Here is a 72,089-nt window from a genome sequence, read left to right as displayed (position 1 = left end):
TTCACGAAAAGGACAAGTATTTCTTTTAGATTTTGTTTTTTTGCTTGTATAAATAGAAATAATTTAGAAAATTGGTCATTATTATTCAAAGATATAGTCAAAGGCTATAAGCCTGAATATGATACTAGTTTCAACCTTGTAAATTTTGATAAAAAGCGACCTTTAGTGAGAATTTGTTTTATATCAGTCAAATGAAAGGTATCAATAACAAAACAAAGATTCTTTGTAGAAAAGCTCTTTCCAAAAACTCTACCATTATTGTCCAGAGCTATTCTTAAGGAAACAATGACTTCCTCCCCACCTAGGGAATCACAAGCTTCAAGGAATAATCCAGTGATACACTTTAAACTTAAAGAATAAGAGGTCTCATCACGAGCCGACTTATCATGATCATAGATATTATAGCTTGTTGACTTTGCCAAAACTGCATATCACAATAGGGAAATGACTCAAGATTGTTGCAATCAAAAGACAAGGGGTCTCATCACGAGCCAGCTTGTTCAGCAAAGCTATAAATCAAGTGAGTGGAACTATCATAATTTGGCTACCAAACCAAGGCATTGTTCTTTAAGGATTAAAATAAAATGAAAGCAAGAAGTGTAGATATGGATTTCTCTTTGAAAATTGTATATTTCTCCAAGTGGAATACAGGATCATTGCTGGGTAACAGGTAACCCTGTCGAGGCTATAAACGCCTTCTAGCAGCAGAGGCTCTACCTACGAAAAATGAGCATATTTAAAACTGATTTACAGAGAAGCCTTTATTTTTATTTCTATAAACTAAGTAGTGACTAATATAGATACAATGACTAGCTCTAGGAAGTAAATAAACAAAGTTGACATAGAAGAAACAAACTATCATTGACGGCTGAAAAGCGTAATGTATTTTATCTTTCTATAATAAAGTTTGATTTCTAAAAAAAATTATGTTTTGGAAGTTTAGAAAATTCAAAAGAAAAGCAGAGATAACTGGTTCTTCCAAGTGAATCGCCAATTGTTGTGGCCAGCAACAACCCCCCTTCTTATTTAGTTTTATCACTAATACTAAATAACCTTATTCAAAAATTTAAAAAATCGATTAATGCTTGTATTTCCTTTTTTCAATAAAACTTACTGTCATAAACTTAGGAGAATACCCTCAAAAAATATAAAAAGACTTAAGTTTTATTATAAGTTAATCACTCCTTAAAACGCATCGCATCGCAAAAAGGGTAATGGATGCCTTCCTACAAGTGGAATTCTAAAAGTGCAAAATCGCGATGTGAAATCACGCATCAAAAGACCCTCATCGCGTCGCATGCCTCAAACATCACTTATGCTGAAATGCCTTAAACCACCGATATGTGATGACACATCTTGCAAATCGCATTTCACAGAAAACACATTGACGGATGATTACCACACGTAACGGATTTGCGATGTTGCGATCTGTGATACTGCAATCCGCAATATTGAGAAGCAAATTGCAAAATCGCCTTATCACAGATCTGTAGGGCTCATTGTTCAAGAAAGTTTTTTTTTCATAAACCGAGGCCCAATTATGCTCGTTAATGTTAATTAATGAGTTAGTTGGCAATCATTAATAAAATATGGTTTTGATCTTATCAAGGAGCCATTTCACGTAAGGCGGTATATTTTATATGTTTTCCACATTTAAAGCTTTCCCATCACCTTTTTCTTATCATAATTCTCACCTCATTTGTAAACTGCAGAAGCGAAGAGCAGAGAAGTATACATAGTAGAGTTCAAGATATTATGGGAAAGAAGGGCAAAGCTCCCAGTTCTGAAGATAAAGAGATGACGCCCTTGTACACAGACACCACCTGTAACAAAGATGCGCGTGTTACTAGGGAAGGCATAGTTTACTTGAGGAAGAAGATCCCAAGGTAATGGAGGTTATGGCTACTGCAGGCTCACATGGGTCTTCTAAGGTGTCTATTATAGATGTAGCATGTTCGTTCTTGCACAGGATAGCGGTGAGGTCCAAAATTCTTCCATACATGGACATGGTTAAATGGGTACTAGATAATGCTAATATCACGTATAGAGAATTTAAAGCTCAGAACCAAGAACATATAATTTGTTCTTTCCACAAAATTTAAGCTTTATATCCTCTAACAAAAACTGTGCAAGAGGCGAAAATCGCACCAGGGAAGCCCAGAACGTGAAATGGAGGTAGTTTCCAATGTGTGATTAGCACCTAGTGCTAATCGCACATCGCCAGGAAAAACCCCTCGAGATGGAAAGCCTCTAATTGCTCAGTCACCTGTAAGCTCAGAAATTTGTAAGAAAGAAAGTGCTAAAGACAGAAGGTGAAACTGGAACTTAAAACCAGTGGTATTTATCTTCAAATAGTATGTAAATATCTACCAAATGTACAGCATCTACAAAAAATATGGAAATAGAAGGCTCAAGAAAGGGCAGAGTCAATCAAAAGGTTAACCAAGTTGAATTGGGATTCTTACTGGACGTACTTGGTAAGACCACACAACCAGTGCATGACTCTCAAATGTATCATCAATTCTACCGAGAAGATGGTGCCATCTCTTATCAATTCCGTTTTCGCAGGATAGCTAAAGTCGGAAGTCGGCCAGCCAACTCTCCTCAAGCAAATGTTGAACGCTTGTGACTACAAGGAACAGATACATAGATAGTTAGTTATTAGTTTTAGTTTTAGATTCAGTTTTAGTTTTAATTTTGCTTTATTTTTTCCTGAAATGAGGACGGTCATTTAAATCGTATCCTACATTTTTGTAATAAATTATTTTTAGCATTAGTTAGTAGTATTTAAACCCTTCTGATGCATTTAGAGAAGGGTCCAAAAATTTATCAAAAACTTTTCCTTAGAACATGCACTTTTGCACCCTCCGAGGAGGTTTTGATGAATGAATGGAACATGATTTATTGATATCTGTGTTTAATATCTACTACTGATGTTGCACTTTTGTACTCTTAGTGGATGTTGGATTAAGAAGAGATAGATCATTATTGCTTGAAGCTCATGAGTAGAACCAGTTATAAATGGTACTTTTATCTCTTAACTATTTCTGCTTATGTGTTATGGTGATATTCATGTTCATTTATTTATATATGAATTCTTAAATGCTTGAGTTATCATTTGGCACTTTTGTACGGTGATAGCTATTTATTTATGCTTAATATATGAGTAGCTTATTATGCGATATGTTTTTTCACAACTGATTCGTCTAACTTTTTATATGAAATGGTTTATCTTTATTGAATTCTTTTCTCATAGCAGTTGAATGATCTTTATTACCAAATGTTATTTGAAATCATTTTAGATCGTATAATGGAAAGATTACATCCCGGGTTAGTTTAGAATTAGATATTTCTGTTTATTAGAATACAATTGCATGTTGTTAGATTAGATTTAGAATAAAAAGCATTTTACTTAGGAATCATTAGGAAAGAAATATCAATTCTCAACGCACACACACATATATTGGGAAACTGGTCCCATATCCCCAGTTGGATCCACTATACCAAACAGAAAAGGAGCTTCTAACCAAGGTCTAGACTGGGTGGGTATCCCCCTTTTTGTAGACCCAATTTTCGGGGCTTCAACGCGGCATAAAATTCTCAGCAACCGTTGGTATCTCCCACTAAAATCCTTTTGAGGTTGTGACAGGGAGTTGTGGAAAATTCAAACATGGCACCCATAAGGAATAAGCCGTCATCCTAAAAGCAGATAGAACAGACTGCACAATACCAGAATAGTCTTGCACAATTGCAAGAATCTAGATTCCTTCCATTTTTGTAGAAGTTCAATGGCTTCGGCATGGCCATGATGCTGGAGTTTGCGAAGACGTTTGAAGGAGGCCGAGCTAGGTTCAGCTCATTAGAATTCGAAGTCACGGAGGAGTCCATTGCATGAGCCATAGACTTGCCAACTATAGGGGAGCAATGGTTCAAAATAGAAAGGCTTGAAAAGAAACAATGGCATTGGTTTGTGAGTGACAAAACGTTTAAAGTTAACTGGAATAATGAGCTTTCGCAGAGCACCATGCTTGGAAAATGGCAAGACCTCTTTTACATACTACAGAAATTTGTGACCTGCGAGGGACGTTACACATTAGCGCTTGTGTACCACATGAGATTGTTGTTGCACTTTGAGTCGGGGAAACTTATTAATTGTTGGGAGTGAGATCCCCCAAGGGAAGTTTTGGGGCTAAAAGCCATGTTTAAGTAAAGTTTTTGTAATATTATTGTAAATACTCTGCATTTTGTGGTCGCAGAGCATGAAGGTATTATGTGTCACAAAGGGTAGTCTGCCCTTAGTTTTGTAAAGTAAATTCGGCTGTAAGAGATCTACCCATGGTCCGCAGACCATGGGATTGTATAAAAAGAGCTAAGATCTAAGTAGTTAGAGGGATGGAAGAAGTAAGAGAGTCATAGCTTTAGAGCAAGAAGTCTAAGTCTTGGGTCGTAGCGTAGGTAGAGGCTCTACAGTTGAGTGCGCAGAGGCCTAGGGTAGAAGTCTGCAGCTGAGTGTGCAGACCCCTACAGCTATGTGCGCAGGGTGAATAGAGTCTGTAACACTTGGAATATATTAATAAAAGGATTTATTCTACAATTTCTGTGTATTTTTTATGTTAATGGGTTTGGATATTTTGTGTATGAATTTCCTTTATTATTCTTCTATGTTGCATGAATGAATACATTTAAATTGAATAATTAAACACAATTACGAATATCGGATTACGCGATGATAAAATTAAGTATTCGGAAAAATAAGAAAATCACTTAGGGTAAGTGAGGAATCTGCCCAATGCGTTGCCATAGTAGCGTGAAAGTACCTGAGCCCTAGGTTAGGGCTGCATGAAGGTTGATCGTATACTTTCACAAAGGTATTGAAAGTCAGGATAGAGGGTTTGTCTTACAAGCCCTAGAGTGAGATCACCTGCGTGAAGGGAGGGAAAGAAGAGATCAATGACATCAGAACCATCTCAGGGTGCAGAAACTTGGTTCCAACATCCCCCCATACTGCTTCGGGTGAGACTTTGGTCTGCCCTCTATGGGCTGATGCCAAAGTGCCAGTAGTGTAGGGATTTGTTTGGATAAATAACATTGAACCTGGGTCAGGTCCCCTCAATCCAACAAATGGTTCCGTTGTCGGGACCAGAATCCGCATAAGAGATGTGTGATGTTGTATCACTGGAATCCAATTAAGAAGGAGATTGGAGACTAGTTGGATGGAAAAATCCACGAATTTGCTGCACAGGAGAACAGAAACCCGCGACTAACAAAGGAACAATGGTTGGACCAGTACTTGTATACAGAGATCCATGAGATATTTTTCTTCTCTTTCCCTATTGAGCTATATGAGTGGATCGCAAAGCTAGCAGATAGCCAAGGAAGGTGGAAACTTGAAGGTCCTATTGTGTGGACCCCAGAGCTAGTGCAAAGTTTGGAAGCATCAAAGGATAAGATCACTCGTGATGTCGATCATTGGCTCAATCACATCATAGGAGTATTTGTGACTAAATTCATGGTCAACACCTCAGTCAGCTATAGCGAGGTAGAGCGATGCTTTTTCAAAGGATCGCGAGGTAAGTACATAAAATCTTCGAATACTTGGATTAAAATGTTGTTATACAAAAAATGGGTTATGCAGCTACCTTGATGTTTGGGACTACACGAAGCGGAAAAACTTACAGGAATGAAGGAAAAAAAGGTTCGGAGTATAGCCCTTTGATTTCACCTCCGCAAAGAGATGAAGAAGGGATAGCGAGGGTTTCTCCATGAAGTTCTATTTAATTAATAAGATAAGAATTCCCACAAATACCACCTCCACCCACACCACCTCCAACTTCACCATTGTCGCCTCCAACTTCACCCGTACCACCTCCACCTCCACCGCGGTTCAGTATGGCAAATACAGTGAAGTTGCCTTTATTGTAAGGGTTGTATGGGAAGCTCAAGGTGTTACAGATGATCATATAAAGAAGGTGACACTGGTTAGTGCTCTGCAAGATTGTGTGATAACCTGGTATATTAAGTACTATAATGATAACCTGAATGCTAGAGTAGCAGACATCTAGGTAGTGTTAAATACAAAATTTAGCAGGGCTAACTTTGAGGCACAGTCGATTGTGGGATTCAAAGAGATCATGATGCAACTAGACAAGATGCCTTGGGAACTAGATCAGAGGCTCAAGTGTACAATTCGTGAAGCCAACATGGATTTAAGAGATGGACAACATTGCGAGTGGTTTGTGGCTTCGCTACTACCAAACTTAGGGAGCGCACTGTCGCAGTAGAAGATAAAAAATCAGGTAGAGGCCTTGGAGATTGCCATGAGACTACATGAGACTCTGATGCAAGATCCTAATCTAGGAGTTCAGCAGATCCATGCGCAGTGGAAGAATCTATGCCTTGACATGTAAAGTCTAAAGAAGGATAGGATGGTTCAGTCAAAGGTACGCGAGGAGGTATGGTGCTTGAAATGCAAGAGTCAGGGTCATGACAAAGACCATTGCCCAGTCTTTGCAAATTACATTGCAGGAGAAGGACCGATGTCTTTAAGGTTGGAAGCTCAAGCAAGACCTAGCACGAGGCCTGCATTATGGTGTGATATCTGTCAGGTAGCAGAAAAACATGCCACAGATAATTGTCACTTGCTACAGAAGTATGTACAACCACCGTAACAACTTTTCTGTAACTTCTGTAGGTCAATAAGACATGATGAGCGTACTTGCAGAAGTTATGAATTGATGATGGATAAAACTCATGCCTACAAGGTTTAGGCTAAAATGCGGCCAACTTGACCAGAATGCAGGGATGGTGCAGACAATATTTTAGGGGCGTGGATAAGTCCGAGGTGGAGGAGGACCTAGTAGAGGTCGAGGATGGTTGATTTGCTACAATTGTGGAGGACCAGGATACAATGCCCATGATTTCACTAATCCAACGCATCTATCATGCAAGGATTGCACGTTGTTTGATCATGAAATAGAATATTGTCCTACGCTGATAGCTAGGATACGTGACAAAGGGGCGCTACCACCTCCGTTGACTCAGAGCTTGCAGATGATGAAATCTGAGCCATGTGAAGAAGATCCAAATGTAAATATAGTAATCATAAGTGGAATCGTGACAGGAGATGACAAGAGGAAATAGCCAAAAGATACTACATGGGTTTGCAAAGCCCCAATGAAAGAGGCTGAGTTTGATTTGGAGCGTGCTTGTGAAACCTTCATGGAAGCTAAGAAGAGCTTCGCTAAGGCCTCCACCTCAGGAAGCAAGGATAAGCCTGAGCCAGAGATGGACCCCTCTATGCTCACAACTTTCCTAGAAACATGTATGAAGTTAGTGCATGATAGTAAGGCTGTGAAACGGTTATAATAACTCATCAATAGATGCACTAGAACTGCACTAGGTGAGCCACGTGTAGTACAAAAGATTGGCAAGCATAAAACAAGGACAGGATGGGAGATGAGACTGACTGCACAAATAGGAGAGTATGAAATGGATCAGGTCATTTTGGACCTAGGGTCAGAAGCGAATTTCCTACCAAAGTAGACTTGGGAGAGAATGGGGAGACCTACGCTACAATGGTCTTTGATTCAGCTAAGGATGGCACATCAACAGAAAATCATCTGCAGGGGGTGGCCATGGATATTGAGGAAGCGAGCACGTTGGTGGATTTTGAAGTAATAGAGATAGTGGATGACAACAATCCCTACCTTGCGCTCCTGGGAATTAACTCGGTTACTGATATGAATAGGGTAATCAATCTCAAAAAGCAAAAGATGATCTTTGAAAAGAAATCATTGCGCGTAATAATACCCCTTGATCTTATTGAAATAGTGTCTGTCCGTGATTATGAGAGTGATGATGACTTGGACTGTATCTATAAGATAATGGTGTGAGACCAAGCTTAGGTGAGTCCCACCGCGGATGGATGGATTACATGGGATCGTGAGATTTCCTACACTTTGGACTCCAATGAAGAAATAAAATGTTGACAGAATCAGTTACATGAAGTAACTACGCTGAATTGAAACATGATGACCCAATCACTACGCTATGTGTCATCAGAGGTAATAAATATGCCAATTTATGATGGTCTAAATGAGGTAGATATCATTTTGGATGCATTTGAAAGGGACGTACCAGAAAAGTAGTGCTTCCAAGCCTTGGACTGGGCACTGCGTGCTATGCCCACAAGATGGTGGGGTACACACAAGGGAAGCTTTGATGATTGGTGCGAATGTAGGAGGATGATGAGAACATGATTTGGGAAGCCTAAGATGCGACTGACAGACAAGTACGATGGGCAAAATGATCTGCGCGTGCATCTAGCCAAATGGATGCATGCTTATGGAGAAAAGCCCCAACCTGAGTGGGTGCACCTGTTCTGTCATACCCTGGATGTTATCCCAATGAATTGGTATATAGAAACAGAGCTCCACCATGGGACAGGTGAATGGGATATCCTGCGCGAAGGATTCATGATGACATTCAGTTTTGAGGATGGGTTTGACAGTATTGATGAAGCGCTACAAGAGGTGAAAGCAGCTATCTTTAGGATACTGCAGGATCCTTTAGACCTAATTCAGCCTGAATGGGCTACTCATCTGAGTCACGTGATCGAATGTTATAATATGACTATTGAAACAGAGGACAAGGATCTACAGAAGATTAACATTCTAGAAACAAAAGGCCACCGTGAGGTTCAAGGACCACAAATTGAGAACCTTGATATAACTGTGCTAGTGAAAATAAAACAAGTGAACACTGATATGGAGGAAGAAGTGAAATTCACGAATATTGGAGACTACTGGGACAATGTGATAGTGGATAAGGTTACTGAATTGCTTCACGAATACCAAGACTTGTTCCCTACCAAGTTTACAGATATGAAAGTAATAATCGGAGACCTAGGAGTTATGAAGATCACGCTAAATCCTAACACGAAGCCAATTAAGAAGAGGCCTTACCGCCTCAATCTAAAATACAAGGAAAAGGTCTGCTTACAGATAGACAAGATGCTAGCAGTAGGCATCATTGAGCCTATGGAAGAATCCGATTAGGTAAGCCCAATGGTGGTGCAAGAGAAGAAGCAGAAGGATGAGATAAGGATATGCATGGATCTCAGAAAACTGAATGACACTTGTGTGCATGATCCTTTCTCGACTCCATTCACGGATGAAGTGTTGGACAATGTAGATGACCAGGAAGCATATTCCTTCACTGATGGCTTCTCTGGGTACCACCAAATCAAAATTGCGCTGGAGGATAAGAGAAAGACAACCTTCACTACTAAGTAGGGTTGTTTTCAATACACTATAATGCCTTTTGGATTGATGAATGTGCCTGCAATATTTTCGCGCGTGATTGTTGCAACATTCAAGGAATTTATTCATAAGTTCCTGGAGGTATATTTTGATAATTGGAGTGTATTTGAGCTGGTTAAGCACCACGTATCAAGCTTGCGCTTGATGCTGGATACCTAACGAAGATACCACATTGCACTCAATCTCAAGGTGTGTGATGTATGTCAAAGAATAGGCAGGCCATCACAGAGGGATGAAATGCCTTTGAATCCAAAAATGACATTGCAACCCTTCAAGAAGTGGGCAATAGATTTTGTAGGACCCATTCAGCCACAAGGGAAGACAGGAGCAAGGTACATTATCACTGTGACGAAGTATTTGACTCATTGGGAAGAAACGCAGCTGGTGAATGATTGCATGGGTGCGAAGTTCCTATTTCAGCATGTACTGATGTGATTTGGATGTCCAAGGATCTTAATGAGTGATAATGGTACACACTTCCTGAATGAGATGATTAGTGCACTAACGGAGGAATTTCAGGTATATCGCTAGAAGAGCACACCTTATCACCCATAGGCTAAAAGGACAGTGGAGGGGCTCAACAAAGTGCTTGAAAATGCACTGACCAAGGTTTTCAATGCTCAGCGAAGTGATTGGGATCTACGCATACGTGTAGTATTGTAGGCTTATCAAATGACATGCATGAAGTTGACAGGACAAACCCCTTTTAGGCTTGTCTATGGTGTGGAAGCTGTAATGCCTATGGAATACATCATGCCTAGTCTATGCATAGCAACGCTTATAGGTTTGACATTTCGCAGAGCCCTAGAATAGAGGCTCGTGTAGCTGGATGAGCTCAAAGAAGAAATATTTTTGGGTGGATTTCACCAGCAGGTCCAAAAACAGCATGAAAAGGCATGGCATGATTGACACATCAAGCTGCGCACATTTAAGGTAAATGATTTGGTTATGTTGTATGATAGTAAGTTTTATAAATTCCCCAGAAAATTCAGGATGCACTGGTTAGGGCCTTATGTTATTAAGGAGATTATCGACAGAGGAGTGGTACAGTTGGTCAAGTTAAATGGAGAACCCCTCTTAGGAAAGGTGAATGGCAGTGGCTTGAAGCCATACACCAGCGATCTGACCATGTGACTAGATGAAAGTAGCATAGTCTTAGCACTCCAAGCAGCTGAAAAGAGGCATGGGACTATAAACTACACTGCCAAGTTGGGGAGTTGTGCGGTTGGAAGATGGTGCGAAGCAAGGACGTGTCACTGGGTTTGCGACAACACAGAGGGTGTTGTGTTACCCAGGGAGAAATCACACAGGTCGGCTGGAAAGTGACCATTAAAGTCATTGTTCATGAAAATATGGTAGAAGTGAGGCCAAATGGAGTGGGTGACCGACATTTAAGATGAAATTTATGGCTTAGATCCTTGAAAATTTGCCGCCAATCGGGCATTAATGAACTGATTTCTGGGGGAATGATCAGATCTGAATTCAAATTGGCCTATAAATTAAAAGTGGTTGTCCAACAAGAAACACTTGGAATTTTAGGTATTCAGCTGTTGAGCTCTCAGACGCCTATGGACTCAGAGTTTTTTGAAGCTCTCAAATAGACTCTTGCATTTGTGAACTTGCCTGAGATGTCGCGAGTACTGATAGAGAGTGTTATGTCGTCATCCCTAGAAGTTATCAATAAAAAATGAGTGGTAGAAGAGTTGGCATAAGAAATGGAGAAACAGGCCAAAGAAGCTACCTCAGAAGTATTTGAAGTACTGGCAGAGGTCCCTAAATCTCCGAGAATGCTGAGACTAAAGCGAAACCTAACTAGGGAGACCATGAAAGATAAGAAGGGCAAGCAACCTACCATTTCAGTGTGCATGTCGCCAAGATGAAACCTAACAAAGTCCACTTCCCAAGAGAAGGGAAAGGTTATAAACCTAGAGGTAGAAGAAGAGGATATTGAAGACATCCCAATAGACGATGAAGATGTGGGAGTGGAAGTAGAGGAGGTTGAAGCCCAGGGTGCGGACCCTCTTACACAATTGCTAGAGTATGTCCCTCCACACAAACCTAAGTCCAAGGTCCCTAAGGACATTGATGAAAGTAAGACTCCCCTGCAAACCCCATTGCTACCAGATGAGATCACTTTTGACGGCCCGCGTTTGGCACGGGTGCTGATTTTGAAGCTCAAAGACTAAGACTTTGTAGACCATGAGAAGTTCCCGCACCTGGAGACTAAACAATTGATGCGATGCATCATAGACACAAAGATGAGAATGACTACACTAGAGCTAGGGAAGTGGCTCAGAGGAGTAGATAAGGCAGGATTACTAAACCTGCTCTGGGTGCCGCACTATAATAGCACCCCCGTGATAGTTTTAGTCATCAAGCAACTATTGTGCTTGGTGCATGATGGGTGTTTGTGGCTGGAGGAGCTGATACCCATCACCGATGTGTTGATCCACTACATAACACGCCTTTCCTATACAGGCGAAAATCCAGCGATGATCTTTGGTGGCAAGGGTGGCCAGCTGGTGCTCACATAATCAATGAAAGATAAGTTCAAATTGGTGAAGAAGTCACAAGAGTACACAATCTCTAGCATCTGTGACCCCGTCGTGAAGGTGGCAATGCAAATCCTTGCAGGAAAGGTGATGTAGAAGTACCGCGTCGATGAGGTGCCGACACCTATCGTCACACTCGCACAGCAGTGCACAGAAGGAGTCCAGTTTAATTGGTTAGACTACCTTCACGGCGAGTTCCTAGCAAACTTCCGTGATGCGCAAGAGAAAAGCATGATGTTACACTACGCATGGCTCTTGCTATCGATTGTGCTCATACCGTGGTAGCTACCAGAAGAAAGCCAATTCCCCTCGGTCGCATTGAACCTTCTTGAAGCAATGAAGTATGCTTCTTTGTGGGCAACCAAGGATGTAGAGTGCATGTAGGACAGCAAGATCTTCTGGATCTTGATGGAAATGAACATTAGGATGGCTATCAATCACAAGCCGTGATTATCGCCCACAGTATATGTTAACCTGCAGAGCTATACCAAATTCAAAGTTGATTTCCATCGGATATCAATCAGGGCATGGAAGGACACTGTGTAGAAGTGGTACAACTTGTCGTACCTAGCTACAGACGATGCCATTGATGCGGTATTGGATACATGGCTGGCGGAGTGGCGCACCACGACAGACTTAATAGTGGGTGGAAGCAATTCTGCTACACAAAAGAAGATGGATGAGCCCAAGCTGAAGATGGTACAACTGGTTGAAAAAAGGAAGAAGGAGGCCGTAGAGAAGGCCAAGGCAGAATAGATGGGGAAGGAGGCAGGAAAACAAATAGGTGTCACAGAGTGGGGCTTTGACAATGGTGTGTAGTCACCTTCACCAGAAACTAAAGAAGAGGACACAAATTAACACGATGCATACCCTCAGGAGACATCAGGCCACATTAAGCGCTTGAGAGATCTAGAAAAGGGAGGGTCCAAAAAGAAATCAAAAGTGACCAAGACCTCACTCGGCCCTATCACACTGACAGAGGGAGATTTATACGACATCGGTGACACAGTTAGAGATGTCACTATAGAGGCCCTACAACAATTTGAAAAGTAGCAGCAAATCATCCTAGGGCCATCCAGACAGGACTGCAGGAGTTGGAGACCTGCACATCACAAGTTGGTATGGTGTCTACGAGCTTGGCTATCACCACATCAGAGGCTACCCATATGCTACGCATAAAGGCTTCAAGTGTGCTAGTGTTGCCAAATGGAGTACTGAAAACCAAAAATGAGGCTGACAGGCCCATTGTCAATGCCTTAAAGGCAGTGGGATTGAACTTGGCAACACTCCCACGCGAAGCTCTCCACTCCTTGCAGGATGGAGTAATTGCAGAGATGAGGGCCCATGAGCACCGTGCCATCCAAGTGATCAGTGAACAGAAAATCAAAAATGAGTAGATGGCCTTACAGAGGGATGTTGCCATTGCCGCTGAGGCCAAGGCGACCAGCCAATGAAAGAAGATCATACAAGTTGTGGAGGAGGCCTGCAAAATGGTCCCAAAATTGGCTATTCCAGAGGAGGAGCCGGTTGAGGTCTGCATCCATAAATTGGCAAAAGGGGTGTGCAACAGAACTATGAGGAAGTTAAGGGCACAACATGAATCGGCGCGCTGACATAGAGGTTAACCAAGTTGCAGGAAACCAAGCAGCTAAAGGAATAGGTGGATGTAGCACTGCATAAGGAAGTAATGATGAAGGTGTGACTAAAGCCCTGGCTGGAGAAAGTTTATGCAGTCACTGGAAACAAAGCTTGCGACTTTGCAAGTGACGCAACAACAACTTTAGGCTAACAGCGCAGGGGCAGTAACTAAGAAGACAGTCGAATATGCGAAGCAGGCAACAACTCACTGCACAACCAAAGTTGCCATCATCAGGGTAGAGCTGGACTAGCTTCACACAAAGATCTTCACGCCTACTAAGTGACTCGAGGGTGAGTCACGATGTTTGTGTTGGGGGAATGTTGGGAGCGAGATTCCCTAAGGGCAATTTTGGGGCTAAAATCCCATGTTTAAGTCAAGTTTTTGTAATATTATTGTAAAGACTCCACATTTTTTGGTCGTGGAGCATGAAGGTACTATGTGTCACAAAGGGTAGTCCACCCTTAGTTTTGTAAAGTAAAGTTGGCTGTAAGAGATCTACCCATGGTCTGCAGACCATGGGATTATATAAAAAGAGCTAGTTTCTAAGTAGTTAGAGGGATGGAAGAAGTAAGAGAGTCATAGCTTTAGATCAAGAAGTCTAAGTCTTGGGTTGTAGCATAGGTAGAGGCTCTACAGCTGAGTGTGCAGAGGCTTAGGGTAGAAGTCTGCCGCTGAGTGCGTGAACCCCTGCAGCTGTCTGCGCAGGGTGAAAAAAGTTTGTAACACTTGGAAGATATTAATAAAATGAGTTATTCTACAATTTATGTGTATTTGTTCTATTGATGGGTTTGGATATTTTGTGTATGAATTTCCTTTGTTATGCTTCTATGTTGTGTGAATGAATATAGTTACATTGAAGAATTAAATGCAATTATGAATATCTGATTACGTGGTGATAAGCTTAAGTATTCGACAAAATAAGAAAATCACTTAGGGTAAGTAAGGAATCTTCACGAAAGTACCTGAGCCCCAGGTTAGGGCTACGTGAAGGTTGATCGTATACTTTTGCGAAGGTATTGAAAGTCGGGATAGAGGGTTTGTCTTACAAGCCCTAGAGCGAGAACACCTATGCGAAGGCAAGGATAGAAGATATCAATGACATCACAACCATCTAAGGGTGCAGAAACTTGGTTCCAGCATCCTCCCATACTGCTTCGGGTGAGACTTCAATCCACACTCCACGGGCTGATGTAGAAAGGGCCAGCAGTGTAGGGATTTGTTTGGCTAAATAACATTCCACCTAGATCAAGCCCCCTCAAGCCAACATTAATTTTCCTTACTACACACTCTGAAGTCTCAAGAAAATGGAGAAAGGTGTGCAAAGTAAGAACGCAAACCAAGTTGCATATAAGCTATATCATCATGGGCTTATCACAATCCTCGTCAAGAAGGTGTTGGAAGAGAAGGGAGTGACCTGGAAGGCATTCCTGAAGGAGTGCAGGGAAGTCTGTTGGCACGAATACAAGAAAGAAAAGGAAGGTAGAGACATCGTCCCCTACCAAGAAAAAGGGTAAAAGCATGCCGGTGCAAGCAGAAAAGAAGTCTGTCAGAGACACTCTACCCTCGGCAATGAAAAGAAAAACTAGAACCTCGACAAGGAAGAATATCATCTCTCCAGGGACGAATCAATATCGGTGAAGCCCTCCAATTGTGATTGATGAATCACCTCAAGTTTCACCTAAATACCATAACCTTTCAGTGCTTGCAGATGTAGCAACCCACACTGTGATAAATGAAGAAAACATGGAAAATGAAGATGCCATATTGTTGTCTACCCTTGTTCATAGATTAAGAAAGAAGAAGATGACACTATTTGCAAAAGAAGTTTAGGTAGAGGGTCATGAGGATGATGAGGCACAAGACATGGAGACCCTCGACAATTTCAATGAACACAACATTGAAACCCTTAATGTTTTTTATGAATAGGGTACTGAAGCCCCTGATGATTTAAATGAAAAGGGTATTGAATCCATTGAAGAATTGGAAGAACAGGGCATTAAAAACCCTGTGGAATTAAGTGTGCAAGTTACTGAAACCCTTGGCACAAAGGCTGTGGAGGGCATCAAAACCATCGAAGATAAGGAAAGCCCGGGCGCATAAAATTTTGGCGATGTCATAATGAAAATGTTGGATGACCTCAATCTCGACGATGAGGGGACTTGCTTGGATTCCATTGTAGAGAAGGTATTTACACTAGAGGATCTGAGCACGGAGCCCTCTACCCTCTACCTCAACAACCAAATAGTGGAATTAGAACATCAATTTCATGACCTGGAGGCTTTGAACTAGGTCATGAAGGAGCAAAATTGGCAAAAGCAAGGTGAGGTAAAGATGCTCGCAGAAGTCAAGAAGCAGAAACAACAATCGAAAGTATGGAAGTATTGGGCTTCTAAGTGCTACAAATGCCTCAAGAAGGTGACTAATCAGCTAAAATGAGCCCAAGGTAAAAGGAAAAAGGTAGTGAAAGTAGGGATAAGTATTGAAGTATAGGATTGAGAGATGGCCACCCATTTTTGAATATTTTTTGCAGAAGGTAAAATGTTGTGTGAGGACACACAACAGCTTAGGGATGGGAGGATGTTGGTGTCCCAAATTTCTCTGTTTTTACCCTATTCCCATAAGCCTTAACCTCTATTTTATCTCTATTTATTAACCCTATCATTCTTGCACTTGTCCAAGATAATCATCTATTCCTACATATACTTTGTATTTCATAATTAAGATTTATTAAGTGCTTTATTAATTACTTTCATAGATTTCATACCTTTTAGTATCTCTTGTAACTTATGTTTAACTTTCCTAAAAGTAATTGAAGAACTAAGTGTTAATCATTATTTAGCGTGATCAGTGCAGGCAGATTCCTGCACCACTAATGATGTTGTTTCGTGATCTCTGTGATAGTTGAATCCTTCCACACGGGCATTTTGATCCATGACTCCTAGTTCAGTTGTGAGCTATCCGAGGATGGACATTGGTGGTGCATAGTCAGGGATAATTCCAAGAATATGGTATAAAACCAACAAGTTCGTGCTTTATTATAACCATCAACCGGTTTTGCAATGTTTTTTGTTAGTCTATTCGGCCAAAAAGCTTGAATAGGAAATGACTGTAATTAGCATAATATGGCTAAGGCCGAGAGACTATATATAATGAAGACTATAGGTACAACCAAGGGTGATCTGATATTCACCTTAAGAGTTAACTTAGTTAAAGATTTATTGAATAAAGGTATTATAGACTCATGCGCTGGTGTGTGTTCTATGTTATTTAAGCAACGGATCTATCATATTACCAATACATAGACATTTCAATGGAAAGATAGTAGAGAAATACAGTAAGCAAACACAAAGACACAAGAAATTAATAGGGAGTTCACCCTATTATCCAGGGCTACATCTCCGGTCCAACTTTCTATGGTGGCCTTGTTTTATTGTGCCTTTAAGTAGAGAATTACAATATAAGGACTCAATATGAGTTCTCTTGAAGAAGATTTTCTTGGCAGGGTGGTTCTTGGATTCCCCAAGCAACTTGAGTACACAAACTTCTTCTTCCTACCACCTCTGTGACCTTCTGCTCTACAGTGGAAAGAGCCAAATGTGGTGCTCAGTCTAGATAGATTCCTCTATGGGATGGCTTGAATCTTCAAGATCTCTGGTGCTTGATGCTGCCTTTGGTTAGCTCGGTCCTCTATTTTCTTCTTTTTAGCTTTACTACCTTCTTCTATGTCTTTTGTCTCTCTATGTTCAGTCCTCCTCTCTGGGTTCACTATTCCACTTATCCATCTCTTGACTTTGACTAACTATCTAACTATGTATTTTGTCCTTGTTCATGGCTTTTAGCCATTCGTTCCAATGCCTGTTTGGTTCCTCTTCTGCCTATGTCGATTCACCTTCTACAGCTCCACTTGGAGTCCCCTATTCGATGTCATCATCAGCGCTTAGGGAGTGGCCACATGTCCTCCTCTAAATGACACTAGCCTGCTTCGTCAGTTTGTTTCTTCAATTACATCGTGGATGAAGTCTTTCCTCCACTGTGGTGGTCAAACGGATTCCAAATCCCTCTAAAATGTGGCGTATCCCTTCATCGATTCTGCTTCCTCCATCAGGCGCGATCTCAGTCGTTTGATCTGGGGCCTCCCGATCCAACGCCATACGCACGTTTCACGGAGTTGACTTGCTCGACCGTTAGTGCGCGATCAACGGCAGTTTTCTGTCACGTCCACTTGCCACGTGTCGAATGATTAATGGAATCACTCCACTCTCGTCCAAAACCTCTTACTGTTTGAGGGTGCCCCGATCAATGCCTTTGGTTTCTAGAGCGTGGGTCCTGCCTTTGTGCGTTTAGCGCTTTTTTCCTTTTCTACCTGTGGTTCTCTAGCTCACCATACGTGTGCTCAGTCTTCCTCCTTTGCGGCCCTGTTTGCCTAGCGATGCACGATTAGTGCTAAGTGCTAATCGCGCATCAAAACCCACCTTGTTTTCCCAATCTGGGGCTCCTAGAGGCTACTTTGACCTCCTGCGCAGTCTCCATGGGCCTTGGTCAGTGTGCTTTGACCGAGGTCCTCATCGTTCCACGCTGGCTGCCATTGCCACTGGTTCAGGGTGTTTTTGATCACTGTTTTAGAATTGTTTAGAGATTTGTCTGACCTAATATAGTCATGGTTCTTCGACAGTCTTTATGGATCTAATTTGGATCATGCCCTTTCCACTGAAAAAGTTTTTGGACCACCAAAAGTTGGTTTTTAAGCATCAACTAAGTGAGGGTATTTCTTTCTCACTTGTCCAATCTCAATCCACTTTGCACTGCTCGGCTTTGAACCTTTGAGCCCAATCCTGAGGTATTCAACATCTCCCCTGCACATTGTCCTCACCTTCCTGTCCAGCACTGTGTCTTCTTGCAACTCATTAAGATATTCAGGTAGTAGGTCATAAATAGAAGGAAATTGACTCTGCTCTTCAGGGTCCTCAATCATTGAAGGTTCAAACAATCTCAAGCAATCTGCATTTACGACTGAGTAGATGTGCATGTAAGCTGGAAAATCAAGGCGAAAAGCATTTTCACCAATCTTCTCAAGTATCCTAAAGGGTCCATACCTTATAGGCTTTAGCTTTTTACATTCACCTTGCATCTGGTCCTTGATGATATACAGCCAGACTTGGTCTCCAACTTGAAAACTATGGTCCATCCGATGCTTATCATGCCTAGCCTTGTACTTGGCTTGGCTCTATTCTAGCTGTTCCTGTACTACCTAGTGGATCTCCTAGATCTGTTCAATGAACCTAGTTGCCTTGTCCACATCACTGTGTCCATCAACCATGGTATCTTTACAAAGACAAAATCCAAAGGAGACCTGGGTGTAAACCCAAAACATGTCTCAAAAGGAGATCTCTGTAGAAGAGTGTTTGGCTCTATTGTAAGCCTGATGCACATAACACAAGTGTTCATCCCAAAGCTTAGGATGTTTGTTGTAATATCCTCTCAATAACTGGATCATCATCATGTTTACTACTTCTATCTGGCCATCTATTTGTGGATGAAAAGTTGTGCTTTTCTTCAACTTGGTGTCCATCAGTTCCCACAGACTCGACCAAAACTTCCCCACAAATCGGGTGTCGTGATCAGATACAATGGAAGTGGGTAACCCAAAATGAACCCATACATGTTCAAAGAACAATTTTGCAGTTTGTTCAACTGTAATCTGTTTACTACAAGGTATTAAAACACACATTTTGTTGAACCTATCCACAACAACATATAAATAATCATGACCTTTCCTAGATTTAGGCAGTCCTCCAACAAAATCCATGGAAACACTTTCCCAAGGGTGAGAAGGAACTGGCAGTGGAGTGTACAAGCCTAGTTTTCTATTGCTAGGCTTGCTTTTAGCACACATGGCACACCCTCTTACATATCTAGAAACTGTCTCATTCATTTTCGGCCAATAACAGAATCTTTGAAGTTGTGCAACTATTTTACTTACCCCAAAGTGACATGATATCATAGAAGTGTGTGCTTCCATAATGATCTTTATCCTCTCAGTTTGTGGAATGAAGAGTTTCCCACAATGGTATAAGAGTCGGTCCTTTACATGATAATCCAATTCTTCTACTCTTTTGCCTTGACTCAAAGTTGCATATACATCCTTAAAGTCCATATCCTGAGCATATTGTTCTACGTAGCTTTCATGTAGCATAGAATTATGCTTAAGTATGGTAGATGCATTTATAATGGGTCTAGATAACATGTTTGCAACCTTGTTATGTATGCCCTTTTTATATCTGATGACTAAATGAAACTGTTGTAGAAACCCCATCCATCTATAATGTCTTGATTGCTACAACTTAGTTTGGTAGTGTAGATATTGAAATGGCTGATGATTAGTATGTATTACTGTCTCTTTGCCCATTAAGTAACGTTTCCACTTTTTCACACTCTGAACTAATGCATACAATTCTTTATCATATGTATGACAGTTAAATACTGAAAGATTAAAAGTCTCAGAATGATAACATATGGGTTTACCGTGTTGTGTCAACACTGATCCCATGGCATAGTCACTGGCATCAGTTTGGATATCAAATGGTCTTTGTAGATCTGGCAGTGCTACTACAGGTGATGTACTAATTTTCTCTTTCAAGGTGTCAAAGGCTTTCTAATGTTTTCCTCCCCGCTAAAACACCTTATTCAATCCTGTTAAAGCATGTAAGGGAGCTGCAATCAAGGAGAAGTTAGGAATGAACTTCCTCCAATATTGTGTTGCTCCTAAGAAGATTCTCACTTCTGTAGTAGACCTGGGTTTAGGCTAGTTCACAATGACTGCCATTTTAGAGGGATCTATTTTTCACCTCCCCATACTATATGACCCAAGTAGTATAGAGATGTTTTTCCGAATTTACATTTTGAGAGTTTAACATAAAGTTTTTTTCTTTTCAAAACATCTAATGTTTGCTTAACATGCTTTAAATCTTCTTCCCACGTTTTACTAAAAATCAGAATGTCATCCAGATACACAATAACAAAATCATCAAGAAAAGGTCTGAGTACATCATTCATTAATCTCATGAAAGTAGCAGGAGCATTAGTTAAGCCAAAAGGCATAACCAACCATTCATACAATCCCTGCTTTTTTTGAAAGTAGTCTTCCATGCATCTTGCTCTACAACTCTGACCTGATGGTATCCATTGTGCAAATCCAGCTTGGTAAAATAAATAGCTTCCTTCAACTGATCTAAACTATCATCTATGCGAGGAAGGGGATAACGATTTTTTATTGTTATCTTATTCAATGCTCGATAATCAATGCACATTCTCCACGAGCCATATTTATTTCTCAACAAAACGATTGGTGACCCACATGGTGATGTGCTAGGCCTGATGAACCCTTTCTCGAGCAACTCCTGCACCTGCTTCTTGATTTCAACATTCTCTAAAGAAGACAACGTGTACATCCCAATGTTAGGAAAAGGAACATCTTGCTGCAAAATAATATCATGTACTATTCCGTTTTTGGGTGGCAGACCTTTAGGTTCTTGAAATAAGACATCATACTCTAAAACAACCTTTTCTATATCAGCTTGTTGTTCAGCATTACAACCCTCAAATACATTGGTTTTATCAGGTTTATTTTCCTTTACAACCATTAGTAAGAATTGTTTGCATGAATTTATCATTCTTTTCATCTACCCTGAGTTTATGAGAGTATAATTATTCTTGAGCTTATGAGCTCTTACAAAGTATTCGATTCCATCTTTAACAAGTAGATACTTGTTCTCAGCTCTATAGAAAATAGCCTTTCTATCATACAAGTAAGGACTTCCTAAAACAATTCCACATATATCCAAAGGAATTATGTCTAACTCAACCTCATCTACAAATGCTGACTTGAAATAAAACTTGAGTTTGCACTATCTAGTCACTTGTATTTGTGCTTTATCATTCAACCATCCTAATGGGTATGGTTTCTTGTGAGGTGTAGTTGCTAATCCCAATTTCTTTACAATTGCTTCAGAAATTAGATTTACTTGTGAGCCACTATCAAAGAAAGTATCAATCTTTTGATTTTTGGAAATAACTCGAATATGGAAAAGCTCATGTCTTTTTCTCTCATTTTCTTCATCAATAACAGATTGAGCAGAATTACTAGTAGATGCTTCAGAATTCTTACCTTTTATACCTATGGCTACTATAGTTGTTTCATCTCTTGATTCTGGCCCAAAATCTTTCTGAATAGCTGCAACAGTCTTCTTCTTCTTTCCCTCAGACTTCTTAGGTCTCAGCTCTGGATGTAGAATCCAACAATGTTCATCATCATGCCCATCCTTTTTATAGTGAGTGCATGAGGCTTTGGCTTTTTGTGCAGTGTTAGCCTTCATTGCTTTCCACTTCTGCTTTCTTTTCTCCTTGCTCTTGCTTACAGTGGGTTGGGATGGTCCCCCAACTTCTGGATTTCCATTCTTTCCTCTAGCTTCTAGATGAGTAGCTTGTATAGATACCTCATCTATACTACTGGGATTAAACATGAGGATGGTATGCCTCATGTAGCTATGTAGACCACTAATGTACTTCAAAAGAGTCTCTGGTGAGTCCAATGAGATACCCAACATCAATGCTCTCTTTCTAAATTCTTGAGTATACCCTTGCACACTTTGCCCTTTTGACTGTCAAAGAGTTTGCCAACTCATCATGGCTTGTTGCATGTAGGCTAATGGATAGAACTGCTTTTTGATTGTAGCAACAAATTCACTCCAGACAGAGATGGTCTTGCCATGTATTTTCATATCAGCTTGGTTTCTGCCTTCCCACCAAACCAAGGCAGTGCCTCCTAGGCATAGGCTTGCTAGTTGAATCTTACTCTTGTCTGAGTCTATGTTTTGTACCCTACAATACACATCAATTTGTCTAATCCAAATGTCCAAATTTTCAGCATTTAGCTCTCCATCATATATAGGAAAATCAAATTTAACAACTGGATTAATCAAAGATGCTTTCTTATTATGCACAGGGCTATTAGGAGGTGTGAGAAAGCTTTCCTCTTTACCCTTTCCTTTGGAGTGGTCATGGAAGTGAGACTCATCTTCCTTATCTTATTTAGAGCCTGATGAATCTTCATTCCTATGCTTTCTAAAGTCTCTATACATTTCTTCTACCATAGACTTTATAGCTAGGAAAATCTCTATGAATTGAGGGTCTGGCCCCACAGAACCTTCCTCTGACATTGTCTTCCGAGGATAGACTCTCCCAATTTCAAGACTAGTTTCCACCAACTCTCCTTCTCCTAATTTGAGCTTTGATCTAGTGATCATTGACAGCTAAACCAACACAAGCTTTTCTAACCTTACAGCCTAAAGCGCTGATACCACTTGATCTAATATTCACCCTATGAGTGAACTCAGTTAAAGATTTATTGAACAAAGGTATTACAGACTCATGTGCTGGTGTGTGTTCTGTGTTATTTAAGCAACAGATCAATCAAATTGCCAATACATAGACATTTCAATGGAAATATAGCAGAGAAATACAGTAAGCAAACACAAAGACACAAGAAATTAATAAGGAGTTCACCCTATTCTCCAGGGCTACATCTCTAGTCCAGATTTCAGTGGTGGCTTTGTTTTATTGTGCCTTTAAGCAGAGAATTACAATATAGGGACTCAATATGAGTTCTCCTAAAGTAGATTTGCTTGGCAGGGTGGTTCTTGGATTCCCCAAACCATTTGAGTGCACAGACTTCTTCTTCCTACTAGCTCTGTGACCTTCTGCTCTACAGTGGAAAGAGCCAAATGTGGTGCTCAGTTCGGACATATTCCTCTATGGGATGGCTTGAATCTTCAAGCTCTCTGGTGCTCAATGCTACCTTTGGTCAGCTCGGTCCTCTGTCTTCTTCTGCTTTGCTTTACTGCCTTCTTCTCTGTCTTCTGTCTCTCTGTGTTCAGTCCTCCTCTCTGGGTTCATTGTTCCACTTCTCCGTCTCTCGACTTCGACTAACTGTCTAAGTGTGTATTCTGTCCCTGTTCATGGATTTTAGCCATTCATTCCAATGCTTGTTCAGTTCCTCTTCTGCCTCTATCAATTCACCTTCTGCAACTGTGCTTGGAGTCCCCTGTTTGGCATCATCATCAGCACTCAGGGAGTGGCCACATGTCCTCCTCTAAATGGCACCAGCCTACTTTGTTGGTTCATTTCTTTAGTTACGTCATGGATGAAGTCTTTCCTCCACCATGGTGGTCTAACGGATTCCAAATCCCTCTAAAATGCGGGATATTCCTTCGTCAATTCCACTTTCTCCATCAAGCACGATCTCAACTGTCTGATCTAGGGCCTCCAGATCCAATGCCATATGCACGTTTCGTGTGGTTGACTTGCTCAATCATCAGCGCATGATCAACGATGGTTTTCTCTCACCTCCGCTTGCCACGCGTCGATCGATGAATGGAATCACTCCACTCTCATCCAAAACCTCTTAACATTTGAGGGCACCCCAATTAATACCGCTGGTTTCCAGAGCGCGGGTCCCTTCTTTGTACATTTAGCGCTTTTTGCCTTTTCTGCCCACGGTTCTCCATCTCACCATGCGTTCATGTGCTTGGGCTTCCTCCTTCATGGCCCTATTTTCCTCATGCTATTCGTGCATCAGAAACCACCTTCTTTTCCTGATCCGAGGCTCACAAGGGCTACTTTGACCTCCTGTGCAATCTCCATGCGCCTCGATCAACGCGCTTTCACCAAGGTCCCTGTCATTCCATGCTGGTTGCCATTGCCACTAGTTCAGGGTGTTTTTGATCTCTGTTTTGGTATTCTTTAGGGATTTGTCTGACCTGATACATTCATGGTTCTTTGACAGTCTTTATGGATCCAATTTGGATCAAAGGGAGAAGAGCGATCTCTGAGTTGTAATTTCGTTTACTTTGTAATTTTGTATCTTCCTCAGTTCTAGGTTGGACTTGCACTATCATGTATATTTTCTAATCAAGTTAGTAAAAGGAACGCACCATGTTTTCTTCACACTATGTTTAATTTCTATTTCATGTGTGATTAAGTGTTGAATCATTTCGTTTCCTAAACGGGAAACAAGCTGGTTGGCTAGGGCCCAGCCAACCTAGCTCATTTACCCTTGTGCTTTCGCCATTTAAAAAGTCGGTGTGAACATTTATTCATTGCAGTTGTGTGGTTTTGTTTTCTCTTATGTTTATTTCAGAGTTCTGAGTTAAATTCATTTCATAGTCAAGCGTGAATGGATCCGTAGTTTGGAATTTTAATTAAGTTTATTTATTTCTTGCAATTTATTTCTTTGAAATTACTTTCTTGCAATTTCCTTCCTAAAATTATTTACCTGTAATTTTTTCCTTAGTTTGCTTCTGCTTAGGTAGTGTAGGAAGATTCTTCCTGTACCAGTGCATGTAGTTTCATGCACTTTGGTTTTACTTTACAACAAGTGTTACGTTCCTTTTTTTGCTTATAATTTCATTTATTCCCATAAGCAAACGTATTGCCAATTCAAGTAATCATTCTCAATGTTAAGAATTATACTTCTAAAGGATCTTTACATGAATTAAGAAAGAATTTTATTACAAACACCATACTTTATACTTGCAGTTTATGACTTAAGAACAAGGAACAAAAATGTTATAATTGAATTTCCGAAAGTTATTTGATGCATGCAAATTACTTTGATTGCTACTTGATTATTACAAATTTCTTTTGCTTTATGAATTTTACTTTCATTGTAAAGTTCATTTAATTAAAGCATTATTTTTCACATGTAATTTATCTCATAATCTAGCTTGCAATTGCAATTCTTTTCAACACGTCTTTTAATTATTTCGAAATTAAATTGGAAACTTTGGTGAAGGATCTCAGTGCAAGAGCTGGTCTTTTCCATAAAGACATAAGACTTCAGTAAAGAAGGCAAAATATACTTTTTCACATAAGTACTGTACCTGCACTAGTGCAAGCAGATTGCAATAATATAAGAACAGGTTGCTTGGTGTAGAAGGAAGATCAATTGGGAAACAGATCTTGCAAGGGCCCACTTGTTAAACTGTTAGCCATCTATACTAAAGATAAACATAGTATTTCATTTCAGCGTTTAATATTTCTTCCAATTGTGTCAAAGTTCCTTTACTTGATTTCTTCGCAAATTATTCTTTTACATTCCAGCACTAGAATTGCTTTGGTGTCAATTGTCTTTAAGATTGTTTTCTATCTGATTCTGCAACGTTTCATTTAAGAAGTAGGATTAGGAATAGGAATAGTTCATACCACTTTTTGGCTTGAGGGGGCCTAACCCAGGTTCAACATTAGTTATCCAAACAAATCCCTACATTACTAGCCCTTTTGGCATCAGCTCGCGGAGCGTGAACTGAAGCCTCACCCGAAGCAGTATGGGGGGATGCTGGAACCAAGTTTTTGTACCCTTGGGATGGTTGTGATTTCGAGTTATCCTGGCTATACTTGCATATGCACAGGTTTCTTAGCCCTATGTTCCACCCTCCAATACCTTCACGAAAGGATACAACAGGTTTTCACGCAACCCTAACCTGGGGCTGATATATTTTCGTGCTACTGGGGTAGCACGCTATGATATCTCCCATACTACACTAAGTATCTTACTTATCTTATTAACTGATCTTAGTTATCTTTGTGTAAACATATGTTCTTACTTGCGTTTTCTTAACCAACACATTTACATACATTCGCGTATCATATAATCATTATAAGTGAAATTTCTACCTAATATAACAGATGCATAAATAGGAAATAAAGACACAGAAATTATAGAATCCTTCTCTTTATTGATAATTTCGAACAATTACAGACTTGGCCCGCTCTACGCACTCAGCTACAGGGGTCCATGCACTCAACTGTAAACTTCTAGGCCTCTATGCACTCAGCTGCAGAGCCTCTATCTATGCTACAACCCAAGCTTAGACTTCTACTTCCGAGCTATCTCTCATACATGTCAATGCCCTCCTCATGCCTCTAACTACTTAGAGCTTAGCTCCATTTATAAAATCCCATGGTTCACAGACCATGGGTAGATCTTTTACAGCTGACATTACATTTCCAAAATAAGGGTGGACAACCCTATGACTCTTTAACATCTACACGCTCCGCGACCACAAAATGCAGAGTCCTTACACTTGGATTTACAAAATTTGACCAAAATATAGGCTTTATGCCCCAAAACTACCCTTAGGGGATCCCGCACCCAATAGGCCCCCAACACAAACATCGTGACTCACCCTCGAGTTAGTTTGTAGGTGCAGAGATCTTAGCATGAGGACGTCCCAGCTTTGTTTGGATCACTGTAATTTCGACAGCGCACTGAGCAGCCCCCTGTTAAACTTCTTCCACTCACTGCTTGGTGACTACTGTTGAACTGCTACTGTGAATCTTCTGCTGAGATACCTACAGTTGCACGATCTTTCCTTTAATAGAGGATTTTATCACATAAGCCGTGTCTATCGATGGCTGTAGGCATGCTTTTAAGACCGCTTATTTATGTCGAGCAGCATCCACCTATTCCTTGAGCACCTTTGCCTCCTGTATCCGTGTGAGCCTCTGTGTAAGGGAAATCGTCTGCGCGGTCCCTTAGACCTCTTCATACTTTTGTTGTAGCTTGCATGCCTCTGTCTCCAGGCACTCTACATATGGTTCCTCCTGCAGGGTAGTTAGGACCTCAAATGATTGTTCAAAAAGCTTCATGTCTGCTACTGCACTCTCGAACACCGTTATTGTTGTTGTAACAATGGTGGTACATTGTTCCCTGACTTCCGATGGAGTTGAAGACTAAGTTCTCAACTACAATTCTACGATTTGAAGCTTCAACTTTGCTGAACTCGGGCCATCTCTACTCGAGCATCATGCACCCCTGTGGCTAACTTGCAGACGGGGGCCTCTACCGGTTCTTCTGCTTGAATGTCCAACTCCAGGACCATTCGACAGGCTTCCTCCACTACTTACATTATTTTCTTATTATTCTCCACTACCTCATTATGCTTCAAGCCTAATTGCTTGATGTTGATGTGCTGCTCGCTCATCACCTGCAGAGCGTGACTCTCCCGGGCCCTAAGTTCTGCGGTGACTCCATCCTGCAAAAGGCAGAGAATCTCTCGAGGGAACGCGACCATATTCAATCCTATCTGTTTCAAGCTACTAACCGTGGGCCTATCAGCGTCATTATCTGTAGTAAGTGCCCCATTAGGTAGCACTATCGTGTTGGTCACCCTTGTGCACAACATCTCCTCAGTAGCTGAAGTGCCAATCGTGATGCTGGTGGACACCACGCCAGCCTGTGGAGTGTGAACCTACAACTCCTATAGCTCTATCTGGAGAGCCCCCAATACCAACTACTACTACTCTTCGAATTGTTGGAGGGCCTCCACAGTGACATCCCTCAACGTTTATCTAATATCATGCAAATCCCCCTCAGTGAGGGTGATTGGGTTGAAGGATGTCTTTGATGCCTTGGTTTTCTTTCGTGGCACTTCTTGCTCTCACGGTAGCAGAAAATTGAGTTGGGTGGACGTCATCTGTGGGTCTATGCCACCTTGTTCTATCTCTGTTTCTACCTCAATTTTGGGTTAAGGTGACTTCTGTTCGTTGTGCTCTTCTCCTCCTGTTTTCTGTTGTTTTTCCAATTTCACAGCGTCGCGCGCTGCCTTGGCCTTAGCCTCTGCTTCCTCTTTTCTGCACTTCTCCACCAACTGCACCATTCGGAGCTTTGTTTCCTCCTTATTATGCTACACGACCAACTTATCCATTTCTGTCGCGGAGCCTGTTGGAGTGCACCATTCCAGTGGCCAAGACTCGAGGACTGCAAAGATCACATCATTAGTCACCAAATATGGTAAGCTATGCCATGTCTTCGTGGGGTCCTTCCACACCCTGATAATATCATGGTGGAAATTTTCTTTGAACTCTGCAAAGCTCTGTAAACTAGCATATACTATGGGCAACAACCACGGCTTGCGATTGATCCCCACTTGGATGCTCATCTCCATCAAGATCCAAAAGATCTTGCTTTCTTTAATTGGTTTCACGTCCTTGGTCACCCATAGTGAAGTGTACTTCGCTGCCTCTGGAAGGTACAACGTGTCCTTGGTCACCCAGAGCGAAGCGTACTTTCTATAGGATAAAATGCACAATGTATGGAGAATGAAGATACCCTCAAAGGTCTTCCCGGGACCTTTGGAAAACTATAAGATTACTTGCAACTGTCACAAAGTTACATGCATGTTCATAAACAATAACTAACTATCAAAGTAGGACAAATAGATTACCTCAAGCCTCTGTATAGATTTGCTGGAGAGCACAATGCAGCTAGGTGGAAGTCCCTTGAGTCAACTCCAGATCAAGTCCTACACATAGAAGAGACAAGCATAATCACATCATACAACCTTGATAACTAATACATGAATACATAAAAGAACATCTATTTACACATAACTAAGCTATTCATGCTAATAGGTATTGGACAAACAAGCTAATGAATGATAGTACCAACACCATGGAGTAGATAGTACAACTGCAGTTCTATATTAATGTCAGAAGAATGATTATAACCATCTGTTGCATCAGCCTTCCCTTACCCCTCAAGATTATCTCTCTCTCTCCCTTCTTACCAAATTCTTCTAATTTGAGACAATTCTCAACAATCAAGTATGCTATCCTTTCAAATGATCTGGCCTCCATCACCATAGCCCTAGCTTTGCTTATGTAGCAATTGAGTTAGGGTTTCCAAGTTCCTCCATGAGTTCCTCAGGGTAAAAGCAATGAAGTTGCCATGCTTTTCAGCTCTTTCCCATTTTCCTCCTTCATTAGGATTAGAAATCCCCCAAATAGGTCGAACTTGAGATGTTTCCTTGCTTTTCTTGAGTATATTTAGGAGCAAATATTTAGATATTTATGAGTCAATTTGCTCCTTTGACCTTTAGAACTTCATTAGGATCCACTAATGTTGCTCTCGAGCTAATAACTAGAGTTAGTAGGGTCACTAACGCTCCCTTAGGCTTACAGAGAAGCTTTATAAAGTAGGTTGTCAATGTATAGCCAGTTTTAGTGTGGAAACAAGACATGTGATCTTGGTCTTTGCTTCAGCTATCATGTCTTTCCCCTTTGAGCTGATGAGGGGGTCAATTTGTTGTATAACAGATTCCCCCTAAAGTGTGAGATCAGAGGTTGTGACGATGGCCGAAATACTTTACTTAACTGTAATTTTCCTTCTTCAACAAAAAGAGAGAGAGGATCGGAGCTTCGGGTGGTACGGGAAACCTAATACAACACATATATATAAAACTACTAAAATCATGTCTTGAGTCAGGCATTCCCATGCTCAATAGATATGTCAGAGTGATTTTATCATAAAAGAGATATGACGATGTTGGCTGCCGATAAGCACAATGTGGATCCAGTGTCATAATAGGATCATTTTGATGAGCTATCTCCAAAAAACAATATACGCAACTTGGGAGAGGAAGCAAGGCTGATTGATGCAAGACTCTACCCAAGGTCTTGATTTATGCTTCATCGAATATCATAGATTGATACATGTGAATATATGCATTGATGTCGGACATGCATGAAATCATCTGATTACGAGTCAATAATGGAGACCATTAACAGACGCAAGGAAGGCCACCAATAATGGTGATGGTCTCCAAGATGCACAGTACAATCTAATGAGTGTGAAAGATGTTTTTGTCATCGAACACCTATAGAATCACTTAACCAGGAGCTAATAATGAGAACCCCTGATTAAACACAAGGTGACCTGCCACTAATGTCTGCAAGTACCAAGGCACTAAATGTGTTTTTGGGTTGTCTTCTTAGATAGAGTGTTGAAGTCGATAGGAAGATACCTGTCGAAAGGTAGGCAATAATGTGTCCTACATCAATCGACATGAAACAGGACAAGAATGATTTTTTTTTGAGGAATCTTTGAGCATTGGGTCTAAACAACATAGGGCATGATGAAAGGATATGCTTGATGGGTTGATGGAGGAAACAAAATGTTAACCCTTGAACAATAGAAGGCATGACAACAGTTTTAACCATGCAGTGCTAGACTCATGAACACCAAAGAGTGTTAGGATACAGAGATGCAAGAACATCAGGGTATTTAGGTTAAACTCATAGCATGGTAGGATTCATATTGAGAGGTTGTCACAAGGAAGGTTTCTTTGACAGAGTGCTATGTTCAAGGGAATGACTGCTGCCAAACCAAGATTTCTAATACTTAATGCAATTGTATTTTCTATTTTCCCCATCTGATTAGTTTAGTGAGTCCAAACGGGTAAACTCGTCGATCTTTTCATATTTTAAGAGTCTGAAAAGGATTGTAAAGAATGACTCCATGGTGGTCCCTTTGTCATAGTTGTTAACTGGGTGCGACAAAAGGTTAATAGTATACCCAGATCGGTTAAATTTCCGTGAGTTAATCTATTGAATCCGGATAAGAGAAACCTATGTTCAATATATGTTGACCTCATTTTGTTACGAGTACGAGGAGACGGACTAAACTCATTTTTTGTCGTGAATTTTTAATGAGTCACGCAACGACAAACTCAATACCTCCATCAAATTTTAACGAGTCAAGTGAAGAAAACTCAAGGTTTCTTTTTTAGTTTATTGAGAAAGGAAAAATAGGTAAAAGAACTACTCATTCCTTCTTCGCATATTTAACGAGCCCGAAGAAGGGGAAAAACTTGGGGATTTTTCGATTTAAAAGCAAGAAATTGTCACAAAAAAGCAAGTGTTCTGGTTGCTGCCGTAGATTTTTAACAAGCCCGGTGACAAAAACTCGGGATTTTTCAGTTTAGCAAGCCATAAAAGTACCTAAAAGAATGCTCGGTCATATTTATAAATGTTTAACGACCCTAAAGAAAAAACTCGGGATTTTTTTAGTTTTATGAGCAAGAAAAAAGCACCTAAAAAGAATGTTCTAATGGTCTTTTTCAGTTTAATGAGCTAGACAAAGAGCGAAAAAGAGTTGCTCAGATCGTCATTGTATGTGTTTAACGAGCTCAACAATGAAAAACTCGAGGATTTTTCATTTTTTAAGAGCGAGAAAATATCCTATAAAAGAAAAGCACTCTTTGAGAATTGCATGCAGTTTTTACTACTTTTCATTCCTGAAGGTACTTTCATCAAAAGCAGAAAAAGTATAAAAAGAAACAATTCCTATCCATATGGGTTCATGCATCATAAAAAATCATGGGGAATGGACTACTTTCTCTTTAATGATTTCACAAAATCATGTCTCCAAAAATAAATATAAGTGTTTTGAGCTTTCACATTCACCAATTTCACTATTTGAGAATTGTGAGAGCATTTTGGAGCTAAAGAGGAGCAGATTTTCCACGGACCATTGCAGGAGATCCAGGTGACCATTTGACGTGTCGTCAGTCCCAAGTAGAGGCTAAAACCTTGCTCTATGCATTTCTTAACATTTCTTGACAGTTTCAGGGGTGGATTTTTGCAGATCTAAGGTACCCTAAAGCAGTGTTTGCTCACTAACAGTCCTGTAGGGAGCATTAAACGCCCTATACAACCTAATAGAGGGCGTTAATCCTCCCTGTGTACTACTGGGGGGAAGAGTTAGAGCTTAAGGGCACAGTCTAAAACCTCATGCAAGGATTCCTAAAGCTATTTTGCCCCATTTTGACTATTTTTAGGGTTATTTTGCGCAAGTTTCAGGCCATAACGACTAGTCTATGGAGAGAACGGGCCCATGATAGCCAGGAATTGCTGATACGAAACAATCCAACATGCATACTTGCATTGTGCCGCTGAGGTTTACTGAAGTATGCAAAGTTGGAGCTGATGAAAGGGCAGGAGGATTTATTGAGATGGATTATTCAGCGCTGGGATGACCATGAGCAAGTGTTCAGGATTGCAGATCAGGAGCTAGCTATTGACCATGACGACATATACTTTTTAACTGGTCTGTTGTGTCGTGGGGCATAGGAAAACCTCACCAGGGGTAGGCCAGATCCATGATCTACCCTAGAGTTGGTGCAATCCTTTTGCATCCTTGAGAGCAGACTAGTCAGCAACATAGTCCCCATAGAGAGGATAAGGTCCAGGTCTATGAGCACAATTTTATGGTTGATTGTGTGGTTGGTAGGGTCAAAGAGTCCCCACGTTGCAACAAAGGCCCAACTGTTGCTTGCAATTCACTGTGTGTAGCCACATATGTTCAACTAGTGTGAAGCAGTGCTTCGCCAGTTGAAGGTAGAGTTGACGACATGCAAAACTCGTACCCAACACAGTTTTGGGTATGGTACTCTCATAGTTTCATTCATTCTTGAGAGGATACCTGTTATGCACCGAAGGATGATCTTAGGTCCCTTTGATCCAAGGGATTCGAGGAAGGGGCGATGGTCATCACTCGATCCTCGCACAGGAGGAGGACCAATCTGGCATTTCTTCAAGGAAGATTTCTTCTAATGGCTTCATGGCCAAATTGTGATGATTGATGACTATTCTTATCAGGGAATGGACTTTACCGGTGATCCTGACTTGATGCTACTGTCCAGGACCAACTCGGGTCCTCAAGGTGAGAATGATTTTTTGAAAGTACTTTAAGTATTTTTTAGCTTTTGAATGTTTATGTAATGTTTTTATAGGTGAAATAAGTACTGACATGAAGCTTTATGCTTAACACAGATGTGGCGCCATTACGACCTGCAGGCAAACCCTGCCATATGCGACGAGGAGGCCAACTACCTACTGGGGGGGTGATGCTGGCAATCTTTGCGAGGTTTTGAGGAACCTGGAGGGCTTGAGCATGGGTGTCCCCCCCTTCCTATGAGGGAGATTCCCGCTCATATGTAGCTGCACACAGTCGGTGTACCTGAGCGATTTCTAGTTCCTCTTTGGAGGATAGCTAGAGCGGTTTTAGCATTTCAGGAGCAATATGCTCTTTTTAGCAGGTGTTTTGGCATAGCCAATAGGTGTTTATAGCTGGGCTTAGTAGCCATTTTGTACTTAAAACATCCAAGTTAATATTTCAATGTAAAATACTGGATTTTGATCTATATATATATATACAGACATTTTGGTATTTTGATGGCATAATTTTTTTTAAATGTTTTTGTAAAAGTTTTAACTCAGTAAATTTTTACTTTTCATGCATGCTTCTATACTGAATGAGACAGATGCCAATTTAATACATAGTTAGCTAACGAATCATCAACCGCATTAAATTCTCTAGGAATGTGTTCATATGTGATTATTTCAAATTGACATTCAAGGATTCGTACCCTTAAATAATGATATAACAAGGTTGGATTACAAACGTGATAACGATTTGCCAATTGCATCACAACTAGTTGGGAGTCTAAGTTGACCACCAGATTAGAGATGTGCCTTGATGACAACAGACATGTACTCAGCAATATTGTTGGTGGTGGTACCAAGAAAGACTCCTCCAGAACAAAATAGTTTCGACTCAGGTGTGTAGATGACCCAAGCAGCTGATGCAATGCGCCATGTGTCACGACTGGCACCATCCGCGTATCCTATGTATGCTAAGGGAAACAAAGAAATTTGCATTGTGAGAAGGATGTATGAGACAAATACTCCAATAAATATCAAAACAACCCAATCACACCAAAAAGGGAATAAAAATTTATAAATACATAAAATTACAAAGCACATGCCTAGTGCAATACTAGGCATAATACTTTTTTAGATAGAGCCGATTTCTAGGCTCAACCAGTGGGACTCCTTCCCAGTCCTACAGTTCATAAGCCCCTTTTGAGAGGACTTTCTTGACGACATAGGGACCTAGCCATAAGGGTTGAAGTGTTCCTACCCCCAAGAGGTCATGTTTTTTTATCATAGAGCAAAACAAGATCTCCCTCTTGGTAATAATGAGGCTTGACCTTTTTGTCATATTGAGTTTTTACCCGGCGCTTGTGAGCCTCGAGTGCCAATTCGGCATCTCGATGGGTTTTGTCCAATTGATTAAGGTATAGTAAGCATTCTTCTTCAGCAATAGTGCTAGGTAGGAGTTCAATATGCAGGCAAGGGATCTGACACTTGATGGGTAAAGCTACTTCCAGGACGTAAGCAAGTTGAAAAGGTGTAAACCCCGTGGCAGTTTTTATTGAAGTTTGGTATGCCCATAGCGCCGAATATAACATTCAGTGCCAATTGGTTTTATGAATTCCTACCAACCTATGGATCATGGTTTTTAAGATGCCATTGACGGTTTCTACTTGACCATTAGCTTGGGGATAGTAGGAGGATGATTAATCCCGATGAAACCAAGCAGCGATGTTAAATCAGACATCATATGGTCCTAGAAATGAGATCCATGGTCTGTAATAATCGTGCGAGGTACACCAAAATGACAAATAACCTGATTTAATAGGAATAGCACCGTAGTTTCTCCATCAGCTCTATAGGTGGGAAGGGCTTCGGCCCATTTCGTGAAATAGTCCACAGCTACTATGATATAGTTGTGTCCAATAGAGGAAACAGGATTGCAGGTTACAAAGTGTAACCCCCATTTGGAAAAGGGGCCAATGGAGATCACCGGGTTCAGTAGGGCCAGAGGTGCACGCATTTTCTTTGTGTACACTTGACAAGGATGGCATTGCCAGATGGCCTTGACAAAATATTTGAACAAGGTTGGCCAGTAATAGCCTGCACGCAAGATTTTCTATGTAGTAGATATGCCAGAAAGATGACCGCCACATGCCCCAGCATGGCAGTCATTTAAAACATGTTCCGCCTCTTGATGAGTGAGGCAACATCGAAGAACTATATCTACATCGCGACAATATAACATATCAGTAATCACTAGATAGTGTCGTGCTTGGTGGCAGATGCGACGATGGTCGCCTGTCGATAGTTCGGGGATGAACCACTGTGCTTGGAGGTAGACAAGAATTTCATTGTACCAAGGGTCAGTGGTGTTGCTAAGATAGACATCCTCATCCGGAAGAGGATCATGGGCTATCTCGTTAGGATCGACGATGGGAAGGTCTGAAAAAACTTCAGCGAGGACTAAGGAGTCATTCGCCTTAGCGGCTGTGAAAACCAAATCAAATTGTTGGAGGATGACGATCCATTTTTAATATTTTCCTCCAATTACTTGACAAAACAAAATATGTCTCATGGGATTCTCCAAGGTGATGACAGTAGTTTTTCGTAGTAGGATGTAGCATTGGAATCGGTTGACAGCAAAGACGACTGCCAATGACAACTTTTCCACATGTGAATATTTGAGTTCAAGACTAGCCAGGATTTTGTACAGATAATAGATCACATGTTCACTCCTGTCATCATGAGTTTGAACCAAGACCATTCCGAGAGAGGATGGTGACGCTTCCAGGTATAGAAGAAAGTCGCAACCATAGTCAGGAGTGCTAAGGAGTGGGGTTGACATAAGCTCCTTTTTCAAGGCATCAAATGATCGTTGAGCTTGATCATCCCACAGATACGGCACTCCCTTCTTAAGTAGGCTCATAAAGCCTTTCGTCAACTAGGAATAATTTACGATGAATCATCATAAAAAGTTTTCTTTCCCTTGCAAACGTTGGAGCTATAGAAAGGATTGTGGTTCAGGCAATTGAGTAATTTCCTTTACCTTATCGGGATCAACTCTAATCCCGTACTTGGAGACAATGAATCCAGGTAAGCATCCAGACTTGAAAAAGAAAATGCATTTATGAGGATTCAGGCAGATGTTGTAAAAACAACACCTTAGAAAGATTGCTCTTAAATGGTTTAGGTGTTGCGTTTATTGCTTGGAATGGGCTGGAAGGTCATCCAAGTAAGCTTGAACGATATGGCTGATATCATGAAATCCATAGTCCATGGCTCTTTGAAAAGTTTCTCTAGAATTCTTTAAATTGAATAGGAGTTTGTTATAGGCAAAGATGCCCCATGGGCAGACGAAGGTGGTTTTGTGCTAGTCTTTGGGTTTTATAGCAATCTGGTTGTAACCTAAGAATCCATCCATGAATGAAAATGATTCACAACCGGCGTAGTTGTCGATGATTTAATTGATGAACGGTGTCGAATAATTATTCTTGGGACACATGGCATTCAAGTCTCGATAGTCGAAACATACGCGGATGGTTCCTTGTTTTTTATCGACAGGAACCAAATTGGAAACCCATTCCGTTAAAGGAAAAGGATAGACAAAACCAACATGTAACAATTTTTCTACTTCGTTTTTTATGGCTGCCATTTTGCGGGGATGGACCAGTCGAAGCCTTTGACGGATAGGTTTAGCATTGTCATAAATCTTGACCTCATGCTCGACGATAGAAGGATCTATGCTGGGCATTTCCTCATAAGACCAGGCGAATACATCACGGAATTCCTTAAAAATACAGGTGAAGCTTGCAATTTCCTTAGGATTGCAATCTTCTCCAATCTGGATGTTTTCCACGATGCCTATCTTGACAGAAATATTGATGAGCAAAGTCTTTAAAATATTGCCCATGTTTCCTTTCACCTCCAAAGTTTGGATGGTCGTATAGGGTAGGAAACATTTCTGGTATGTCAGGGGACAAGATTTGAAGAGGCATCATGTCCGAATCAGATATCAAAACATGATGGTGTGAATCCTCCCAAGGTCACTCTTCTAAACTCATGATTTCTTGAATAGCTTCGTCTGTAGGTAGGACTTGATTGAGTTGATTGAAAGAAGGAGAATTGATGAGAGGGGTAGTGGTACCATTGGCTGTAACCAAAGTGACTGGAGATGCGGATGTGGATGCCGATTGAATGGCTTGGTAGGCCAATTCAGCTGGTGACAGTGACATTTGTTCTCGATATGTGTCAATGTCTGAAGGAGCCAATAGGATCCATGGATCGGTCTATTCATGAGGAATAGATCAAAGCATATTGACTATCTGTGAAACCTTGGGTGGCTAAAGAAGGAAACAACCCATGAGGGAAGAAGCCTTCAGTAGACCAGTATTGATACTATCGTAAGAGTCAGGTACACCACCTACTAGGGATATAGAGCCGCTTGGTAACGGGGAATAATTAGGGGTGCAGAAAGAAAGTTGATCTACTGTAACTACCTTTCCATCCAATGGAAAAAGGATGATGCGAAAGATAGTAGATATGATGGTCATCATGGCATATGTTCAACTGTGACCCAGCAAGAGATTATCTACGACTTCTATGTCCACCATTACCATTTTCCCATACAAAGTGATGGGGTAGCTAGCTAGGTAACCTTTTGGGATGAAAGTGTGGCCGTTGAAAGCTTTAAGGGAATTCGACAGTGGGGATAGGGTTGGAGAACCCAGAGCAAGCCAACATGAAGCCGACATGACACAGGTAGAAGCACCTTCATCGATGACAGTTCTGTGTATACCTTTACCTTTTGAAAAAATTTGCACTTGAAATGCAAGCTAGTGGGAAAGGGGAGGTTTACACTTTTCCATGTCAAAAATTGCAAGCATGGAATCCTATGGGTTGATACCACCAATAGCCAAAAGCAAAGCTTTCCTTTGTGCTGGGCATGTTTGTAATACTTCGAGCGCCGACATAGCCGACAGTGCTTGTGCCAAGTCTTCTACAATGCTGTAGTTTTGGGCGGCATGTGCAGATGTATTATGCGTTGCGCGTCAAAGTGCCCCTTTGGGGGGAAAATTATAAGGTCAGCAACTAGACGTTCGATATGCAAATCATTGGGTGGTGGTGGGTTTTGACTTAAGGAAGGTTCCTCTGCATGAGCAATAGGAGCTCCATAGGATCTGGCTCTTGTTTGTAGATCTACCATTTCAAAGGTGTAAATGATAGAAGATCCTTCACCAGCTGAAGGATGTTGCGAACCACCATTTCCCCCTTGTGGGGGTTGGGGTTGGTTTGCAATAAGGTTTTGTTGCTGCTGAGCGGGGAAAGGATTATTAAGGACAGCGGGGGTCCTACCAGTATCCTTTTTAGCAATGTATTCTGTGCATTCCTGATGGTGCACGCAACGATAGGTCATGTGGTCTTCAACACAAATATTGCAAGGGAATCTAGCAGGTTTATCCTTTCCATCGTCAGGAGGCACAATGACCTTTTGTTTTGAGTTTTGTGGCTTTGTTGACTGCTCCATAGAAGGAGAAGTCTTTTTCTTATTCTTCTTGTTCTTACCGCTAGGTTTTTGCGTAGACTGCATAGAGTTTATCGTTGTGTTAGGAAGAGCAGTGGATTTGGTAGAGGGGTCCACTGAAATCTAGGCAATGTGACCGTTGAATTATTTTACAACAGCCCCAAAGGTTGTGCCGATAATCACATCAGCGTGTGCTTCGGGGTGTTGAGTAGCAAAAATGTTGGAGTTACAAGGGGCATTGGGGATTTCGTGATAAAGAGTGACAAACTATGAATATATCAGATCTAAGTGCTGGGAACAATGTATGGATTGGTCTTCTATGACTGCACCACTTAAAGCGACATCTTTAGTGATTTGTAGGAGTAGGGACTTGCAAAACTAGTCCGCTAAGAGATAGTCTGGGAGGGGAGCTTTGACCAACCTCTACCTATGTCTCCATTCATGTATATGATCAGAGATTTGGGTGGTGGTATCCTGACGCAATGAAGTGAGGAGCTCTGTCCTAGTCTCATAGTGGATGGGTAGCAAGAAGTGCTTTAAGAATTCAATCGCTAGAGCATTGGAGGTATTTACTGACACACGTAGTAACTCTATGTACCACTGAGCTACGTTGCCAATGAGGGTGCAAGGAAAAAGATGTAACCGAACACTATCATCCACCATGGAGTTGGAAACACACCAAAGATGATAGGTGGTGATATGGGTGCCCAAATCCTCCCCTTGTTTACCTTCGAACTTGGGGATGTATGTTGGTATTTTATGCGGGATTGGTGGCAAAAGTAAGTTATGATAGATGGGGTCATTTGTAAGTTTGTACAAGTCAGGGATATCCAATGTTGCCAAGAAGGGAAAAGTGTGTGGTGCCCCTGACTCAGACCAAGGCAATGACGTATGACTTGAGGAACCTTGAGTTCCTCCCATTGTTTGAGTCCCAATATTATACATAGGTTGTGTGGTATAGTAGTTGCCTTGGGGTATGGCATTGTAGTGTGGATTTCCATGGGGAATCTGATGTTGGGGTATAGAAGTACCCCAAGGATAAGCAGTGACCCCTTGACTCATTTGAATCTGTGAGTAGGGTGCCCCAATGGATTGGTTGAGACTTCCTTGAGGATTCCCGCCCGCCACAGAACTAACCATATGCCCTTGATTGACATAAGGAATTCTCATGTCAATAAATGACTGACCATGCATGCCTGAGAATGGAGGGGGAACTATTACGTTCCCCACTAGTATGTGCATATTGGGAATGCCCCTAGATACTTGAATCTGGGGGTTTGAACTGTACAATGGTTGCTGACCATATTGTTGGTAGACGGGAACCGCGCTAATAGTGCTATATTGAGTGTTATAAGGAGTGTTGTATGTAGCACTTGTCAAAGGTATACAATTTGACACTAAGTGGGTGGAACTTGGCATCGATTGGGTTCCACTCGTGGAGGGTGTCATGTGAGTGGTTGTACCTGGGACAAATGGGGTAGAGAGGTTCACCATCAACGGTGTGGTGGTGACTGTTAGCTGGGGAAGTGGTGGAGCACCAAAAGTGTCCACAAAGTTCCACGACCCGTTAGTCATCAACAAGATGGATGGAAATGTTTCAACTAAAGAGATAGGGAGTATAGGTGCCACGGGAAGGAAGAGTGGGTCCAACGGATTCATGAGCGGAGGGTTAAAGAGAGGAAGAAATCCTTCGGTAAAGAAATCCTCTGGCAAACTTGAATCATCGGTTGTCCAAATAGATTCAATGTGAGATCTAGGAGACTAATTCCCCAAAGATGGGGAATCTGGTTCACTGGAGCTTGATAGATCTTCCATAATGAGTGGAGGAAGTCCTAACAATCGTCTAGATTGATGATGAGGGCCAGATGTAGCCACAATGACCATTAATTTTTATCAATAAATTTTATCGTGATATTTGTTAAAGTCTCAATGATAGCACACGGGTACCTAAAAAAAATAAAAAATACACTACGTTGATCAATAAGCAAACAAAGGGAAATGACCCTGTCTGATAAGCACCGATCACTGAAGATGAAACCTAGTATCACAATAAATAACAGAGAGGGCTGGCCAAATGTACAATTATGGTTACTCTAGAGCTTCACCTAAACCTCAGATTGAGGGGCAAAGTACTCTCATGAAGACGAGCACCCTCCCAAAAACTGAAGACATAGTAGGTTCGTCTATGTCAGGTACCAGGGAAGCCCGACCTAGTCACCTTGTATAAGTCCCTAAAAGCTTGGCCACTAAGGATACCTCATATCACAGACACTACCGGGGGGCACATAATTGCAGATAGTACGCTGTGTGGGCAGGATACCTGAGTCCCCGACTCAGTTCCGAAATCCCTGAAGGGATCCCTAATACACAGAATACCCAAAGGAGTTACAAACGAAGGCGAGCTGCCTTCACTAACAATCTGATGTTGTCTTGTATTTAGCTCCACTTTGATTGGAGTGTTCCCGGTAGTATGAGTGCAGAAGGAATTTTCTCTATTTTAATGACACTAGTTTTGGTTTCCAATCTTGGGCAATTTACTCACACTGCCTATCCCAAGATCCTAACCTGAACTAATGTTTGTTTGCTCAATAAAGAGTTACTGATTAATTTTAGGTAAATTTTATGTGTACTTTTTTATTGTCTTCGGTAAGGGAGTTGACGTATGAAATATGATGGGACTCTGACTCAAAAATAATGCATAAGACAATGCTTTAAAAAATATTAAATTCGATGAAAACAAGTTGTATTATACATGTGAGAGTCTTTCACATACTCACATTTGTTCCATGCATCCTAGTCATTATAACACATGCATAACCAACAGAAAAATTTCCAATGCTTTCCTAACAACTACTTGAAACCAAAATAAAGTAGCTTTTAGCTAGCTAAACAGAAGAATGAATAAAAAGTGTGGATCTTTCTTTCATAAAAAATGTTTTAAGAAAGAAAAAAATTATTTCCTAAAAAAAGAAAAAACTTTCAGGACACCAATCTTGCTAACAAAATGCAGTTGCAAACCCTATTTTAGTCCATGAGCAGGGTTCCTATCCCTTGAGTTTGTAGACATAGCTATATATCAATATTTTAAGGGACTAACGCTCTGTAGCAATGGCCATAGAGAGTTACTAGGTCCACTAATGCTATGTGTATGTAGACACAAAGCTTTATAAAGCATTATGTAGTCTGCTAACCTGCGTTAGTGCGGGAAAACAGATCAAATTCAAGCCTGAATATGTGAAGGCAGAATGCAGCAAGGTTTTGATGGGTCCAAAAGGGAATGCATAAGTATAGGGAGGTCTAAGGAGGAAGAAAAAGAGAACTGTTCGAGTAAACCGGGAACTATATGTGTAGTCCCAAGCGGAGTCGCCAATTCTACTATAGGATAAAATGCACGGTGTATGGAGAATGAAGATAACCTCAAAGGTCTTCCTGGGACCTTTAGCAAACTATAAGATTATCTACAACCATCACAAAGTTACATGCATGTTCATAACCAATAACTAACTATCAAAGTAGGAAAAATAGATTACCTCAAGCCTCCGTGGATTTGCTAGAGAGCATGATGCAGCTAGGTGGAAGTCCCCTGAGCCAGCTCCAGATCAAGTCCTGCACATATAAGAGACAAGCATAATCACAACATACAACCTCAATAACTAATACATGGATACATAAAAGAACATCTATTTACACATAACTAAGCTACTCATGCTAAAAGGTATTGGACAAACAAGCTAATGAATGATAGTACCAACACCATGGAGTAGACAGTACAACTACAGTTCTATATTAATGTGAGAAGAGTGATTACAACCATCTGTTGCATCACCCTTCCCTTACCCCTCCAACTTCTCTCTCTCTCTCCCTTCTTACCAAATTCTTCTGATTTGAGACAATGCTCAACAATCAAGTATGTTATCCTTTCAAATGATCTGACCTCCATCACCATAGCCCTAGCTTTGCTTATGTAGAAATTGAGTTAGGGTTGCCAAGTTCTTCGATGATTTCTTTAGGGTAAAAGCAATAAAATTTTCATGATTTTCAGCTCTTTCCCATTTTCCTTCTTCATTAGGATTAGAAATCCCCCAAATAGGTCAAACTTGAGATGTTTCCTTACTTTTCTTGAGTAGATTTTGGAGAAAATATCTAGATATTTATGAGTCAATTCGCTCCTTTGACCTTTAGAACTTCATTAGGATCCACTAACGCTGCTCCTAAGTTAACAACTAGAGTTAGTAGGCTCACTAATGCTCCCTTAGGCTTACAGAGAAGCCTTATAAGTAGGTTGTCAGTGTATAACCAGCTTAGTGTGGAAATAAGGCATGTGATCTTGATCTTGGTCTTTGCTTTAGCTAACATGTCTTTCCCCTCTAACATGATGAGGTGGTCAATTTGTTGTATAACAGTACTTCGCTGCCTCTGGAATGTCCGGTGCGACTGAAGGGAATTAGCTATCTTCGAGCAGCTCCCATGCCACTAGTACGATCGACAGTAGAAGCCATGTGTAGTGAAATGTCTTGCCTTGCTCCTGTGCCTCGCCACAGTTTGCAAGTAACTTGCCGCAAAGATAATTCACCCAGTTGAATTGGAATCCTTCAGGGCATTGGGCCGCTAGTGCAATCATGGGCATGGGCACCTCATTCGTGCGACACTTTTGCATCACTTTCCCTGCTAGTATTTGTGTTGTGACCTTGATTGCAGGGTTGTTAATGCTGGAGATGGAATATCCTCGCTTCTTCTTCTCCAACTTGAACTTCTTCTTCATCGCTTCCACGAGGGCCAACTCACCACCTTTTCCTTCTGATATATTGGTTGGATCCACCCCTGAGTAAGGGAGCCGTCTGATTCGATGAATCAAGTGGTCTGTGATGGGAATGGGCTCCTCCATCCATAAACATCCATTATGCACCAAGCAGAGCAGCTTCCTGATGATGAAGATGGTCACTGGGGCGCGATGGTAATGAGGCACCCAGAGCAGCTTAAGAAACCTGACTTTCTCTTCACCCTTGATCCATGTGCGTGGCTCCAATTCAGTTGTTCCAGTCATCGTGTCAATCCGTCGATGCATTAGCTTCTTAGTCACTAAATGCAGGAATTTCTCATGATCCGCAAGGTCCCATGTAGGAATTTACAGGGTAAGTTCCTCAAACAGAACACCAAAGGACACCGCTAACAAATAGATCACAGATCAATACACTAATATTCTTGACGTGGTTAAAACCCTCAAAGAGGTAAACAGTCCATGGCCTGAGCCAACGCAGCCACTTTAGGCAATTTATTAATAAAAACATGAAAATTTACGTAAGCTTCTCTCATGAATGGTTACCCTACAAATGACCCTCCATTCTCTTTAAATAGAGATCATGCACCAATCAGGTGTTAAGCCATGGATCAAGTGTTGGTAATATTGAGGAGAGAATGAACCGTTAGATCACTACATATCATGACTGTCAGATTGTAAGTTACAAAAGTACATAGTAAATAAACACACTTTACCTAACTCTACACTAGACCAAGTTATACTTAACTATTTCCTATGCGTTTGAATATCCTAACATCCCCCCTTAAGAAGAACTTGGGACAGGATTGAAGGATGTAAAAATATGAAACAATAGGAGAAGTAAGGAGGAATTAGAGCCTATCCCCTCTTAATGACAACTTCCTGACCTCCAACCATAAATTGAAGTTTAGTAAACTTCGCCTTTGTGAGAGCCTTTGTAAATATGTCTGCAACTTGATCATCTATTGAACAATATTGATCTTCAAGAACATGGTCTGGAATGAACTTTCTGATGAAGTGCATGTGCAGTTCAATGTTTTTGTTGCGCTGATGTTGGACTGGATCTTTGCATAGTTGAATGGAACTTTGATTATCACACCAAAGTGTAGTCGGATGCTTCTGCTAAAAGCCAAGCTCTAACAGAATCTAACGAAGCCATAGGGCTTCCTTACTAGCTTCTATGACACCACGATACTCTATTTCTGCTAAAGAAAGAGAAAGGGGACTTTGTTTCTTGAAAGCCCATGTAATAGGTCCTTAACCTAGAGTGAACACATAACCTATAGTAGATTTCCAATCATCAGGGTCACTAGCCCAATCAGAATCAGTGAAACCAACCAATAGAGGAGATGCTTCTACACTGTAATGAATCCCAAACTGAACTATACCTCAAACATAACAAAGTATTATTTTAGCTACTTTCCAATGACTTTCATGTGGGTTTTGCATAAACTAAGCAATAAGGCCAACAACAAAGGAAAGGTTAGGACGAGTATGGGTCAGATACAAAATTTTTCCTACAAGTTGATGGCATAAGGTATCATCAACTTCAGGGGAAGTACAAGTGACTGAAAATTTGGCTCTAGACTGAAAGGGAGAAGGGGTTGGCTTACAGTCTTCCATGTGAAAATGGCATAGAAGATCACAGGCATACTTGGACTCGGAAAGGGAAATTTAGCGTCCATCTGATGGACTTCCCATTTGAAAGAGGCATCAAGGGAAAGAACAAGGCAAATAGAGTTCATTTTGGCAACAGGGGAGAAGGTTTCACTATAGTCAATGCCTTCAACTTGTGAAAAACCCTTAGCAACAAGACGAGCTTTATGTTTATCAACTTTTCCATTTGGTCATACTTGGTTCTGTAAACCCATTTGCATCTAACAAATTTTCGTCCCTTTGGAAGAGGAACAAGATCCCATGTATCATTTGCCAATAATGAATGATATTCTTCATTCATAGCTGCATCCCAATCTGGGTTGCCTGAAGCTTATGCAAAGGTGTCAGGATCATAATTTGCTAAAGCTTGAGCCAGTAAAGAAGAGGCTCTATCAAATTGAGAATGTGTACATCACTGATTTGTAGGATCACCAGCAAGAGCACCTGCTGCATCCCAAGTAGCACGGACCCATTTTGGAAGCTAAGGAGCTGAAGGAGGATCCTAAGAAGGTGGGGGAGGATTTTCATCCTCACTATCATCATCTGAAGAAGAAATATTTTTAGAAGTAGAAGGGATAGAGGTGGCACATCCACCGAACTAGGCTCGTAGGCAGATAAATTTTCAGCAAACTTTACATCTCTTCTAATAATAACATTTTTGACTTAAGTGGAATAAGTCTATATCCTTTGACATATTCAAAATATCCAACAAAAATACATTTTCACTCTTAGGTTCTAAAGATTTATGTTTCTCATCTAGAATATGGGCCCATGCTTCACTTCCAAAAACACAAAAGTGACTTACATCTGGTTTAATTGAGCTCCATGCTTCTTCTGGAGTGATATTCTTTAAAACCTTAGTAGGAGTGCAATTTACTATGTAATTTGCACAATTAATTGCTTCTACCAAAAAATTGAGACTAAGTCCTTTAGATTGAAGCATACAATTAGCCATTTCCTTTAAGGCATGATTCTTCCTTTCAGCTACACCATTTTGTTGTGGAGTATATGGAACAATATGTTGTATTTGAATTCCATTCTCAGTGCAAAATTTGATGAATTTGTCGTTAACATATTCTCTGCCATTATCAAATCTTAGCTTAATAATTTGATGTCTAGATCGTTTTTCAACAAAGGCATTAAAGGCGAAGAACATGTTAAATACTTCACTCTTGAGTTTTAAGAAGTATACCCAAGTGCATCTGGAGAAATCACCAATGAAAGTTAAGAAATAATTGTAGCCAGAGAATGAAACAATTGGAAGTGGACCACATAAATCGCTATGCACAGAATGTAAAGGGGCTGAGACATGCCAAGAGGCACATTTTTCAAAACTATCTCGATGATGTTTTCCGAGTACACATTCGGAAAAAAAGCCATCTCTACAAGATACCATTGGACGACCTGTCACCATATTTTCTTTACATAGATTTTGAAGGGAGTGATAGTTTAAGTGACCAAATCACTCATGCCAAAGTTCGCTCACTTCATCATTATGAGCAATAAGGCCAACAACAAAGGAAAGGTTAGGACGAGTATGGGTCAGATACAAAATTTTTCCTACAAGTTGATGGCATAAGGTATCATCAACTTCAGGGGAAGTATAAGTGACTGAAAATTTGGCTCTAGAATGAAAGGGAGAAGGGTCACTAACGCTCCCTTAGGCTTACAGAGAAGCTTTATAAAGTAGGTTGTCAGTGTATAGCCAGTTTTAGTGTGGAAACAAGACATGTGGTCTTGGTCTTTGCTTCAGCTATCATGTCTTTCCCCTCTAAGCTGATGAGGGTGTCAATTTGTTGTATAACAGATTCCCCCTAAAGTGTGAAATCAGAGGCTGTGACGATGGCTGAAATACTTTACCTAACTGTAATTTTCCTTCTTCAACAAAAAGAGAGAGAGGATCGGAGCTTCGGGTGGTACGGGAAACCTAATACAACACATATATATAAAACTACTAAAATCATGTCTTGAGTCAGGCATTCCCATGCTCAATAGATATGTCAGAGTGATTTTATCATAAAAGAGATATGACAATGTTGGCTGCCAATAAGCACAATGCGGATCCAGTGTCATAATAGGATCATTATGATGAGCTATCTCCAAAAAACAATATACGCAACTTGGGAGAGGAAGCAAGGCTGATTGATGCAAGACTCTACCCAAGGTCTTGATTTATGCTTCATCGAATATCATAGATTGATACATGTGAATATATGCATTGATGTCGGACATGCACGAAATCATCTGATTACGAGTCAATAATGGAGACCGTTAACAGACGCAAGGAAGGCCACCAATAATGGTGATGGTCTCCAAGATGCACAGTACAATCTAATGAGTGTGAGAGATGTTTTTGTCATCGAACACCTATAGAATCACTTAACCAGGAGCTAATAATGAGAACCCCTGATTAAACACAAGGTGACCTGCCACTAATGTCTGCAAGTACCAAGGCACTAAATGTGTTTTTGGGTTGTCTTCTTAGATAGAGTGTTGAAGTCGATAGGAAGATACCTGTCGAAAGGTAGGCAATAATGTGTCCTACATCAATCGACATGAAACAGGACAAGAATGATTTTTTTTTTGAGGAATCTTTCAGCATTGGGTCTAAACAACATAGGGCATGATGAAAGGATATGCTTGATGGGTTGATGGAGGAAACAAAATGTTAACCCTTGAACAATAGAAGGCATGACAAAAGTTTTAACCATGCAGTGCTAGACTCATGAACACCAAAGAGTGTTAGGATACAGAGATGCAAGAACATCAGGGTATTTAGGTTAAACTCATAGCATGGTAGGATTCATATTGAGAGGTTGTCACAAGGAAGGTTTCTTTGACAGAGTGCTATGTTCAAGGGAATGACTACTGCCAAACCAAGATTTCTAATACTTAATGCAATTGTATTTTCTATTTTCCCCATCTGATTAGTTTAGTGAGTCCAAACGGGTAAACTCGTCGATCTTTTCATATTTTAAGAGTCTGAAAAGGATTGTAAAGAATGACTCCATGGTGGTCCCTTTGTCATAGTTGTTAACTGGGTGCGACAAAAGGTTAATAGTATACCCAGATCAGTTAAATTTCCGTGAGTTAATCTATTGAATCCGGATAAGAGAAACCTATGTTCAATATATGTTGACCTCATTTTGTTACGAGTACGAGGAGACGGACTAAACTCGTTTTTTGTCGTGAATTTTTAATGAGTCACGCAACGACAAACTCAATACCTCCATCAAATTTTAACGAGTCAAGTGAAGAAAACTCAAGGTTTCTTTTTTAGTTTATTGAGAAAGGAAAAATAGGTAAAAGAACTACTCATTCCTTCTTCGCATATTTAACGAGCCCGAAGAAGGGGAAAAACTTGGGGATTTTTCAATTTAAAAGCAAGAAATTGTCACAAAAAAGCAAGTGTTCTGGTTGCTGCCGTAGATTTTTAACAAGCCCGGTGACAAAAACTCGGGATTTTTCAGTTTAGAAAGCCATAAAAGTACCTAAAAGAATGCTCGGTCATATTTATAAATGTTTAACGACCCTAAAGAAAAAACTCGGGATTTTTTTAGTTTTATGAGCAAGAAAAAAGCACCTAAAAAGAATGCTCTAATGGTCTTTTTCAGTTTAATGAGCTAGACAAAGAGCGAAAAAGAGTTGCTCAGATCGTCATTGTATGTGTTTAACGAGCTCAACAATGAAAAACTCGAGGATTTTTCATTTTTTAAGAGCGAGAAAATAACCTATAAAAGAAAAGCGCTCTTTGAGAATTGCATGCAGTTTTTACTACTTTTCATTCCTGAAGGTACTTTCATCAAAAGCAGAAAAAGTATAAAAAGCAACAATTCCTATCCATATGGGTTCATGCATCATAAAAAATCATGGGGAATGGACTACTTTCTCTTTAATGATTTCACAAAATCATGTCTCCAAAAATAAATATAAGTGTTTTGAGCTTTCACATTCACCAATTTCACTATTTGAGAATTGTGAGAGCATTTTGGAGCTAAAGAGGAGTAGATTTTCCGCGGACCATTGCAGGAGATCCAGGTGACCATTTGACGTGTCGTCAGTCCCAAGTAGAGGCTAAAACCTTGCTCTATGCATTTCTTAACATTTCTTGACAGTTTCAGGGGTGGATTTTTGCAGATCTAAGGTACCCTAAAGTAGTGTTTGCTCACTAACAGTCCTGTAGGGAGCGTTAAACGCCCTATACAACCTAATAGAGGGCGTTAATCCTCCCTGTGTACTACTGGGGGGAAGAGTTAGAGCTTAAGGGCACAGTCTAAAACCTCATGCAAGGATTCCTAAAGCTATTTTGCCCCATTTTGACTATTTTTAGGGTTATTTTGCGCAAGTTTCAGGCCATAATGACTAGTCTATGGAGAGAACGGGCCCATGATAGCCAGGAATTGCTGATACGAAACAATCCAACATGCATACTTGCATTGTGCCGCTGAGGTTTACTGAAGTATGCAAAGTTGGAGCTGATGAAAGGGCAGGAGGATTTATTGAGATGGATTATTCAGCGCTGGGATGACCATGAGCAAGTGTTCAAGATTGCAGATAAGGAGCTAGCTATTGACCATGACGACATATACTTTTTAACTGGTCTGTTGTGTCGTGGGGCATAGGAAAACCTCACCAGGGGTAGGCCAGATCCATGATCTACCCTAGAGTTGGTGCAATCCTTTTGCATCCTTGAGAGCAGACTAGTCAGCAACATAGTCCCCATAGAGAGGATAAGGTCCAGGTCTATGAGCACAATTTTATGGTTGATTGTGTGGTTGGCAGGGTCAAAGAGTCCCCACGTTGCAACAAAGGCCCAACTGTTGCTTGCAATTCACTGTGTGTAGCCACATATGTTCAACTAGTGTGAAGCAGTGCTTCGCCAGTTGAAGGTAGAGTTGACGACATGCAAAACTCGTACCCAACACAGTTTTGGGTATGGTACTCTCATAGTTTCATTCATTCTTGAGAGGATACCTGTTATGCACCGAAGGATGATCTTAGGTCCCTTTGATCCAAGGGATTCGAGGAAGGGGCGATGGTCATCACTCGATCCTTGCACAGGAGGAGGACCGATCTGGCATTTCTTCAAGGAAGATTTCTTCTAATGGCTTCATGGCCAAATTGTGATGATTGATGACTATTCTTATGAGGGAATGGACTTTACCGGTGATCCTGACTTGATGCTACTGTCCAGGACCAACTGGGGTCCTCAAGGTGAGAATGATTTTTTGAAAGTACTTTAAGTATTTTTTAGCTTTTGAATGTTTATGTAATGTTTTTATAGGTGAAATAAGTACTGACATGAAGCTTTATGCTTAACACAGATGTGGCGCCATTACGACCTGCAGGCAAACCCTGCCATATGCGACGAGGAGGCCAACTACCTACTGGGGGGGTGATGCTGGCAATCTTTGCGAGGTTTTGAGGAACCTGGAGGGCTTGAGCATGGGTGTCCCCCCCTTCCTATGAGGGAGATTCCCGCTCATATGTAGCCGCACACAGTCGGTGTACCTGAGCGATTTCTAGTTCCTCTTTGGAGGATAGCTAGAGTGGTTTTAGCATTTCAGGAGCAATATGCTCTTTTTAGCAGGTGTTTTGGCGTAGCCAATAGGTGTTTATAGCTGGGCTTAGTAGCCATTTTGTACTTAAAACATCCAAGTTAATATTTCAATGTAAAATACTGGATTTTGATCTATATATATATACAGACATTTTGGTATTTTGATGGCATAATTTTTTTTAAATGTTTTTGTAAAAGTTTTAACTCAGTAAATTTTTACTTTTCATGCATGCTTCTATACTGAATGAGACAGATGCCAATCTAATACATAGTTAGCTAACGAATCATCAACCGCATTAAATTCTCTAGGAATGTGTTCATATGTGATTATTTCAAATTGACATTCAAGGATTCGTACCCTTAAATAATGATATAACAAGGTTGGATTACAAACGTGATAACGATTTGCCAATTGCATCACAACTAGTTGGGAGTCTAAGTTGACCACCAGATTAGAGATGTGCCTTGATGACAACAGACATGTACTCAGCAATATTGTTGGTGGTGGTACCAAGAAAGACTCCTCCAGAACAAAATAGTTTCGACTCAGGTGTGTAGATGACCCAAGCAGCTGATGCAATGCGCCATGTGTCACGACTGGCACCATCTGCGTATCCTATGTATGCTAAGGGAAACAAAGAAATTTGCATTGTGAGAAGGATGTATGAGACAAATACTCCAATAAATATCAAAACAACCCAATCACACCAAAAAGGGAATAAAAATTTATAAATACATAAAATTACAAAGCACATGCCTAGTGCAATACTAGGCATAATACTTTTTTAGATAGAGCCCATTTCTAGGCTCAACGAGTGGGACTCCTTCCCAGTCCTACAGTTCATAAGCCCCTTTTGAGAGGACTTTCTTAACGACATAGGGACCTAGCCATAAGGGTTGAAGTGTTCCTACCCCCAAGAGGTCATGTTTTTTTATCATAGAGCAAAACAAGATCTCCCTCTTGGTAATAATGAGGCTTGACCTTTTTGTCATATTGAGTTTTTACCCGGCGCTTGTGAGCCTCGAGTGCCAATTCGGCATCTCGATGGGTTTTGTCCAATTGATTAAGGTATAGTAAGCATTCTTCTTCAGCAATAGTGCTAGGTAGGAGTTCAATAACTATTTGCAGGGAAGGGATCTGACACTTGATGGGTAAAGCTACTTCCAGGACGTAAGCAAGTTGAAAAGGTGTAAACCCCGTGGCAGTTTTTATTGAAGTTTGGTATGCCCATAGCGCCGAATATAACATTCAGTGCCAATTGGTTTTATGAATTCCTACCAACCTATGGATCATGGTTTTTAAGATGCCATTGACGGTTTCTACTTGACCATTAGCTTGGGGATAGTAGGAGGATGATTAATCCCGATGAAACCAAGCAGCGATGTTAAATCAGACATCATATGGTCCTGGAAATGAGATCCATGGTCTGTAATAATCGTGCGAGGTACACCAAAATGACAAATAACCTGATTTAATAGGAATAGCACCGTAGTTTCTCCATCAGCTCTATAGGTGGGAAGGGCTTCGGCCCATTTCGTGAAATAGTCCACAGCTACTATGATATAGTTGTGTCCAATAGAGGAAACAGGATTGCAGGTTACAAAGTGTAACCCCCATTTGGAAAAGGGGCCAATGGAGATCACCGGGTTCAGTAGGGCCAGAGGTGCACGCATTTTCTTTGTGTACACTTGACAAGGATGGCATTGCCAGATGGCCTTGACAAAATATTTGAACAAGGTTGGCCAGTAATAGCCTGCACGCAAGATTTTCTATGTAGTAGATATGCCAGAAAGATGACCGCCACATGCCCCAGCATGGCAGTCATTTAAAACATGTTCCGCCTCTTGATGAGTGAGGCAACATCGAAGAACTATATCTACATCGCGACAATATAACATATCAGTAATCACTAGATAGTGTCGTGCTTGGTGGCAGATGCGACGATGGTCGCCTGTCGATAGTTCGGGGATGAACCACTGTGCTTGGAGGTAGACAAGAATTTCATTGTACCAAGGGTCAGTGGTGTTGCTAAGATAGACATCCTCATCCGGAAGAGGATCATGGGCTATCTCGTTAGGATCGACGATGGGAAGGTCTGAAAAAACTTCAGCGAGGACTAAGGAGTCATTCGCCTTAGCGGCTGTGAAAACCAAATCAAATTGTTGGAGGATGACGATCCATTTTTAATATTTTCCTCCAATTACTTGACAAAACAAAATATGTCTCATGGGATTCTCCAAGGTGATGACAGTAGTTTTTCGTAGTAGGATGTAGCATTGGAATCGGTTGACAGCAAAGACGACTGCCAATGACAACTTTTCCACATGTGAATATTTGAGTTCAAGACTAGCCAGGATTTTGTACAGATAATAGATCACATGTTCACTCCTGTCATCATGAGTTTGAACCAAGACCATTCCGAGAGAGGATGGTGACGCTTCCAGGTATAGAAGAAAGTCGCAACCATAGTCAGGAGTGCTAAGGAGTGGGGTTGACATAAGCTCCTTTTTCAAGGCATCAAATGATCGTTGAGCTTGATCATCCCACAGATACGGCACTCCCTTCTTAAGTAGGCTCATAAAGCCTTTCGTCAACTAGGAATAATTTACGATGAATCATCATAAAAAGTTTTCTTTCCCTTGCAAACGTTGGAGCTATAGAAAGGATTGTGGTTCAGGCAATTGAGTAATTTCCTTTACCTTATCGGGATCAACTCTAATCCCGTACTTGGAGACAATGAATCCAGGTAAGCATCCAGACTTGAAAAAGAAAATGCATTTATGAGGATTCAGGCAGATGTTGTAAAAACAACACCTTAGAAAGATTGCTCTTAAATGGTTTAGGTGTTGCGTTTATTGCTTGGAATGGGCTGGAAGGTCATCCAAGTAAGCTTGAACGATATGGCTGATATCATGAAATCCATAGTCCATGGCTCTTTGAAAAGTTTCTCTAGAATTCTTTAAATTGAATAGGAGTTTGTGATAGGCAAAGATGCCCCATGGGCAGACGAAGGTGGTTTTGTGCTAGTCTTTGGGTTTTATAGCAATCTGGTTGTAACCTAAGAATCCATCCATGAATGAAAATGATTCACAACCGGCGTAGTTGTCGATGATTTAATCGATGAACGGTGTCGAATAATTATCCTTGGGACACATGGCATTCAAGTCTCGATAGTCGACACATACGCGGATGGTTCCTTGTTTTTTATCGACAGGAACCAAATTGGAAACCCATTCCGTTAAAGGAACAGGATAGACAAAACCAACATGTAACAATTTTTCTACTTCGTTTTTTATGGCTGCCATTTTGCGGGGATGGACCAGTCGAAGCCTTTGACGGATAGGTTTAGCATTGTCATAAATCTTGATCTCATGCTCGACGATAGAAGGATCTATGCTGGGCATTTCCTCATAAGACCAGGCAAATACATCACGGAATTCCTTAAAAATACAGGTGAAGCTTGCAATTTCCTTAGGATTGCAATCTTCTCCAATCTGGATGTTTTCCACGATGCCTATCTTGACAGAAATATTGATGAGCAATGTCTTTAAAATATTGCCCATGTTTCCTTTCACCTCCAAAGTTTGGATGGTCGTATAGGGTAGGAAACATTTCTGGTATGTCAGGGGACAAGATTTGAAGAGGCATCATGTCCGAATCAGATATCAAAACATGATGGTGTGAATCCTCCCAAGGTCACTCTTCTAAACTCATGATTTCTTGAATAGCTTCGTCTGTAGGTAGGACTTGATTGAGTTGATTGAAAGAAGGAGAATTGATGAGAGGGGTAGTGGTACCATTGGCTGTAACCAAAGTGACTGGAGATGCGGATGTGGATGCCGATTGAATGGCTTGGTAGGCCAATTCAGCTGGTGACAGTGACATTTGTTCTCGATATGTGTCAATGTCTGAAGGAGCCGATAGGATCCATGGATCGGTCTATTCATGAGGAATAGATCAAAGCATATTGACTATCTGTGAAACCTTGGGTGGCTAAAGAAGGAAACAACCCATGAGGGAAGAAGCCTTCAGTAGACCAGTATTGATACTATCGTAAGAGTCAGGTACACCACCTACTAGGGATATAGAGCCGCTTGGTAACGGGGAATAATTAGGGGTGCAGAAAGAAAGCTGATCTACTGTAACTACCTTTCCATCCAATGGAAAAAGGATGATGCGAAAGATAGTAGATATGATGGTCATCATGGCATATGTTCAACTGTGACCCAGCAAGAGATTATCTACGACTTCTATGTCCACCATTACCATTTTCCCATACAAAGTGATGGGGTAGCTAGCTAGGTAACCTTTTGGGATGAAAGTGTGGCCATTGAAAGCTTTAAGGGAATTCGACAGTGGGGATAGGGTTGGAGAACCCAGAGCAAGCCAACATGAAGCCGACATGACACAGGTAGAAGCACCTTCACCGATGACAGTTCTGTATATACCTTTACCTTTTGAAAAAATTTGCACTTGAAATGCAAGCTAGTGGGAAAGGGGAGGTTTACACTTTTCCATGTCAAAAATTGCAAGCATGGAATCCTATGGGTTGATACCACCAATAGCCAAAAGCAAAGCTTTCCTTTGTGCTGGGCATGTTTGTAATACTTCGAGCGCCAACATAGCCGACAGTGCTTGTGCCAAGTCTTCTACAATGCTGTAGTTTTGGGCGGCATGTGCAGATGTATTATGCGTTGCGCGTCAAAGTGCCCCTTTGGGGGGAAAATTATAAGGTCAGCAACTAGACGTTCGATATGCAAATCATTGGGTGGCGGTGGGTTTTGACTTGAGGAAGGTTCCTCTGCATGAGCAATAGGAGCTCCATAGGATTTGGCTCTTGTTTGTAGATCTACCATTTCAAAGGTGTAAATGATAGAAGATCCTTCACCAGCTGAAGGATGTTGTGAACCACCGTTTCCCCCTTGTGGGGGTTGGGGTTGGTTTGCAATAAGGTTTTGTTGCTGCTGAGCGAGGAAAGGATTATTAAGGACAGCGGGGGTCCTACCAGTATCCTTTTTAGCAATGTATTTTGTGCATTCCTGATGGTGCACGCAACGATAGGTCATGTGGTCTTCAACACAAATATTGCAAGGTAATCTAGCAGGTTTATCCTTTCCATCGTCAGGAGGCACAATGACCTTTTGTTTTGGTTTTGTGGCTTTGTTGACTGCTCCATAAAAGGAGCAGTCTTTTTCTTATTCTTCTTGTTCTTACCGCTAGGTTTTTGCGTAGACTGCATAGAGTTTATTGTTGTGTTAGGAAGAGCAGTGGATTTGGTAGAGGGGTCCACTGAAATCTAGGCAATGTGACCGTTGAATTATTTTACAGCAGCCCCAAAGTTTGTGCCGATAATCACATCAGCGTGCGCTTCGGGGTGTTGAGTAGCAAAAATGTTGGAGTTACAAGGGGCATTGGGGATTTCGTGATAAAGAGTGCCAGACTGTGAATATATCAGATCTAAGTGCTGGGAACAACGTATGGATTGGTCTTCTATGACTGCACCACTTAAAGCGACATCTTTAGTGATTTGCAGGAGTAGGGACTTGCAAAACTAGTCTGCTAAGAGATAGTCTGGGAGGGGAGCTTTGACCAACCTCTACCTATGTCTCCATTCATGTATATGATCAGAGATTTGGGTGGTGGTATCCTGACGCAATGAAGTGAGGAGCTCTGTCCTAGTCTCATAGTGGATGGGTAGCAAGAAGTGCTTTAAGAATTCAATCGCTAGAGCATTGGAGGTATTTACTGACACACGTGGTAACTCTATGTACCACTGAGCTACGTTGCCAATGAGGGTGCAAGGAAAAAGATGTAACCGAACACTATCATCCACCATGGAGTTGGAAACACACCAAAGATGATAGGTGGTGATATGGGTGCCCAAATCCTCCCCTTGTTTACCTTCGAACTTGGGGATGTCTGTTGGTATTTTATGCGGGATTGGTGGCAAAAGTAAGTTATGATAGATGGGGTCATTTGTAAGTTTGTACAAGTCAGGGATATCCAATGTTGCCAAGAAGGGAAAAGTGTGTGGTGCCCCTGACTTAGACTAAGGCAATGACATATGACTTGAGGAACCTTGAGTTCCTCCCATTGTTTGAGTCCCAATATTATACATAGGCTGTGTGGTATAGTAGTTGCCTTGGGGTATGGCATTGTAGTGTGGATTTCCATGGGGAATCTGATGTTGGGGTATAGAAGTACCCCAAGGATAAGCAGTGACCCCTTGACTCATTTGAATCTGTGAGTAGGGTGCCCCAATGGATTGGTTGGGACTTCCTTGAGGATTCCCACCCGCCACAGAACTAACCATATGCCCTTGATTGACATAAGGAATTCTCATGTCAATAAATGACTGACCATGCATGCCTGAGAATGGAGGGGGAACTATTACGTTCCCCACTAGTATGTGCATATTGGGAATGCCCCTAGATACTTGAATCTGGGGGTTTGAACTGTACAATGGTTGCTGACCATATTGTTGGTAGACGGGAACCGCGCTAATAGTGCTATATTGAGTGTTATAAGGAGTGTTGTATGTATCACTTGTCAAAGGTATACAATTTGACACTAAGTGGGTGGAACTTGGCATCGATTGGGTTCCACTCGTGGAGGGTGTCATGTGAGTGGTTGTACCTAGGACAAAAGGGGTAGAGAGGTTCACCATCAACGGTGTGGTGGTGACTGTTAGCTGGGGAAGTGGTGGAGCACAAAAAGTGTCCACAAAGTTCCACAACCCGTTAGTCATCAACAAGATGGATGGAAATGTTTCAACTAAAGAGATAGGGAGTATAGGTGCCACGGGAAGGAAGAGTGGGTCCAACGGATTCATGAGCGGAGGGTTAAAGAGAGGAAGAAATCCTTCGGTAAAGAAATCCTCTGGCAAACTTGAATCATCGGTTGTCCAAATAGATTCAATGTGAGATCTAGCAGACTAATTCCCCAAAGATGGGGAATCTGGTTCACTGGAGCTTGATAGATCTTCCACAATGAGTGGAGGAAGTCCTAACAATCGTCTAGATTGATGATGAGGGCCAGATGTAGCCACAATGACCATTAATTTTTATCAATAAATTTTATCGTGATATTTGTTAAAGTCTCAATGATAGCACACGGGTACCTAAAAAAAATAAAAAATACACTACGTTGATCAATAAGCAAACAGAGGGAAATGACCCTGTCTGATAAGCACCGATCACTGAAGATGAAACCTAGTATCACAATAAATAACAGAGAGGGCTGGCCAAATGTACAATTATGGTTACTCTAGAGCTTCACCTAAACCTCAGATTGAGGGGCCAAGTACTCTCATGAAGACGAGCACCCTCCCAAAAACTGAAGACATAGTAGGTTCGTCTATGTCAGGTACCAGGGAAGCCCGACCTAGTCACCTTGTATAAGTCCCTAAAAGCTTGGCCACTAAGGATACCTCAGATCACAGACACTACCGGGGGGCACATAATTGCAGATAGTACGCTGTGTGGGCAGGATACCTGAGTCCCCGACTCAGTTCCGAAATCCCTGAAGGGATCCCTAATACACAGAATACCCAAAGGAGTTACAAACGAAGGCGAGCTGCCTTCACTAACAATCTGATGTTGTCTCGTATTTAGCTCCACTTTGATTGGAGTGTTCCCGGTAGTATGAGTGCAGAAGGAATTTTCTCTATTTTAATGACACTAGTTTTGGTTTCCAATCTTGGGCAATTTACTCACACTGCCTATCCCAAGATCCTAACCTGAACTAATGTTTGTTTGCTCAATAAAGAGTTACTGATTAATTTTAGGTAAATTTTATGTGTACTTTTTTATTGTCTTCGGTAAGGGAGTTGACGTATGAAATATGATGGGACTCTGACTCAAAAATAATGCATAAGACAATGCTTTAAAAAATATTAAATTCGATGAAAACAAGTTGTATTATACATGTGAGAGTCTTTCACATACTCACATTTGTTCCATGCATCCTAGTCATTATAACACATGCATAACCAACAGAAAACTTTCCAATGCTTTCCTAACAACTACTTGAAACCAAAATAAAGTAGCTTTTAGCTAGCTAAACAGAAGAATGAATAAAAAGTGTGGATCTTTCTTTCATAAAAAATGTTTTAAGAAAGAAAAAAAATTATTTCCTAAAAAAAGAAAAAACTTTCAGGACACCAATCTTGCTAACAAAATGCAGTTGCAAACCCTATTTTAGTCCATGAGCAGGGTTCCTATCCCTTGAGTTTGTAGACATAGCTATATATCAATATTTTAAGGGACTAACGCTCTGTAGCAATGGCCATAGAGAGTTACTAGGTCCACTAATGCTATGTGTATGTAGACATAGAGCTTTATAAAGCATTATGTAGTCTGCTAACCTGCGTTAGTGTGGGAAAACAGATCAAATTCAAGCCTGAATATGTGAAGGCAGAATGCAGCAAGGTTTTGATGGGTCCAAAAGGGAATGCATAAGTATAGGGAGGTCTAAGGAGGAAGAAAAAGAGAACTGTTCGAGTAAACCGGGAACTAGATGTGTAGTCCCAAGCGGAGTCGCCAATTCTACTATAGGATAAAATGCACGGTGTATGGAGAATGAAGATAACCTCAAAGGTCTTCCCGGGACCTTTAGCAAACTATAAGATTATCTACAACCATCGCAAAGTTACATGCATGTTCATAACCAATAACTAACTATCAAAGTAGGAAAAATAGATTACCTCAAGCCTTCGTGGATTTGCTAGAGAGCACGATGCAGCTAGGTGGAAGTCCCTTGAGCCGGCTCCAGATCAAGTCCTGCACATATAAGAGACAAGCATAATCACAACATACAACCTCAATAACTAATACATGGATACATAAAAGAACATCTATTTACACATAACTAAGCTACTCATGCTAAAAGGTATTGGACAAACAAGCTAATGAATGATGGTACCAACACCATGGAGTAGACAGTACAACTACAGTTCTATATTAATGTCAGAAGAGTGATTACAACCATCTGTTGCATCAGCCTTCCCTTACCCCTCCAACTTCTCTCTCTCTCTCCCTTCTTACCAAATTCTTCTGATTTGAGACAATGCTCAACAATCAAGTATGTTATCCTTTCAAATGATCTGACCTCCATCACCATAGCCCTAGCTTTGCTTATGTAGAAATTGAGTTAGGGTTGCCAAGTTCTTCGATGATTTCTTTAGGGTAAAAGCAATAAAATTTTCATGATTTTCAGATCTTTCCCATTTTCCTTCTTCATTAGGATTAGAAATCCCCCAAATAGGTCAAACTTGAGATGTTTCCTTACTTTTCTTGAGTAGATTTTGGAGAAAATATCTAGATATTTATGAGTCAATTCGCTCCTTTTGACCTTTAGAACTTCATTAGGATCCACTAATGCTGCTCCTAAGTTAACAACTAGAGTTAGTAGGCTCACTAATGCTCCCTTAGGCTTACAGAGAAGCTTTATAAGTAGGTTGTCAGTGTATAACCAGCTTAGTGTGGAAATAAGGCATGTGATCTTGATCTTGGTCTTTGCTTTAGCTAACATGTCTTTCCCCTCTAACATGATGAGGTGGTCAATTTATTGTATAACAGTACTTCGCTGCCTCTGGAATGTCCGGTGCGACTGAAGGGAATTAGCTATCTTCGAGCAGCTCCCATGCCACTAGTACGATCGACAGTAGAAGCCATGTGTAGTGAAATGTCTTGCCTTGCTCCTGTGCCTCGCCACAGTTTGCAAGTAACTTGCCGCAAAGATAATTCACCCGGTTGAATTGGAATCCTTCAGGGCATTGGGCCGCTAGTGCAATCATGGGCATGGGCACCTCATTCGTGCGACACTTTTGCATCACTTTCCCTGCTAGTATTTGTGTTGTGACCTTGATTGTAGGGTTGTTAATGCTGGAGATGGAATATCCTCGCTTCTTCTTCTCCAACTTGAACTTCTTCTTCATTGCTTCCACGAGGGCCAACTCACCACCTTTTCCTTCTGATATATTGGTTGGATCCACCCCTGAGTAAGGGAGCCGTCTGATTCGATGAATCAAGTGGTCTGTGATGGGAATGGGCTCCTCCATCCATAAACATCCATTATGCACCAAGCAGAGCAGCTTCCTGATGATGAAGATGGTCACTGGGGCGCGATGGTAATGAGGCACCCAGAGCAGCTTAAGAAACCTGACTTTCTCTTCACCCTTGATCCATGTGCGTGGCTCCAATTCAGTTGTTCCAGTCATCATGTCAATCCGTCGATGCATTAGCTTCTTAGTCACTAAATGCAGGAATTTCTCATGATCCGCAAGGTCCCATGTAGGAATTTACAGGGTAAGTTCCTCAAACAGAACACCAAAGGACACCGCTAACAAATAGATCACAGATCAATACACTAATATTCTTGACGTGGTTAAAACCCTCAAAGAGGTAAACAGTCCATGGCCTGAGCTAACGCAGCCACTTTAGGCAATTTATTAATAAAAACATGAAAATTTACGTAAGCTTCTCTCATGAATGGTTACCCTACAAATGACCCTCCATTCTCTTTAAGTAGAGATCATGCACCAATCAGGTGTTAAGCCATGGATCAAGTGTTGGTAATATTGAGGAGAGAATGAACCGTTAGATCACTACATATCATGACTGTCGGATTGTAAGTTACAAAAGTACATAGTAAATAAACACACTTTACCTAACTCTACACTAGACCAAGTTATACTTAACTATTTCCTATGCGTTGGAATATCCTAACATCCCCCCTTAAGAAGAACTTGGGACAGGATTGAAGGATGTAAAAATATGAAACAATAGGAGAAGTAAGGAGGAATTAGAGCCTATCCCCTCTTAGTGACAACTTCCTGACCTCCAACCATAAATTGAAGTTTAGTAAACTTCGCCTTTGTGAGAGCCTTTGTAAATATGTCTGCAACTTGATCATCTATTGAACAATATTGATCTTCAAGAACATGGTCAGGAATGAACTTTCTGATGAAGTGCATGTGCAGTTCAATGTTTTTGTTGCGCTGATTTTGGACTGGATCTTTGCATAGTTGAATGGAACTTTGATTATCACACCAAAGTGTAGTCGGATGCTTCTGCTAAAAGCCAAGCTCTGACAGAATCTAACGAAGCCATAGGGCTTCCTTACTAGCTTCTATGACACCACGATACTCTATTTCTGCTGAAGAAAGAGAAAGGGGACTTTGTTTCTTGAAAGCCCATGTAATAGGTCCTTAACCTAGAGTGAACACATAACCTATAGTAGATTTCCAATCATCAGGGTCACTAGCCCAATCGGAATCAGTGAAACCAACCAATAGAGGAGATGCTTCTACACTGTAATGAATCCCAAACTGAACTGTACCTCAAACATAACAAAGTATTATTTTAGCTACTTTCCAATGACTTTCATGTGGGTTTTGCATAAACTAAGCAATAAGGCCAACAACAAAGGAAAGGTTAGGACGAGTATGGGTCAGATACAAAATTTTTCCTACAAGTTGATGGCATAAGGTATCATCAACTTCAGGGGAAGTACAAGTGACTGAAAATTTGGCTCTAGACTGAAAGGGAGAAGGGGTTGGCTTACAGTCTTCCATGTGAAAATGGCATAGAAGATCACAGGCATACTTGGACTCGGAAAGGGAAATTTAGCGTCCATCTGATGGACTTCCCATTTGAAAGAGGCATCAAGGGAAAGAACAAGGCAAATAGAGTTCATTTTGGCAACAGGGGAGAAGGTTTCATTATAGTCAATGCATTCAACTTGTGAAAAACCCTTAGCAACAAGACGAGCTTTATGTTTATCAACTTTTCCATTTGGTCATACTTGGTTCTGTAAACCCATTTGCATCTAACAAATTTTCGTCCCTTTGGAAGAGGAACAAGATCCCATGTATCATTTGCCAATAATGAATGATATTCTTCATTCATAGCTGCATCCCAATCTGGGTTGCCTGAAGCTTATGCAAAGGTGTCAGGATCATAATTTGCTAAAGCTTGAGCCAGTAAAGAAGAGGCTCTATCAAATTGAGAATGTGTACATCACTGATTTGTAGGATCACCAGCAAGAGCACCTGCTGCATCCCAAGTAGCACGGACCCATTTTGGAAGCTAAGGAGCTGAAGGAGGATCCTAAGAAGGTGGGGGAGGATTTTCATCCTCACTATCATCATCTGAAGAAGAAATATTTTTAGAAGTAGAAGGGATAGAGGTGGCACATCCACCGAACTAGGCTCGTAGGCAGATAAATTTTCAGCAAACTTTACATCTCTTCTAATGATAACATTTTTAACTTAAGTGGAATAAGTCTATATCCTTTGACATATTCAAAATATCCAACAAAAATACATTTTCACTCTTAGGTTCTAAAGATTTATGTTTCTCATCTAGAATATGGGCCCATGCTTCACTTCCAAAAACACAAAAGTGACTTACATCTGGTTTAATTGAGCTCCATGCTTCTTCTGGAGTGATATTCTTTAAAACCTTAGTAGGAGTGCAATTTACTATGTAATTTGCACAATTAATTGCTTCTACCAAAAAATTGAGACTAAGTCCTTTCGATTGAAGCATACAATTAGCCATTTCCTTTAAGGCATGATTCTTCCTTTCAGCTACACCATTTTGTTGTGGAGTATATGGAACAATATGTTGTATTTGAATTCCATTCTCAGTGCAAAATTTGATGAATTTGTCGTTAACATATTCTCTGCCATTATCAAATCTTAGCTTAATAATTTGATGTCTAGATCGTATTTCAACAAAGGCATTAAAGGCCAAGAACATGTTAAATACTTCACTCTTGAGTTTTAAGAAGTATACCCAAGTGCATCTGGAGAAATCACCAATGAAAGTTAAGAAATAATTGTAGCCAGAGAATGAAACAATTGGAAGTGGACCACATAAATCGCTATGCACAGAATCTAAAGGGGCTGAGACATGCCAAGAGGCACATTTTTCAAAACTATCTCGATGATGTTTTCCGAGTACACATCCGGAAAAAAGCCATCTCTACAAGATACCATTGGACGACCTGTCACCATATTTTCTTTACATAGATTTTGAAGGGAGTGATAGTTTAAGTGACCAAATCACTCATGCCAAAGTTCGCTCACTTCATCATTATGAGCAACAAATACCGAGGGAAGATTTGATGACCCAAATTTGTTAAACTTATACAACCTTGTAGAATAATTAGCAATGCGAGTAGCTAAAATCTATCTAGGATCTCTTAGGTCCTTAATTACAACATCATGAGGTGAAAATTCAACGATTTTACCTTCACCTGAATGAGTTATTTGATATACAGATAGAAGGTTGCTAGATAAGCTTGGAACACATAATACATCATTAAATTGATCATTGTCTAGATGAACAGTTCTACTCCCTACAACACTAAGAGATCTATCATCACCAACATATATATTTTTGGTGTTACAATCATTTAAAGAAGAAAACATGGCTTTGTTTTTGGCCATGTGATAAGAAGCTCCAGAATCAATGAGCCACTCATGAGAATGAGAAGAAGAAGATACATTTAGTGCATAACCAAACCAAGATGCTTGACAACCACATGCAGAAAGTGTTATTCCTGAAGATGAAGTTGAAGTTGAAGAGTGCTCCAAATGGATGTTATGTTTCTTCATTGCTGCTTCCAAGGCTTCCATATTTTTAAAGCATTTGGATTCTAAGTGGTCATCTCAATTACAAAAGTAGCAATGTCTATCAGTATTCTTCCCTTTGTTTTTACTTTTCTTATCATTTTGTTGAAATGATTTTTCATTTTGAGGCTGAAATTGCTTAGGACCCTTATTTAGTTTAGGACCATTCTTTTTAGGATACTGCTTCTTAGGATTCTTTGGATTTGGTTGCTGTTGGGCGGCTAAGGATTTCTTAGAAGAGTTTCCAAGATTAAGAAGACCAAGATATAAGAGATTTTCTTGTTCTCTTATTAAAGAATCACAAAAGGCATCAAAAGAGGGGGAATTGTAGTCTTTTCCTTGAGAAATAAAGGCTTCTCTAGTAGAATGAAAAGTGGAAACAAACATAGAGTGTGTTGGTCCCAACTTAGTAAGAATGGAATAGATAAGGCTACCATCTTCTTTATTAACCTTAACACCTTCCAAGAGAAGTATAAGGGTCTTGAACTTGGACAAAAAATCTTCAATGGAAGAAAAATTATTGGGGTTCAATGTAAGCAACTCATTTTCAAGTTGATGGGCTCTAATTTCATTTTTAATTCAAAAAACAATAGTGAGATGTTTCATTGCTTCATTAGGAGTATCAAGTTCTGCGATATGGAATCTAGGGTCTGGAGAAATAAACATCCCTATCAACCCACGTGCTTGATCTTGCCTATTTTCCCATTTGGCTACCTTATCTTCATATGAGGTTTGGTTTCTTGGCCTAAGGCTATTATGTAAAGACCTTTACTTTAAGTAAATCTGCAATGTAGGACCACCATTAGAAGTAGTTGGTGCTGTCAAGAATAACTTGGCATGGAATTTCCATTTTAACGGAAAATGAAGTTGCAGATGCTGAAATTAAGTGTTCCAATGAAAAGATCTCGAAAAACTAGGCTGCTTAAAAAAATACAGCTATGAAAATGGCTTTCGGATGAAGAAGTTATGGATTTTTGAAGAAAAGTTGTTGAAGATGCCAACAAAGTGTGTGAATGTGTGGAAATGAATGATAATGTTATATTTAAAAAAAATCCCTCCCCCTCCCCCCCTTCCAAACATAAATCTAATTAGCTCACTTTTAAAAAAAGTTATGTGACTCACTTTTATAAATAAGTGAAAGTCATTTTTACAATGGTACTTTATGAGCTACCCACTAAATTGTAACTTAAATAAAAGATAAAGAGACTTTAGAATTATAAGTGACTCACTTTTTATAATGGGTGAGAACACTTTTACATAGAGTAACTTTAAAACATAAGCTACATGTGCTTGTTGAAAAAGTAACTCAACAAAAAGAAAGACTTGAACTCAAGACCTCTATTCTCATAAAGTAACTTTAGACCAAGTGAGCTAGATTAAAAGGCTAGTAATTTTTGGAAAAGAAAAATGTTTTTTTTTTTTAGTCACTAAAGCTTTGGGGTACATGCTTACTTGAGAAAGCTCATTTTTTGCCTACAAAAAAAAAAAACACAAAACCCAACATGGACATAAAAAAAAACAAACCTTATGGCTTGAAGTTAACTTTAGTAAATATTTTCCTCAATGTTTCTGATTTTCCGAGATCACACTAAGGAAAGGTGGAAAAGAGCATACGCATGAGAAAAATCCTTCCTTTTTGTTTCTAATTTTCCCATATCGCATAGAGTCACGAGGAAAAGAGAATATGCAGAAATGAAAGGTATAGATCCAGTAATAAAAAAACAAAGAGCTAAATAACTCGAAATAAACAAAGAGAAAATAACTAAAAATTGCAAATAAAGACTATATACCTCCAGATATTAAAAATGGCGTAGCTAGGACTACCGGAAACCTTTTCGTGTCAAACGAAAGGGGTTCCTCACTAGAACAGATTCTCTTAACACATTAGAGCAGTCCTCTGGGCCCAAAAATAGTCACAAACAGTAGATATAGGAAACGACAGTTGGATGCAGTTCTACCGGCTTCAGATTTGGATCACCAATGGATGTAGCCCTCAAATAGCTCTGATACCATGTAGGAATTTACAGGGTAACCTCCTCAAACAAAACACCAAAGGACATTGTTACACAGTAATCTGTCACTGTCTTCATTCCAGTCTTCCTACTGTGTCATGTGTCCAAGTCATACATGCTCATATTAGACAAATGCTCTCTAATTTCGCCAAATGACCCACTTTTCCTAAGTTATTTGCCTCATCACGTTTGTTGGCTTAATAAATGCGCTGAAGGGCACTCTAAAACCGTCCAGAACGTTGCCATTGTGGAAGTACACCTAATTCCCGCGATGGTCTGATTTTATGTGCCAGCGTGAGGTCGTTTGTAACATTCAGCGATGACTTGACTAGCTACATTATTCAATAGCGATGTCAGCGCAGAAGATCAGTTATGCCCCTGCGATGATCCAGATTGGGCGAATTCGTTCCAACAGTCGACCTTCCAGATGACCCTAGACCTGGTTGTTGGCATAGCTTATGTCGCCTTCCCTTCTCTGGCATGGCTTTTCTGTCATTTGTGCTACCTTCATTGGAGATAAGCTCATTCTTCCACCTTTCATGGAGACTCCTTCTCCTATTTAAACTCTCACCATTGCTATGTGCTGCTAGTTTTTGGAATGGTTGCTGATAGTTGACTAGTGGAGCAGTGCTGTTAGTATTTGTGAGTTTGCTAGATAGCTGGTGTGAGTGTGACAAGTGTGGGATTGTTGATAGCTTGTGGAAGGTTGCGAAGTGCCCTTAATCTTGTGTAAAACTTGTGAGTGAGAGAGATTTGTATGTTGGTAGATCCATCTTCAAAGAGTGAATGCTTGAGGAACATGCTGGTTGGACCCTTCTGAGAAGGCTTGTGATGTCAAGACTTTGGTTGTAAGCTTACTCTTATTTCATTATTAATGCAATCAATGATGTTTTCCTATGTCTTGTATATAATGTACTTGATAGCTCATGACTTCTTGACTTTGTGAGTATATAGATCATTGTTGTTCAGGTTACGTGCTTTGTTGTATTTCCTTTGCATTGTTTCAGGTTGATTACTCATTAGGAGAAGGAAGCAAAAGCTGGAGTAGCGCAATAGAACTCCATCGACCACCGGTTGAGGTAGGCCTCCAACTATGAGTCCTTGTTTGTGACTAGACCCACTCTAGGGCTAGAGGGGTTGCCTCTGTCTGCAGAGGGAACACTTTCCTGCATCACAATAAGCAAAAATCACACCTACACACCAAGCCAAATCATAGGAATATGTATATATATATATATATATTTCGTGTGGCACACCAAGGCGCTCAAAAAATAAGTGTACATGTCCAAATAGAGTCTGTGTTCTCCATACATCTGAGACACATGTCTCTCAAAAAATCACCGGCAGGAAATAAAAACCTAGGTGTCTACTGCGGTGGGTTATGCTCCCTATAGCATATCACCGCCCGTGCCACTCACCTCAATAGGCGATGCACCCTGGGTTCCACCCCTACTATGTGGATCTATAATGCTATGGGGACCTCCTTGATCCCCATGTAATCTAGAATCCCTACTATGAGGCCTTCAAGGTTCCGGGCCACTGTCTCCACCATATCATCAGTCGGAGGAGCCAAGGCTAGTGTCGTGATGCCCTGTGCATCCCTTCGCACCTTTGGAGCCAGCTCAACAGGTCTCACTGGTCCTACATCTGCATACCATAGCGTTCGTCATTAGGAAATATACATGAAAAAATAAAAAAACATTATAAAAATAATAATGTAAAAAAAATGTGATCAAGTGTATTACCACCATCATCTCATTACTCTCCAGCGGGCAGCTGCATGTCAGGATCTCTGTGGAAGTCCATGCCGGCATACAGCCAATCCTCCACAAAGATCATCTGGCACTCCAACCACTCTCAGAATAATTTACCCCACGCCATTGGTCGTCTGCCACCTCCTCGTGGCATGACGTGTGCCCATCGTGAGGCCCTAGTCTCACGTGGTCTGGGCAAATCCAAATCCATGTCCTGTAACTGCAGTGTCGGCACCCGCTCCAGCATGAGCGGGACTAAGATGGATCCATAACCAAACTGCTTCATCTCTCCTCAACAACATTTGGTGAGTTGCCTCTTCATGTTCATCGTCACCGTTTCTACCCAGTTAAACATGGTTGGGTTGAGACATTCGAGAGCCAGCCAGAGATGGGTCTTCGAAGCCTCATGTTGGGCTTGGGAGCCTGCTACCTGTGTCACCATGAAAAGCATAGCACGAAGGACTACATCGTCCACTGTTGGGATTGCCACCTTCCCACTCCTCGTCTTGCGTGCTCGTGGGCACACTTGAGGCATTAGCATCTCTAAGGAATCACCCCTGGGTCGTTTCCCCTCCAGAATGGGCCTCTCACCTTGACGGGACAGCCTGGTTAAAAAATATATGTCTGTAGCATCAAACTCGATATCCCAGCCTTGGATGATGAATTTCCCATTTGTGGGATTCCAGGCCCGAATCAGTAGCTCCAGAAAATCAAGTTGTGATCAGAGATGCGGAGTTAGGAAGAATTTAAGCAATCCGCATGCTCCTAATTCATTTCAACACCCCACATCGGCAAAAGCTTCTATATCATTGTCATCATGCGTCTGCTCTTGCCAGACAAATTCCATTATCACCTGCATGACAAAGAAAATTGAATTAGCACTTCGTTTATCAAAATTCAACACGTAATTTGCATAAAAAATAAGTTCGCATCGTCATCGCATCTGTTTTTAAAATAGACGCGATGACGTGAGGTCACTAGTTGTATTGTTTCTCGGTCATCGCGGAAGTACATCACTTTTCCACGATGATCGAAGCACGTTATGTGTCAATTTTTTCGGCCATCGCGGACCTGAAGGCTATACCCGCGATGACCGAGTGGTGGAGCCCGGTCCAAAAACCCACCCAAATTAACACATTTAACATTCAAAATGCATGAAAAAGGTATGGAATTGAAGTGCAGGACAAGGACTACTTACCTGGAACAAGTTTCGGGGTGAATGATGGACGGATAAAGCTGAATTTAGCTTGCCAACTTTGGTGCTCCAAAATGCTCCACAGTGCAATGAACAGTAACTATGGTAAAAATGGTTGGATTAACCCCTTTTATAGTAATTTTTGGAAATTTAAAAATTATATTTCGTAAATGTGGGTTTTTTCTCATTTTTTGTCACATGGTTAGTTAAAATATGGTTTTTAACTATGTTTCTATGTATATTGTTCATTTTATATCGAATGGGTTTATGTTTGACGTGCTTTGTGCAGAGCTTCAGGTAGTGGAATTATGTCAGCTTCGTGAGCACTTGATCCGAAAAAGTCATCTTTAAGCTCTTTTCCGACTTGAAAAATGAAAAGATGGCCGAGTTCTTCCTCTTGACTCGTTAAAAGAAGTAAGAGGCGGTTGCCTTTAAGCTCTTTTCTAACCGTGTAAAAATGAAAAGCTTGCCAGGCCTTTGTCGTTTCAAGCTCGTTATTGGTTCCGAAACGATGTGATTCTGACCACTTTTCTGCTTTTTCAGGTCGAAGTCACTAGTTACAAAAATTACTCCTCGATCGTAATGGTCGGGCGATTCTTTCAAATATCATTTTATACTTTTTTCAGGCTCGAGAGACACAAACTTACGAAAAAGCACCCCCCTGGAGTTTTCTTTTCCATGCCTTTTTCAAACTCTCTAAACATGAAAAAGACTCCAAGTTTCACCTATGTCGGACTCATTAAACCCTAACGACATTGGACTCGTCACCGTGGTGAGACTATTATTACTAGGTTGGACTAAACAACAGGTTTATCATTGATTGTCTATGACAGCTAGTCACTCTTGAACATCGACACTTTTGCTTCTTGTCGGGTTGGGACATCCACACATCATCATTTGGCCTTCTGCGGGTTTGGGCTGTCATTTAGCCTCATTCCATCTACTTCATGCTGTCTCCATCGAGCCTCTGATCCCTTGGTATCTGAATGCTGCCACCCTTAGGAGTCATGTCGCCGACATGTTCAAGAGTATAATCCTTCTACAGTTTACACCCTTTCCATCTCCTCTGATACTCTATTTCATCATCTACCACTTGTTCCTCATCTCGCATCGTTGATGGGGGAAACATTATGGCCCTCCTGCGATGGGTCGCCTCCTGTCGACATCACCTCATTATCCAGGAGATTGATCTAGAGATCCCCTTTGGTACCTTAGAGCTTGCATGCCTCAATGGCAAGTTCTTCACACCTAATGGTCAACTTTCATCATTGGTCATCGATTAGGTGATTCCACGAGTGTTCGACTTCAGCTCCTTTTTCACACTTCATGGATTGTGCTAGACAGTACCTTGAGAACCATTGGCATCATTGGTGGTTTCTCTTGCGCTTGCTAATGGTTTTCATCATTGATCAGTAATCAAGCGACTTTCTATCATGCTCAACCTCAGCACATCTATTCGCATGTTAGAATCTGTACAATGATCGGATGGGTTCAAGACCCTGAACTCAGATTACATATATTTGGGTTGAGTGGATTGGTTTATGATTACATGACTCGTTGATGGATGGCTGCGACCATACCTGAGTCTTTGTGGATGGTTGTGACCATACCTTTTATCATCATCATGGTCTCATTAGCTGGATGGCTGCATCCATACCACAGACCTATTTCATATGTCTTTTGGATGGCTACGCCCATGCCTAGACTACATCTACTTCATTATCAGAGATATCAATTGTACTTGCGTACAGGTTCTTTCAGATGGTGTTCCAGATCAGTCAGTTTCGTAAAGCATTTCACCCCTCCCTCTCTCTCAGGCTTCATACTTTAGGGGGCATCTGTTACACAGTAATCTGTCACTGTCTTTGTTCCAGTCTTCCTACTGTGTCATGTGTCCAAGTCATACATGCTCATATTAAACAAATGCTCTCTGATGTCGCCAAATGACCCACTTTTCCTAAGTTATCTACCTCATCGCATCTGTTGGCTTAATAAATGCACTAAAGGGCACTCTAAAACCGTCCAGAACTTTTCCATCGCGGAAGTACACCTAATTCTCGTGATGTTTCGATTTTATGTGCCAGTGCGAGGTCATTTGTAACCTTCAGTGATGAACTGACTAGCTATGTTATTCAATAGTGATGTCAGCGCAGAAGACCAGTTATGCCCCCACGATGATCCAAATTGGGTGAATTCGTTCCAACAGTTTGCCTTCCAGATGACTCCAGACCTGGTTGTTGGCATAGCTTATGTCGCCCTCCCTTCTCTGGCATGGTTGTTCCGTCATTTGTGCTACCTTCCTTGGAGACAAGCTCATTCTTCCACCTTTCATGGAGACTCATTCTCCTATTTAAACTCTCACCATTGCTATGTGCTGCTAGTTTTTGGAATGGTTGCTGATAGTTGACTAGTGGAGCAGTGCTGTTAGTGTTTGTGAGTTTTCTAGATAGCCGGTGTGAGTGTGACAAGTGTGGGATTGTTGATATCTTGTGGAAGGTTGTGAAGTGCCCTTAATCTTGTGTAAAACTTGTGAGTGAGAGAGATTTGTATGTTGGGAGATCCATCTTCAAAGAGTGAATGCTTGAGGAACATGCTGGTTGGACCCTTCTGAGAAGGCTTGTGATGTCAATACTTTGGTTGTAAGCTTACTCTTATTTCATTATTAATGCAATCAATGATGTTTTCCTATGTCTTGTATGTAATGTACTTGATAGCTCATGACTTCTTGAATTTGTGAGTAAATAGATCATTGTTGTTCCAGTTACATTCTTTGTTGTATTTCCTTTGCATTGTTTCAGGTTGATTACTCATTAGGAGAAGGAAGAAGAAGCTGGAGTAGCGCAACGAAACTCCATCGACCATCGATTGAGGTAGGCCTCCAACTATGAATATTTAAGGAAAGCTATTGT

The sequence above is a fragment of the Pinus tabuliformis genome, chromosome 8 (assembly GCF_031772625.1).
Source record: "Pinus tabuliformis cultivar Carrire ecotype Pingquan chromosome 8, CPIR1, whole genome shotgun sequence".
NCBI lineage: Eukaryota > Viridiplantae > Streptophyta > Pinopsida > Pinales > Pinaceae > Pinus > Pinus tabuliformis.
Note: the sequence above shows the minus strand (reverse complement) of the source record.